This window comes from Crinia signifera, chromosome 6, assembly GCF_055691185.1.
Source record: "Crinia signifera chromosome 6, ASM5569118v1, whole genome shotgun sequence".
Lineage (NCBI taxonomy): Eukaryota > Metazoa > Chordata > Amphibia > Anura > Myobatrachidae > Crinia > Crinia signifera.
This window is the reverse complement of record NC_139222.1, coordinates 233,543,627-233,615,715: the sequence shown is the minus strand read 5'-3', so window position 1 is coordinate 233,615,715 and position 72,089 is coordinate 233,543,627. Positions and strand designations below refer to the sequence as shown.

At 43.6% G+C, this 72,089-nt stretch overlaps 1 long non-coding RNA gene across 1 annotated transcript; it reads right to left on the bottom strand.

Moving 5' to 3' along the window:
- Window positions 1-18,654: 18,654 nt before the first annotated feature.
- On the bottom strand, window positions 18,655-39,490 carry LOC146007235 (uncharacterized). The gene is made up of 2 exons (XR_014444294.1): window positions 39,092-39,490; window positions 18,655-18,877 (listed from the first exon to the last, which is right to left on the bottom strand). It is a non-coding gene; the product is annotated as an uncharacterized LOC146007235 (long non-coding RNA).
- Between the last annotated feature and the right edge of the window lie 32,599 nt (window positions 39,491-72,089).

The following is a 72,089-nucleotide window of genomic DNA, read 5'->3' as shown; positions in this document are numbered from 1 at the left end:
TGCAGTTGACAATCAAGGAATAAAATGAAGGCCTAATTTATTCCATGCTTCTTAGCTAAATGTACTATTGGGGTAAGGTTCTTAAGATGCCAATGTAACTTACTTATTTATTAACAGTTTCTTATATAGTGCACACATATTCTGCAGTGCTTTGCAAATAATATTTGAACATTCACATTAGTCCTTGCCCCAGTGGAGCTTACAATCTATATTCCCTACCACATGTACACGCCCACACATTCATTCTAGGGTTAATTTTGTTGGAAGCCAATTAACCTGCTATATACTATATACTACACACTCCGCACAGTTAGGTTCAAGGTGGGAATAGAACCCATGACCACAGATCTGTGAGGCAGTAATGCTAACCATTACACTGTCTGTACTGCCTTACTGATGAAATCATTACTTTATGTATATTGTGCTACAGTGGCAGCTGGTCAGCCTAAAGCCAAAGTCTCCTTCACATACTACATGCCAATTGTATACCCTTCATTACATGCACATGGGCAGTATTATGGCATGCCCCCGAGAACCCATACACTTGTTACAAGGAGAAATACATATGGAACCTTTAATAAGGCTCTGATTATTGCTTGTGGTATACAGTATAGACAATGTCTAGGTCAACAGTCAATATTGCTTTTAGGCCAAAAGGTTGCACCAAACTAGCACCTGGCACATCTAGGAGTAGAGGATGGCAGTTTTAAAAAAGATGGCATTGTCCTTGGGTCCTCCCTCCCTTATGTTGCATTAACAGAACAGACCCAGTTTAAAGAAAACACTAATTTCAGTGACAGGGTCTGCCACAACTGTGCCTGAAATGATTGGTTCATTTGGACCCCCACAAAAAAAGATGCAAGATGGAATTGTCCATGGGCCCTCCCATCCACCCTTATGTTGTATTAACAGGACATGCAGAGTTTAACAAACCAATCTTTTCAGCAACAGGGTCTGCCACAGCAGTGGCTGAAATTATTGGTTCATTTGAGCCCTCAACAAAAAAGAGGTGCTCTGTCTGCTTTATCAATCTAGTGGTGCTACTAAGTTTGTTGTATAAGATTATGGAAGACAACCAATTAAAAAGGAGGATATTGGTGTAGAAAGTTAAGGATGAGAATTCTGATGATGGGGATGTAAGTAAGAAAGTTTTAATTATATAGCACACTTTCTCCAACAGGACTCGCTTTGTAGACATCAAAACAATGCACATAATATATAGGATTTGGGGAAAAGTAAGCAGCGCTACTAATAATTGTTGTTTAAAAATAAAAACAGATTGGTAAATCTAGTACAACAATTTATTAAGTGAGCTAAAATAACATACTAAGCCAGTAATAAATCAGTAATAAACATCGATGTTGATAGATGTAAATGGCATGAATTAAAAACTAGATAAAAAGGCCTCACCAAACCATACAATGGCCCTTATTCTGGTTGGTGCGGCCAGAGCCGCACACGGTGCTCCGGCCGCACAAACCAATCCCCGCCCACGAGACGGATCGCCACGGCCGTCCGTACACGGACGGCTGGCGATCCGCATAAAAATGGTGGGGCGTACGCCTCCACCATGGTGGGAGCTGCCCCCTGCATTCGATGGTCGTCGACCATCGAAGGCAGGGCCGCACGCCACAGCAGCTCCCGCAAGCTGAGACCACACGGACAATTGTCCGTGTGATAGCTTGTATGGGGGCTGCGAGCTGACATCCGGCGACGTCAGCTTTCCGCCCCCATCAGTGGCGTCATACCCTCATTACCATGCATACGCCCCGCGTTTGCATGGGAACGCCCATGAAACGCGGGGCGTATACATAGGGAAATGAGGGTATGAAGCCCCTCACGCCCCTATACACCCCCTTTGCGGCGGACAAAATACGTCTGCGGCGAATGGGGCTGCACATGCGCAGATTGACCTCTGCGCATGTGCAGACTAAAAACATCGGCGGTACGGCCGCACGCGGGCCGTACCGCACGATGCAGAATAAGGGCCAATATGTTGAAACGTGGCCAGGAGAGTCCCGACTTTATGAGTCCAAATGGAACAATGGCAGTCCCCTATTAGTACAGTCCAGAGGGAGGACCAGGTGGTACAACCAGGAGTGGCCCAGGGTGGCACAAATAACCAACTCCTACCACTGAATATAGTGAAGCGGGGTGGTCTCCTCAGCCTCTTGGTTCCATAGTGCTGTACTTTGTATCCAGATGGAAAGTCTGGTTGTAAGTGGTTGGGTCTGCAATCCAAGGCCTTTAGCTGTAAGGAGTGGTGAGTTTCCTGACCGGTTTTGCTACTCCAGGTAGCTTTATCAAAGGAGTACAGCAAATGGTAGGTCACATAGACATATGTGACATAGACATAAGAAAAAACTTTAAGAGTAAGCAAAATGCAGGATTGGTGGAGGCAATTTGATTACAGGTTTAGTATCCTTCATCCTAAATGATCAGGATCAGAATAATTTTGGATAACAGATTATTCTGTATTCCGGATATTTATATATTTCAATGATGTATTTTGAGGTATCTTGCATTTATGTTGTACAAACACATCAATCACATGAAATACACACAAATATATTTATTTGTGCATGAAACAAGGTTTCAAACATGAAACAAAGTTTGTGTTCAATCTCAGCCACTGAATTTGAATGCTAAATAATAATTTTCTTGCACCTATTAAGTGCTGGTTACATATCATGTCCCCATTAGTGCCAGTTACAGATCATGTCCCCAGTAGTACTTCTAGCAAAAACAAAAATATATATACATTTTTGAAACTGTGATTTTTGGAATAATTTGGAAAATGGATATCTGGACAAGGCATACTCAACCTGTAATAACTTCCACCAGTTGTGTATTCCACAATAACAAGGCACCAGTTGAGGTAACCATTTTAAGCGCACTGCATAGGATTACCCTAGGATTACACTGAAATTACACAAAATAGGGTAATTGCAGTGTAGAGTAAAGTACAGAGGACGTGGTTTGTTTAAATAAGGCAACAGTGGAGACAGTTCTTGCCCATGGGATGAAAAAGCCCATTGTCGCGCCTGGGCAAAAGATCCAAAAATATAATTCTTATTTCTTTTCTACCCAAATCCACACTACAACTGTCAAGAATGTAGCCTTTGTAAAGCCTTGCAGGGGCAAGGACATCAACCACCTAGAAAGTAACATCCTCCGTTATATGTCACTTGAAGTTTATTTTTACAGCACACAGGGCAGCACCCCTTTACAGCAACAGCACAAAGGACAGCAACCCTGTATTATTATTTCAATGGGGCATACAGGATAGTGTCCCTTTATTTTTACAGCACACAGGGCAGCACCCCTCTATTTTTACAGCACACAGGACATCACCCCTTTATTTTTACAGCTCACAGGGCAGTGCACCTATACAGAACAGGACAGCACAGGAGGACAGCAACACCCTGTACAGAACAGCACCCCAAGACTGCACCCCAATGCAGTACCCCAAGACAGCACCCACCCCACGCCACCCACAGACAGACAGCCAGAGGTCGGTCCTTTATTCTCTCCAATGCTGGAGTGAAGAGGGTGCTGATTATCGGGGTCTTTTATATATGTATATATAAATATTTATTTATATATATATGATCCAAAACCCTGTGAGAATCCGACAGCAAGATGGCAACATTTTGCCTATGCAGCACAGGCAACAGGGGCATCATTAAAGATGCAATGGATCATGCATTGTTAACGATATTGAGCATACACATTAATTGTTTCTTTAAATGATAACACTCAGAAGGGCCCTCCTGTGCGATATATTTTACAAATAGTCTAGAGCAGGCATGTCCAAACTATGGCCCTCCAGTTGTTGTGAAACTACACATCCCAGTATGCCTTGCCATATTTTTAGGATTCCCTAATAGCAAAACTGTGGCAAGGCATGATGGGACTTGTAGTTTCAAACCAGCTGGAGGGCCATAGTTTGGACATGCCTGGTCTAGGGTGTATGGGGCTATACTCATCAGGATGAAACATGTTCTTGCCAGTTCACAAATGAATAACCAAGGAATGTTATGCGGTTTGTTTGACAATGTCTAACATAAAGTAGCTGGTACAGTTGCTTTTTTGTCTTTAAAATTACTGGTGCTGAACAGTTTTCTTTCACTCGTCACAAGTTTTACAGTGGATCCTGCTATACTGAGTAATGACTATGATTTTTATTGTGGAAGTGCTTTTAGTCGACTACGGACTGAGAAACATAGCCCCGCTGCAGAATATTGCTTCATTTATGTTTCAAGTCAGCATTTGAACCACTGTATTCCTACTGTACTGTACTATAAATCCCAGATTTGTAACAGTTAAATTAAATTGCTATGACATTTATTGGCATTCACTATAATGCTTTTTGTCATTATGAATTTGGCATTTATATTCTAGATAAAAAACATCATATTTTAAGTTTTTTTTTTTTAAATAATGCTTGAGTCACATTATTTTTAATGTTCTGTGGAACATGATGTACTGAAATGAAACCGGTAATAGTATGGTACTTGTACTATGCTGAGATAATGGATATATTCAATGCTGAGAGATTATGGTCAGCCAAGAATATTATATTCTATCATATATCAGATATACCTTATGTTTCTCATGGCCCTGTAATAATAATTATTACCTCCTGACCTTTCTAAATATCCAGGTCTATTACAAGCAGGACCTGATTAATCTTGTGGGGGCCCCTATCAATAAAAGGGAAATAATGTCAGTAGATTCTTGGAATGCAACAATGAATCTTTGGTGTATTAACCTCTTCAATGGCAATCCCGAGAATTTTCCGGGCTGTGCCTCAGTGCCCAGTCTGGCAAGCCCGGAAAATTCTCTGGATTGCCACTTTTTACAGCCGGGCAGCGCTGCTGAGTTCACTCACTGAACTCAGGCAGCTTCAGTGCTTCCCGGCTCCCTCCCCTCTGCGGCGCCTCTGGCTCCCTCCTCCTCCCCCCTCCCCTCCGGGTTTTGTATGAAGTCCCCGGCGCCGGCTTATGACAAGCCGGCTGCCGGGGAAAGGGACGCAGTGCTGGGGGGGCGCAGGTTCGGGCAGCCGCTGAGTGACAGTTCAGCTGCGCTGCCCGGACCCAGATAGGCGGTGGTGGGTTTTTTAAAGGGAGCGCTCCCCATAAAAAACTCGCCCAGCGGGGAGCGCTCCCAAAAAAAACCCCCACCACTGAAGGGGTTAATATAAAAAAATACAAATTACATAAGTAGGTGATTAACAAAAATGGGAATAAAATGGGACTTAATATTTTATTAAAATTAAAGGACATATACATTAAAATAGACAACTTTATAAGATTACATAAGGTAGCTCACAAAATCTTAGTAGTTAAATAAAGTGAGGCACTTAATGGAAAGTTGTATATAGTGCTGTTGTTTCTGAATAGTTCACAATAACTGATATGTCCATCACCACACAGCTCAAAGTCCGCTGCCAGCCAGTCACACACTGCCAGCGCCGCTGAGGAAAGTGCTGAGACTGAGGGAAATGGCGCTGCCTCACTCTCAGCCCATGGACGTCACATAAATCTCAACGGCCACGGCGGTGACTGACAGTGACTTCAGCAGCACCTCAGTGGGCGGCGCTGGCAGCAACTGCAGTGGGGAAATCTGAGACACAGCTGACATATGCCGTGCTCCAATTTAAGTACCAGCTGCGCGCGCGATTCAGTTGGAGAGTGTGGGGTCCCTAATATGTCGGGGCCCTGTCGCCAGTGTCTAGGTCAACAGTCAATAGCTCGACCACTATTGGTAAACAGGCAATAGTTTGAAACATGAAAAAAGATCAACAATTTCTAGGACGACATTGACAAAGGGTCGACACAAGCAAAAGTCGAAATGAGTTTCTCATATATATATAATTTTTAACTGACTTGTTCTTTCTTCACGATCCGAGCAGGCATACAGGGTAAATATAAAAGTGTGCACAGCAAGCCATGGGAGCAGACACGACACTAATATTCCGTGAACATTTGTATTGACATTTTCCTATTTCGACCCCTTCCATGTCAACTGTTTGCTTTTGCAGACCTTTTTTTTAATGTCAACCTAGATCCCGTCAACTTTTCCATGTGTCCACCTACAGCCTGTCGACCAATAGTTGTCGATTTTTGACAGGCGACCTAATAATCCACACCACTGGAGCAAACAGATGTCCAGGAGCTTCAGAAATAGGTGGCCCTTGTTCCGCATCGCCTTAAAAACGTCCCTGTTCCTGGACTCCTGGGAATGCAGGCTAATATCATGGATCTTCTATGTCCCATCTGTACTTCAAGAAAATGGCAACTGCTGTCATAATATATATTTTCTCTTCTAACGATTCTTTTAGATAACTGAAGACTCAAATTGTCCTACAGATGGAATATACCAATGAGATTAGGTAACACATTTATATTGCAGAAAATAGATCTGTACTATAATTAATTGACAGATGTTCCCCATCACACAGATGTTTACTTTCTACCCAGCACTGCATTTTATCAGGATAACTGGTTGAAACTGCACATATAATATAGCATAGCGCTAGATTTATACTTTGTGCAGGATATTTTCTTTATTTGATCTATTTAACAAGAAGATGATGCAATAAACTCCCAAATCTCTGTAGCTCCCATAACAACATCTTCGGGATGTTATGATTCAAGCTAACACAGGAGTACTAGTCATATATTAAGGAACAGCAAGAAAACAGCAAGATTTTCAAAGAACAGCAAGAAAAACAAGCAGCTTCTGACTCAAGTGAGTCGGTATTAGGCTTGTATAACAAGTAAATCATTTGTCATAGTCATTTTTAATATTTGTTTTCAATAATTTAGTTCAAAGAATGATATTTAAGAGTTGAGGAAATAAAGGTCTATTTGTCATATCTAAAATTGTGAGAAAATGTTTACCACTGCTGTCATTTTTGTTTTTGCTTTATTGTACTCTATTTATTCAGCCTGTAATAACAAATTATTATGCTACAGAGGTTGTGCATAGGAGAACTTATGGTTTATCAACTGATACAATAGTAATTTTACTAGGGATCAGCGAGTTCAGATTGGGGGAGTCCGGAATACCCCCAGACACCCCTAATCTGAACCTGCTCTCCAAGTCTGTTCGGGATTTCTCGCCCAGGCTTTATAAGGGTGGGTGGCCGGTGCCATCTTCACTCCAGTCTTGGAGAGGGGGAGAGAAGGGTGTGCTGCACTCCGGAGATACTGAAGAAGTCCAGTCCAGTGATACTGCCATTAAAATCCAGTCCAGTGATACTGCTGCAGTTCCAGTCCAGTGAAGTGCTGTATAAATCCAGTCCAGTGATACTGCTGTATAAGAAAAGTCCAGTGGTACTGCCGTTAAAGTCCAGTCCAGTGATACTGCTACAAGTCCAGACCAGTGGTACTGCCATTAAAGTCCATAGGTACTGCCATTAAAGTCCAGTGATACTGCAGTTAAAGTCCAGTCCAGTGATACTGCTGTATAAGTTCAGTCCAGTGATACTGCCATTAAAATACAGTGATACTGCTGTATAAGTCCAGTCCAGTGATACTGCAGTTAAAGTCCAGTGGTACTGCCGTTTAAAGTCCAGACCAGTGATACTGCTGTATAAGTCTAGTCCAGTGGTACTGCCGTTATAGTCCAAATATACTGCTGTACAAGTCCAGTCCAGTGATACTGCTGCATAAGTTCAGTTCAGTTGTACTGCCGATAAAGTTCATTGGTACTGCTGTTAATGTCCAGTCCAGTGATACTGCTGTATAACAATTCCAGCCCAGTGATACTGCTGTATACAAGTTGAGTCCAGTGAAACTGCTGTATTCCAGTCCAGTAATACTGCTGTATAATTCCAATCCAGTGATACTGCTATATAATTCCAATAAAGTGGTACTGCTGTATAATTCCAGTACAGTGGTATGGCTGTATAATTACAGTCCAGTGATACTCCAGAAAGATAATGGAGAACCAAAATCTGGAGGATAAAATAGTTAAAGGACAAGCACCACTTCCTCCTAGTGCTGAAGTGCTGCCACTAGTCATGACATAGAATGCCATCAATGTTGTCTGCCAAGGCCAATGCCTGATGTCATCATAGAGGGCATGTAAAATCCAAAATGTCAAAGGTCAGTAACATTTCAGGTGAAATGTAAGCTTGCCAATATGCCATTTACAACATAGAGTAGCAAGGAACGGATAAGGCCCTGGCCTATGTTCATGACTAGTGTATCAACTTCAGACAACTATCTAAGCCCTTCTCCTCCTTCCGCTACAAATTTAAGAGGGGTAAGCTGTCAGCAAACAATTGTGCCTTCTAAAAACATGTATCACAAATCCCCAAGGAGTTGGAGGTTGCGATGCCTGACCTCCCCCTCACTGTATGGGAAGATGTGGCTCCTTCCACTATTTGCACACCCTCTGCATATGCTGGAAGGATCACTCAAAGTACAGTTCCTGAATTTGAGATTGAAGGTGTCAATGTTGTACACTAGGAGGAGGATATTAATGCAGCTGTGTTATGGTTTTTGGGTGTTACCCCACAGCTGTGACCACTGTTTAGGATGGCAACAGTGAACCCTTACACTGCCTCTTTTGATCTGTCCCAACAGATGGCCAGTACCTGCAGATACGAAGGCTTCACCTTTAATCGCCATGTTTGAAGGGGAAAATTAAGTCTGCCTCAACTCCGGTGCAACCAGGTCTTATGGTTGAAGAAGGTAATGGAGATCTTTCAGAGACAATCAAAAGGTGAAACTGACTAACAAGGGCCTGACTGGGAAAAACACTAACTAATGGCTCCTGAGCGAATCTCGGAAATGAGTAAACAAAACGTATAACTGACCTCATTGCAAACCAAAGATGACCTAGTCGTAAACATAAGCACCACACAACAAGACACAGCTAACAACACAAAAAGACGGGTACTCACAATACCCAGGAAACCACCCTGCGTGGGTGAGAAATAAATCAATACAGGTAGGTAGTGTATACCTGTGGAAATCCTCTGGCAATCCCAGAGGGAATGTACCAATATTGACCAGAGAGATATAAAATACTGTCCACAAGATAACTGGCAAAAACATGTAGGAAAGGAATAAACAGGGCTCCAAGTGGAACACTTACAGTGTCCCAGGACTGGGGCTGAAAGCAAGCAGGAATGTCAAGGAGCAAATGAGACCAGAAGCTGCTGCAAAAAAAATTGAACAAACTGGAGGGCAAGTGAATACCAACAAGGTGAAACTAGACTGCTGAAAGCAGTGAGCAAGAAGCTGGTACTAGATGCTGGGAACAAAACATCGGAGCTGAAGCTATAACCGGTGTCAGAGTCTGCATCTACTGAGAATATAACAGGTGCAAGCACCAATCAACACTGTGGGAGTTGAAGCAAAAATTACTGCAGCTGATACCGCAGCTGCAGCTGAGACCTAAAGTAACAACCTTATTAAGAGACAGCCTTGTGCTGAATAATCACACAGAATAGAGCTGCAATAGCAAATACTCACCACAGGAGGCAACCATGAGTCCCATCACAGAATCAGAATCTTGGAAAGCTCACAGAAATAAAAATAAAGCTGGCGCTGAGGGGGAAGTTAACGAGGAGGATGTTGCTAATAGTGATGTAGTTTGCTTAAATGAGGCACCGGGTGAGACAGTTGTTGTCCATGGGATTGGCAGAAGACCAAAAAATCCACCTCTTTGGTCAGGAATTATTTTTATCTAGATCCAGACAATACTTGCCTTGCCATATGTAGCTTATGTAAAATTGTGAGACACTTTCGCCATTCTGCTACTGCCTGACGAAGTCTGGAGTGCCATAAAACCCTCCTAAATGTGCCCTTCCATTACCTTAAAAAGAGGTCGTGAAACGTTGGAATGCCACACTCTAAATGCTGCAAAGGATGGAGGGGCAACAAAAGGCCATTCAGCCAACAAAGCCACCTATGACATAGGTTAAGGAGGGGGGTTGCACCTGACTCAAGTGCAGTGGAGACTGATTTCCGTGTTGTGCAAGGTTCTCAAGCAATTTGAACTTGCCACATGTGAAGTCAGTTCTGACACTGCCAGCTTGTGTCAGGTCATTCCCCTGATTAAGGAAGAAGAGAAGAAGAGACAGTTTTTAATCAAGAAAGAGGATTCCCCTGATCAGGCTGCTACAGAAGCAGCTGAAGAAAGTAATGGAGGAGCTGAAGCGTGGTGATTCCGCAGAGCATGTAGGTCTTGTGGGTGAATCCCTTCATACGCTTTGCCAGGATACGAGGGTGATCAGTCTATTAAAATAAGAGTAGTAAATTTTTTTCACTGAGCTCTATCCTCAGTTTAAAGCATATGTTGTGTCTCTGTTTCCAGTGGACACAAGTCTACAGTGGTGCAAAGGCCTGCTGGTGATGAAATTGTCATCTGAATTGGACCTTGACACAGCAACAGCCCCCCCTTCACTTTCTCCCACACCTGTGGCTGGGAGGAAACATCTCAAATTTCCTACCCAACCCGCTGGCAGTGATGCAGGGCAGGTAGGAGCGAGTTTGGACATCTGGGGCCAAATGTAATAGGGTGAGAGTTTCAGAAAGTGAGAGATTTTGGGAGAGTTTTCCCATGTCTTTTAAAGCAGCAATCAACTACATGGCAAAATCAACCTGGTTTTGCAGTGTAATTGATTGCTGCTTTAAAAAAAGGGGAAAAATCTCCCAAAATATCTCACTTTCTGAAACTCTCACCCTATTACATTTGGCCTCTGGTCCGAACAATTGCAGACATGTCTTCAGTTGCTGCATGCGATGCTGTCACCATTGAAAAAATGGTGGAGGACTACATTGGTGACAGCATCCAAGTAGGCATGTCAGACAGTCCATACCTGTACTGGCAGGAAAAAGAGGTAATTTGGATTACCCTGTACAAACTGGTTCTATTCTACCCCACTCCAGTGTGTACTCCAAAAGAGGTACAGTGGGGAACCTGGTCAGGTAAAGCTGCCTAGTGGTGGCGACAGCCCTTATTGTAGTACAGAATACTCCTTACAACATAAACATAAGTTGTTCGTGTTTTTTTATATCTATATACCATAGATCTTTTCAATTCAGAAAAGAAAATCAATACAAATATCGGTACTTGTTTCCTAGAACGGCACCCATCGCGGGCATCGCATGTACATCGCATGCCATTATAATAGCATGCGATGAGACCGATGCGATGCCCGCGATTTTACATAGAAATGCATGGTAAAATGTAAATGCGATGCGACCGACGCGATTACCGATTTTACATAGAGAACAATGTTAAATGGCCCAATTGACCCGATTTCACATAGGGAACAATGTTAAATGGCCCACAGACCCCAAATAGTCACCCTGAAGTGTGAAATGGCCCCCTCAAATTGTTAACGCCACCACACGATCAACGTCAACCCGAAGCGTGGCGAGCGCAGCAAGCCCGCGAGGGGCGGTACGCGTCCTCCGACCTTTTCATACCCCCACTATCCACGTCGGCGTGGAGTTGAGAATAGAAAGTATGGCGAGCGCAGCGAGGCACCGAACCCGAAGCGTGGCGAGCGCAGCGAGCCCCACAAGGGGACGCGGATACCTGTGAAGCCCGCGAGGGGACGAGTATAGCTGTGAAGGTATCCGAGTCCCCTCGCGGGGCTCGCTGCGCTTGCCACGCTTCGGGCTAGGTGGCTCGCTGCGCTCGCCACATTTTCTATTCTCAACTACACGCCGACGTGGATTGTGGGGGTATGAAAATGTCGGAGGACGCGTACCGCCGCCCCTCGTGGGCTCGCTGCGCTCGCCACGCTTCAGGTTGACGTTGATCGTGGGGTGCCGTTAACAATTGGGGGGGCCATTTCACACTTCAGGGTGGCTATTTGGGGTCTGTGGGCCATTTAACATTGTTCCCTATGTGAAATCGGGTCAATTGGGCCATTTAACATTGTTCCCTATGTAAAATCGCGGTAATCGCGTCGGTCGCATCGCATGCGATTTTTTGGCTGCATGCGATGCGACCAATGCGATTTTTTTCCTTGCGATGCCTAAGATCTATATCGTGGGCGCCGTTGTAGGAAACAAGTACCCAAATATCAAATTGTAACAAATCCATTACAACCAGTTGTTGCTCCCAGTGGTGTAGCTAGGTGCAACAGCGCCCAGAGCAAGAGCATCCCCCCCCCCGATTTGTAGTAGGCAAGGCTCTTGCGCAGTGAAAAGGGGGCATGGCCTAACATTATACCATACACCGTATTGCCCATTGCACATTTTAGCAAACTTTGTAATACCAATTGCACATAAAGCCACATTCTGTAATGCCAATTACACATAAGGCCACACATGATGCCCATTACATACTATAAAACAAACCGTAATGCCAATTACACATAAGAGCACACATGATGCCCATTGCATACTATATAACAAACTGTAATGCCCATTACATACTATATAACAAACCGTAATGCCCATTGCACATTTGACTATAAGTGCCACTTACCTACATGCTCGATGCCAACGGGGACTGAGATTGCTCGTTGCCAAGGTGGACTGAAATTGCTTGTTGCCAAGGGGGACTGAAATTGTTTGTTGCCAAGGGGGACTGAAATTGCTTGTTGCCAAGGGGGACAGAAATTGCTTGTTGCCAAGGGGGACTGAAATTGCTCATTGCCAAGGGGGACTAAAATAGCTTGTTGCCGTGGGGGACTGAACTCTGCAGCAGCCCCCTCCCGGCTCCTCGCTGCCCGCTGTGCCTGGCTATAGTAGCAAAAGGTGAACAGCGAACTATGAAAAGAGAGAGCTGAGCCACACACTTTGTGGGTACTTGCACCAGTGTCTTTGGTGCTGCCAGTGCTTGGGAAGGTTGCACACCCCCCCCGTTGGTGATACAGTGGCGTCCCCAATGTGACACTGGGGATATGACGGTTTACCTCAACTGCGATGATGGTGTGGCGGTACTGTCAGCTAGTACTTCTGTAGTCCAGACGGCAGCTAACCAGCAGCAGTGAATGATGCTTCTGGATGTTCTTAGAGCGGGGGGTGCCGCTGTCAGACTTCTCCTATGCTGCAGGGTAGTGCTGGTTTCTCAAGCCGAGCTGATGCGCAGGTGTCCGGCTCCCTGCCGCTATTTTCAATTTAAGTTTCTTGCTGGACTGCTAGCCATAGGCGCTCGCAGTCCAGCAGCCACCAATTGATTGGCTGATGGACCGCAAGCGCCTATTGGCTAGCGGTCCAGCAAGAGACGTGGATTGAAAATTGCAGCATGTCACCTGGACACAGAGGGGAGCCTGGAGCGAGCGGGTGGGGGAGCCAGCAGCGGTCAGGGGAGAGGGCAGGGGAGCGGGGGCGAGCAGGCGGTGTAGGCACGGCTCCGTCACCCTATCTTCCGGCGCCCGGATCCTGTGCTCCACCAGCTCCGCCCTCGCTACGCCCCTGGTTGCTCCAGAGAAGGGGCTGCAGCACAGATCCACATTCAAATAGGGGAGTATTACCAACTGCCACGGAGTCAGTTTGGATTGGAAGTAGATGGCAGTGGGCGTGGTTCCCCTATTTGAAGTTTGATCTGTGCAGCAGCACCACCTCTCTAGCTAGCACTGATTACAACACAGTAATTAATCATACAATTAGCATGAAGTTAATGCATGCTTGTATTCTAACCAAGTACATTGCCAAATAAAATTGGAGAAACTGAGTATATTATCATTGGGTATGTTTGTAAATAGGATCAGTAGATAGCATCTAACTGTATGTGTGTTGCCATCTGTGTTCCAAAAGATTTGAATATTTTTTAGTGCTTTTTTATGAAAAAATTTCAATAAGGAAATAATAGGAAGAAGGCAATCCAAGTAAACATAAAAATTGTTGGAATATGTCTGAACAACTGGCAGTCATATGGCATACAGTAGGTACCTATACATATAAGCAGTGAACACTGCATTACTGCACGGACAGTGTAATGTTCCTCACAGTGCTGATGTCATGGGTTCGATTCCCACCATGGCCCTTACTATGCAGTGTTGATATATTTTCCCTGTGCATGAGTTTCCTCCAGGTGCTCCGGTTTCCTCCCAGAATCCAAAAATATACTGGTAGGTTAATTGGCTCCCTACAAAAGTAACCCTAGAATGTCTGTTTGTGCGTGTACATGTGGTAGGGAATATAGATTGTAAGCTCCACTAGGGCAGGGACTGATCTGAATGTTCAAATATTCTCTGTAAAGCGCTGTAGAATGTGTGCTATATAAATAACTGTTAATAGATAGCAATAATACTTACAGTGACATTATTGTGATTTGTACAGTCGTCATACTCATAGTTATGCTTATACAGACTTTTGGCTTGGTTTGGAGCTTACAGGTCACCAGCCAGTGACTGTATCAGGGTGACAGTGCAGTATTCAAGTGATATCAGCTTGTAGACTGCCATAATTACAGGGTTCTTTACAGTATTTCCATCCACTTTTTCATTCTCCAAGGCTTAGAATATAGTTGTAGTCTATGTATCCTAATATTAGGGATGTCACCAAAAATAGTCATCCCACTCTGGGAAATTTGCTGTAACAAGCAAATGTATATATTTTTGTAAATATTGTCTACTGCAGGGCTTCCCAAACTTTTTTGAATCACGGCACCCTAGACTATCAGAATTTTTTTCACGGCACCCCTAGGCCAAAAGTTAGATACCAAAAACTTCAGAAAAAAATATGAAATTAAATAAGTTGCGCTTATATGTCATTCTTAGGTCCATGTGGTGAGGAACATGATTCACTTCTGTTTATCCACATATTTTATAATTAGAAGTCAAAAGCATTAATTTTCCTTGTTACATTGACCATATATAATTTGAATTTGTCCTGGACCACCAACCCAGGGCACTCCTGCAAGTGCTCCGCGGCACCCCTGGGAGCCACAGCACACAGTTTGGGAACCACTGTTCTATAGTGATATTTAATACTTGGAGGGGCCAAACTAAATGAACAAAATCTTAGATTTTTTCAAAAATTTTTTGAAGCCAGGAGCTTTATTATAAGGGGACTGATCACATCTGTCATATTACATTACATTAGACCAGTGGTGGCCAACCTGTGGCTCTTGAGCCTCATGCGGCTCTCCCCCTTGTAAAGTGCGGCTCCTCCTCCCACTGCTGCCCACCGTCTGTCCCAGTCCCCTCTGCTGCCGGTTCCCTGAATCCCTTCTCCTTCTGAGGGGAGGAGAGCATGCATCGCGCATCTCTCCTACCCCTTACTGTGCATCCTTGGGACTGGGCCGTTCGCCAATCAGAGCTCGTGGGCCAGCAGCCAATCAGGAGCCGGCCAGTGAGCTTTTATTGGTGGGCGGTCCAGTCACAGGGAAGTGAGGTGGAAGGAGACATGTGGTATGCTGTGCTCTCCTCCCATCGGTGACATGACAGGAGGACTGCAGGGGGACACCAGACTGTCCTCTCCCCACCTGGCAGCAGCAGCAGCAACAACGGTGAGTGCTGCTGCTGGGAAATTTGCACTGTGGGGGCATAGCAATTTGTGGCACTGTGGGGGCATAGCAGTTTGTGGCACTGTGGGGGCATAGCAATTTGTGGCACTGTGGGGGCATACCAGCTTTTTGGCACTGTGGGGGCATACCCGGCACCGTGTGGTGCATACCTGGCACCGTGGGGGGCATATGTGTATCTGGCACTATTGGGGGCATATGTATATATGGCACTGCACTATTGGAGGCATATTTGTATCACCCCCACCCAAGGGGTCAAAATAGACTACGCCCCTTTTTTGGCGCATGCGCCTTCAGCGCGCACATGATGTCGGCTCTTTAGCTTGACTACCGATATTTTTCGGCTCTTTACCTCTGACCGGTTGGACAGCCCTGCATTAGACAATGCACAGGTGGTTGAATATTGTTTCATAGCTTTGATTCTTAGGAGGCAGTCCCCCTCAAAACCATATTCTCATAAAGGGCCAAATGCCCTAAACTTCAAAAGTGATAAAATAGAGAGTGATAAACAATCAACCAATCAGCTCCTGCCTGACATTTTTCAAACACAGTCTGTGACATGACAGGTAGGAGCTGATTAGCTGGCTGTTTATCACTTTTCAAGCTTAGTACATTTGGCCCAAAGTCTTATCTATGAAGGTTCACAACACCTGATAAAATGCTTTTATGGCATCTAGCACCATCGCCATTGGGAACGAGTCTGTTGGGTAAGAAAGTCAGCTAGGTTTCCTGAAATTATCAAGAATTTGCATTAAATTTACTATGTGGCTTCTGCTGCTATCATGTAGTAGTTACGCCACTGACTACCGCATTTCTTTACATCAATACACATGATGCAGGAAAGTTATAGCTGATATACTGGACAAAATGATTACAAAAAGCTACTGGGCAGAATCTAATAATGAGATGGGCTGATAACTTTGTCTATTAGATAGCCCCCTACCTTCATTTGGTTTGAAGATCACAACAATTACTGTCGTGCTGGTGGCGCTTTCACCATTTAAACCCTTTAATATAGCATTAGAATTTGCAATCAGGTTTTTTTTAAACTTGTCCTATAAAAATGGCACCGATCCCCTTGAGTGAAATAGCTTTGCTAAATTACAGTAGCAGATGTTTTTAATAGGACCAAAATGCTGTCATCCATTGTGCATTTGTAATAAATATGTATGTACTTCCTGCATCTATTCAAAATTTGTATATTTTCCAAATAAATAATGAACACTAGTAATTTCATTACACATCTAGGAGGGGTGATATGTCCAAGCTAGCCAAAAAAATCAATCTCATTGTTTTGTGGCTTTGTAGCAATTATAGTTGTGATAAATAAATGAAGTACACCACTTTGTTGGGAAACACAGTACATTGCGACTGTTAAGTAAACAACCCTTTCACATGATGTGTTCACTTCAGCTGAGAGCATTTTACATCAGATACAATTAAGACTGACAGGAGAACATGTTCTCATTTGATGTGTTTAGACTCAGGGTTTAGTTATATTTTTTTGATACTGTAGCAATACATATTTCATAATTTACTAGAATGGTATACATTTTTTTACCATTTTTAGGAGTTATTTTCTTGTTCACATATTTTTATTTTTTTGTGCTTGTTACCATGTTACCAGATTGGGTGACGAAATATCTCTTAGGCAAACACTGTCAATGAAAATATATTGTATACATTTACATATTTTTCTCTTACCACAAAAAATCACATTGTTTTCTTTAAGGCTATGTACATGCAAATGATTGTTTTTATATTTTTAAAAATACTCGCCGGTGTTTTTATTTATGTAGTCATGTTTAAGGCTTTGAAAAGGTGAATTCGTTATTTTCAATACAATTGACATGCATTATGCAAATATATGTATGGTATTTTTTTTTGTTTATGGCTTTGGTAGAAGTGAATAGGAATGATATTTTAAGTTTGCATTTGGAGTGTATTTAAGATGTTCAGAAATTCTTAAATATGTTTCAAACACATCCCGGTAAACAAAGTCTAAGGCAAAAGACAAAGGACCTAACTCAGCAAGTACAGATCTAGCGCCCCTCATTGAGACTGAGGCTGGTGATCAAATCGCCAGCTGCCAGCCTCCGCCACCCTTTGCTATCTGCTGGAAGGGGAGGGCGCGCACGAGAAGCTCATGTGCCCAATTCTGATTGAGCTCCCCGTCGGTCCCCACCGCCTCCCCGCCGATCCCCATATGTCCATGCTGCCTCCCCACACCCCCCTTACCCTGCCCGTCTCCCTGAAGCCCAGTGACTGGGAGGCACGTGCGTATGAGACACTTGCGTGTCCTAGTCAGATGGAGTCCGTCTCAGCCAGCACTTGCCAGTGGGATATTCTGGCAAGCCCTGGAGCTGATTGAGAGGGGCTCCATCTGTATGTGTATTTAGATCATTTGCAGTCCAAGCCAATCATCAAAACAACTGTGCATGCACATACCGCCACAGTGGCATGGCGCCACCCCCGCGCACCCGCACAACGCTGCCCCCACCCGGCGGCCCCCCAGTCAGGCATGCACAATACACAGTGCAGCCTGCAGAGCACGAGCCTAGGATACAGAGGGGCTCGGCACTCTGCAGGCTGCACTGTGCAGTGTGCCCTCCCGACCATCCGTGAAGGAGGGAGATACTGCCGGTAAGTAATGGTAATTGAGGGGGATAGGGGGAGGCGGGGTGCATGCGTGCATGTGTGTGTTTGGGGTATGCCGTGCCACTGTGCTTCGGGGGGCCCGGGACTGACCTTCAACATTTCTAGTGGTGGCCCTGAGCGAGCCAGAGCTATCGGACTTAGGCCCTTATTCTGGTTAACCTGCAAAGGCAAATTCCTTCTCAAATGGACTAAACCATGTGCACTGCAGTTGGAGCAGATGTAACATGTGCAGAGAGAATTGTATTTGGGTGAGGTTTTACTTTAATGTGATATCTAAATTGCAGTGTAAAAATAAAGCAGTCAGTATTTTCCCTGCATTGAAACAAAATAACTCACCAAAATGTAACGCTGCACATTTTACATCTGCCCTGCAGCTTGCACTGGCTCTCCAGAGAAGGCTAGTTGAAGAAGGCTCCATCTGTATTACCGATTGCATTTGGAAGCGCTCTGTTTTTGTGAATTATGATCTGGATCAGGAGTTACAGTATTCTCTCCCTTTTCAGAAACTGCTCTGTTACATGTCCCCAAGAAACACATACCCTCTCATGTTTTACAAAACATGTTATGTAGAGACACATACATCATGGATATACACCAACAAAAAAGTAGGGAGATGCCCTTTCTCTTCCTCCTTCACCACCTTCTGGGGAAATCCTTAGTTTTGCCCAGGTCTTCATAACTCAGATTTCATTTCGTGGAGGGATTTTGGTATTACTGTAGCTCCATTTGTTTTTGATCCAGGTGGCTGAATGCTTTCTTTCTTTGCCTTAAAAGAAAAATTCCTTGTCACAAATAGACAATTTTTCATGTACTTACAGGGAAGCCATTTTATACAAATTTTACCTACTGCTACAGTATGCCCCTGACAGCAATAACTGACCCTATTCACTCTGTACTTCTCATATCTCGCACCTGCTCATTTACATTACATTACTACTACATAGCAGCTAAACAGATAAATGCACCAGGGCTATGGAAATGCACATTATCAGCATGGCAACAAGATATACCTGACTTGCGTGATATATAAACTTGATAAAACATAACCAGAAAGTGTTTAAATACTTATACTCAGCTTCCCTACAGGAAACGCACCTAACCTGGCTGCGCTCCCCCTGGACTGTCTGGGCACTTTGCCCACATCCAAAATGGCCACGGGAGGGCTGCTGTGCATGCGCGATAGTGCACAGTACCTCCCACGGGACTTCATGTGTGGCGGCAGCGCAGGCTTCCACTAATCCCTTTCCACACCAGGAGAAGCAGGTGAGCCCCCCCGCCCCACATAACAAACACCGGCCGCCGCCTCACTCCCCCAGGCATTACACCAGTGTCACCCCCACCCCCCCCCGGGCTGCCGTTGCCAGCACCCCCCAAACAAATTCTCATATTTACAAGCTATTTGAGAACACAACTTGGTCCTATTAATGCTGTTGCATACCTGTATGTACTCAGTAGTGCGGTTACAGATGTCACAGTAGTACTTTTAGCAGCAAAAAAAAAATTCTGGAAACTATGGTTTTCTGAATAATTTGGATAACGCATATTTGGATAAGGGATACTCAACCTGTAATATGGCATGAAAACCATTAAGACAAAAAAAGGAGACCTAACATCTCTTGTATCTATACTCCAAGGATCCTTAGATTGATCCCCCTTACTTACTAATTTATGTGAATGCTCATCACAACAGGTTTTTGGGTTGTAATCACTGAAGTGCGCAAATAGATCTACAAACAAGTTGGGAAGAAATTTCCAAAGTCTTGTTATTGCTGGCTTGGTTAGCAGGCAGGTCCGTCTTAATGGCATTGTGGGCCATAGGCAAAGCAATGCACTAGGGCCCCAACTAAAGTAAAAAAAAAACCAGAACTTCCTGCGGTGTCTCTCCACCTGCTATTAGCTATCCAACAATTAGCAACCCTTGCTTGGAGGGCACTAGACTTCTGGGGCCCTAGGGCAGCTACCCAGCAACCCCATATGTTAAGATGGCCCTGTTAGCAGGATCTCCTAGGCTAAAATAACCTGCCCTAGACCTATGTAGGATCATACATGCAGGTCCATAAAACTCCATAACATTTGGCTGTGTACATTTGGCTGTGTAACTGCAGTTATTTTTCAGGTTTTTGAAATCTCCCAAGCAGCTTTTCCTGGAGTCACACCACTATGGCTAGCAGTCACCAAGAATCATGTCTCCAAGCAGGCTGGCACCCATGGTGAGACCTAATTTTGAAAGAACAAAAAGGTATCTCTAACTGGTTTCGCTCTGTTTCCTGTGAGCTTTTCACAAGTCCATAATCAATTTAGAATGCTATTTGTGAAGTTACAATAAACGGGAGAATGACAACATGGAACCATGGTGTAATTTTTTTTTTTTTTTTTGGAATAGGTTACAAAAGGAAAGCAATGTTAATTATAAATTATATAGGAGCCTACTTTATGGGCAAAAAAAAGCATTAAACGGTTTAAAATCGCAAATTTATTTTAAACAAACACATTATTTAATGGTTACCCATATGTAATAGATATTTGTAAAATAAATCTTAAATGCAAATTTATGGTAAAAAAAAATATTTTATTCCCTGTTATCTAATTTGTTAGCATATAGATGGAATAGCTTGTGAACATTCCATTCAATTTGAAATATCAGTTTGTCCAGATGATATAATCAATGTACTTAAAATTGATAGGAAGAATGAAGTTGCTCTTTCGTTTAGCATGTACCACTAACATTTGAGATTTTTTTTCCAGACTAAAAAATGATATTATTCCATCTGTACTACAGCACTGTATAGAAAGCCTTATGACTTAAGGTAATAGAAAATAATCTTATTCCTTTTTTCTAATTTAAATTTCACCCTGAAAGTCAGAATGTTAAAGTACAGTGACTTGCATTCATTTTAAAGATGACAAATAATTTGGCTTTGGTATTCTGAATAATGGTGCTATTTGCAAAGTGATATTTTATTAATTGCATATTACTATAAGCATATATATAATTTTCTAATGTCATATGAAATGTTACTGGACAGCCACGAGCACTAGACTGACATAAATCAATTAAAAAGTAACATATTTGATTATTTTGATTTGATTCACTTTATTGCTATTACCATGGCAACAAAGATACAGTTTTAGCATCAACCAGATACAGTAAGCAACATTTCTAAAAAAATAAATCATCACCACCCTACAGTATATATATATATATATATATATATATATATATATATATATATATATATATATATATACAGTTCTTTTATGCCGGCACTCCCAATAAAACTGGACATCCAGTCTGGTGCACTCCAAAAATAATCCAATATCAGTCCAATGAAAAGAGGCACAGAGACGTTTTTGCCATAGATGAAAAATCTATGCCTAATTAGATTTTTCATCTATTGCAAAAACGTCTGTGTGCCTCTTTTCATTGGACTGATATATATATATATATCAAAAGTGGGGGGAGTGTGGTCCTTTTTCTGCGCTGGTTTGTGAGCTGCACTTCTACCGTACCTAGCTGTTAATATAGGTACCAGGTGGGAAAGATGGAAGGAAGAAGAGATAGATGTGCGCTCTGTCTATTTCACCACTTTAGTACATTATAAATCATACATTGGTACATAAGATTTGTATTTATTCAAATTTTCTTTACAATGATGAAATATCAATAAAAAATGAGTTTGTACAAAATTTGATGCAGATTACAAATTCAGATACAGTTTAGTTCAAGTGAATGACAACAGATCCAACTTCAAGATGTGTAAGACTTCTTAGGATACGAAAGCCTACGCGTTTCGTCCCTTAGGACTTCATCAGGGGTAAATGAGGATCCAATCTGGTTTGTTCCATAAATATAGGTTTCTTCCAACAGTAAAATATAGTTATAAAGGGTTACTGACCACGTCAGTTTAGTCCCTTACATTGCTTCACAACTGGGTGGCAATTGAGCCACTATTGAAAACTACAGTACAGTGCTGAATAGCCGCGTTTGTGTATAAACAGTAGCACTACAGAATACAATATACATTTAATGTACTGTATATACTGTACCAAGGCCTGACAAGCAGCCCAGTGCACATTATAGTAAATATAGGTCTGTTCTTTAATACAATAATATTATGTACATTGTGAAATTCGAAAAATCTAGAACGTATTTGCATGCAGCGCCCTGCAGTGTAGTTAAGGACAGAACTAGGGATCGTGCCTTCCTTTTTACTGTACGATGTGTAGCGTGGTCCATCGGCCAGAAGATTGGCCATGTACCACATTGCTCTAGTTCATACCTGAATGTTCGCATGGAGCAAGGCTGTAAAGTTCAATGCTCCACTGGGGGCTTATTTATTTTTAGATGCGCCTTAGTAAAGATTAACACTCGCTTCACAGTGAAGAATTGTAAAAATAAATAAATGGCATCTAAATCATGTATCAATATCTGTTTATATACTGTACTTAGTATCATACAATAAATTATCCTATAGAACATGCCACCAAAATATTGACAGGAAGTTTAATTCATTAATTTATTTTTTATTTTTATGAAAGTAAAGGGCATTGAATTATATCATCTCTAACAAGGTTCACTAAGAACTGTAGTTTCAAATTCTAATAAGCCTTTCCTAACCTCTTATCAGCATAAACCAGATGTTGAATCAGTCACTGACTCCTGCTATAGGGATAACAAGAATTTGGTAAGTGAAATGGGGAGTCAAACGGAGAAGATTTAGCAAACGAGAACCCCTGTGAACTACATCATTAATACTCATCACCAAGATAGCCGGTTATCTTATATCTTCCACAGGTTGTGAAACATTTATAATATGGAGTTCTAATGAGTTTTCTAGACTTCACGTAAATGTTAGATAATTCATTCTATATTAAAGCATTTGAAAAGCACTTAGAGTAGATAACCACAGTGTGTGTGTGTGTAACATTGCACAGCATGTCGGATATGATGGGGAAAAGGAAAGTATTTAATGATAAAAATCTGTGTCATTAGTAAAGGAGTGATGCACTGAAACATGAAAAATATTGTATTAAATTGATATATATATACACACACACACACACACACACACACACACACACACTCTTTTCTCTTTTGGAGATACAATGTATATATAGGAATTGCACATGGTAGATTGCAATATTGCTTTTGACTTTACATAATGATATCCCTGTATAATAATATAATTTAAATCATGCAGAAGGATGAAAGGATTTTCAAATACAGTAAATGGACGGGCTATCAGCAGATGTATCATTAGGAATGCTGTTGTAAAATTACTTTTGAAATAAGCGAGTGCTTTGTTATAGTGGTGCAGATAATTGGAAACGGACCTCGTACTGTAGGTCATAGAAAAGGAATATTGTTGGCTATTCAGATCTATTATGTTGAAATAAGTTGAACATTCGAAGTACAAGATCTTACAGAGACAACAGCCCTTATTCTGATCGGTGCGGCCGGATCCGAATATGCGGCCAGCACCGTGCGTCCTAAACCCTGCCTTCCATACGGATCGCCAACTCCGTCCGTACGCGGTAAGAAGCTGTCCGAACGGACCGCAAGTGTATTTCTCATGAATACACCTCCTCCATCTCAGGGAACCTCCCCCATCATTCGATGGTCGCAGAACATCGAATGCAGGGCCGAGTGGTCCGCCAGCTCCCGCAACCTCAGACCACACGGGCATTTCTCCGTGCAAAAGCAGGGATCTGGGCGGGCAGCTGACATCCGGCAATGTCACATGTCCGCCCCCTACACGTGCGTCACGGCCGCATTACCATACGTACGCCCAGCGTTTGCATGGGAACGCCCATGAAACGCGGGGTGTAAACATATGGTAATGAGCCCAAACAGCCCTTTACACCCCTCTCCACCCCCTGTTCGTAGTGTACACATTTCATGCGGAATGTGGCCGTGCGTCCGGCTCGCACATGCGCAGAGACGCCTCTGCACATGCGCAAACTCAAAACATCGGCGGCACGAACGCACGCGGATATTACCGCACCAACCAGAATAAGGGCCATTGTTATTAAAAAATGAACACACTTTATTAATAAAAACAGCCCTAATCAACAACCTCCCTCCTCCAGACTACCAATCCTCCTTAAATGTAGAGTAGTTGGACAGAGGGTTTTCTTTATGTGTCTTTTGTTAATTTTTAATTTTACATTTATCTCTATAGTATACGTTAGAGAGATCATACTGCACAGTATAACTACCATGTATTATATCAGTTGAATTGGGATTGGTATGAAATCCCGGCGGTCAAAATCCCGACGCTGGAATCCCGACCGCCGAAATCCCGACGGGGGGACGTGGATCGCCCACCTCCCCTGCGGGCCCGTTGTCTCGATACAGACAAATGACCGCATTTCCAGCTGTTGCGCTGTAAGCCTGATACTAATGTGAGTTTAGGTAGGGCTAATGCAAGGATCTACAGTATGCAGTGGCAAGCATAAGCCGCTCCACCCACTGCTTTTCTGTCCACCAATGCAACCATCATCATTAGTAATGGCACTTGCACTAGCCCCAGTGTACTGTAGGGGCAAGATATTTCTCTGAAACCGGCTTTTCTTCTCTGTACGCATCACAAGAATAGAACAGAACTTAAACTACATGCCAACAACACTCTCACAACGCTCCCACAAAACAGCTTGTTGCGATTGCATTGTTCACTGTGTGCTGAAATATTTACCATCTGCATACATGCATGGAGCCATTCAACTCAGCACCATTATGTTATCAGTTCCCTCTGTAAATTATGTCAGTGGTGCCCAATACATATTGGGCATTATTCTGATTGATACGCTTTCATGCAAATTAGCACGCATGGTGGAATTTAGCTCATTACACATGCGCAACTGCTGCAGTGCGCATGTGCATGTTTCATAGTTCATGCAGACTCGCACCCTTGCGCACAGAAATACCTTGCGAAAGAGACCTAAAATGAAGGTGTAACGTGATGTGTTTCTCTGGGCGTGGCTTTGCAAGAGGGCAAAAATAGGCAGAAAACTGGACATATACAAGGGGAGTTGACCAAAAGTGTTGGGTGGTGGCTTCGCAACCTTGCGTGTACACTTGCAGTGCTCAGGCTGCAAAACATTCGCCAGAAAAAAAAAAGTGACTCTCAGGTCTCGCAGGGCAGCAGCTTAGCGGACCAACGTTCGCAACACCAATCAGCATGCACAGTAGCTAAAATACATGCAGCTGCACACAATACTCACCCGTGCACCATACACATTTTTCTCTTTAAACAATTAACTAACCACATCTACTCAATGCAGGCCCATGGTAAACACACTATTCCACTTTAAACATTTATACCTTTCCTGCTTCATTTTCCCAGAAACACACATTATATAAAGGATAGGCACAGGTGTATTTGGAAATGAAAGGCAGAACGGATGACAAAGTAGTGCAAACATTTTCACAATACACATAGGTAATACATGATAATAGACACTAATTAATTGAATTTGTTTCAATATATACAATGAGGCAATAGATATAATTGAAGTGTAGTGATGAGCATGTTTAAATGAGTTGCGTGCCTCTGTGTGCCTACAGGATCGGGGGAAAAAGTTTTGTGAGTGTGTGTACATTCGCACAGTGCATGTTTCTGTTGTGCCTAGGAACACCCAACCGTATGGGTATTTTGTGTCCTGTTGTGAACACACCTGTGTGCATGTGGTATGGGCATCGCTTCACATGACTGCAAATTTGCATGCAAACGAATCAACCAGAATAAGGTCCATTAACTTACACAAATTACAGTATATTAGAATAGCAACAGTGCCCACAAATACAGTGCATTATACCATGAGTGATTCCATACAGATTTTAAAACAATAATAGTGTCTTTATGGACCCCACTGGTCACTAGAGATGTGTGCAGACCCATGTACAAAATCTTGGTTTTGGTTCTAAATCATTGTCATGGCTTTGTTTTGGCAAAACCACCCTCAAGTGTCTATGCTGTATTTCTTTAAAATGTATTTAAAATGTATTTAAAAAAAAACAGCTAAAGTAATTAAATTAATTAGTTAATGTAATTTGAACCTGTTTTTGCTCCCACAGTTTTACATATATATGTATAACTGTATAACGTCAATTACTTTTATTTGCAGTCATTTCCAGTTAGAAATGGTGCCTAAAATCAAGTGGGAGGGACTAACATGCTAGCCAAAATATGCAAGATTTAATTTTTAAATCCCAAATCAGAAATTGGCAAGATGACCTGAACCGAGACTCGGTTCGAACCAGTGACGTGCGGTGGTGGCTGTGAACGGAGAGGCACTCCGTAGCCCCCTGCACCTGGCTGCCGCTGACACCCGCTCCAGCAGCAGCCAGCAATCGTCCCATGCCACAACATCTGTCCCTGCCCACCGCCCCCCGCACCTGGCCACCGCCAACACCCATGCCCTCAGCAGCCGTCCCCACCCACCGACTCCATTTCCTACCCCCGGGAAAAAATAAATTGTACTCACAAAGCAGGAGAGAGGGGAGCAGGCACACCGCACACAGGCAGGGAACTGGGACTCGGGATTCGGGGCACAGGTCACAGGGGAGCAAAAGCGGCACTATCAGAAGCTTTAATGGCGGGGATCCTGTGATTGGACAGCAGCTGTCCAATCACAGCAGTCCCTGCCAATTAGGCACTTCTAGAAGTACAGCTTTTGGTGTTATTTTTAATGTGCTTTTTTAGCCCACTGCTTATTTTAAACAAAATGACAGGGGAGCATGTCCCTGCTCAGAACCCCAAAGTGACACGAGTCAGGAGTCTGTTGGAACGGAACCGGAATCGGAATCCCAAAGTTCATGTGTGCTCTGTTTTCAACAAAACTGAACCATTCATCTCTGCTGGTAACACCTTTGAAATTTGATGCTAGTTTTTTGTCTATACCACCAACACCAGCAAAAGATACATCTAATAAATGGTCTACCTCAGTTTGCAATTACATAAACCTGGCCTTACTCTATCCAGACTGCATTTACATGTCCTTTTCTTAGCCAGTTCTGAAAAACAATGGATAAGGGTTCCAGATCCATACAATAGCACTTCACTGGTGGAGATGTGAAGCATAAACTCACTACCACAAGAATGTGGTTCACCTTAACCTAATAAACTACAATAAGCATTTGCTTATTACATTGTTTTGTAAACAGTACCTTTAACAATGTAACATTCTGAATCCAGAGAGCGGATCGATCATGTTTAGTTTGACAATACCATGATCGACCACTAGTGGTCGAAGGCATCTAGTTAGACTCCTAAACTTGGTCAATGGCGTCTAGATAGACAGTGATGGGAGATAGATGTCTGTGAATGATCAACGGGAATGTGGTTGACAGTAGCAAGGTCAAAACTAGCTTTTCTTGTTTTATTGGTGTAGGTCCACTTGGTTCATACTATGCAAGTGGACATAGAGGTAGGTTATAATAGTGTGCCGAGCATAGCAAGGCACCGTGCCTAAAGCATGGTGAGAGTAGGGAGCCATGTGAAGGGACACTGTGCACATACACAGTGTCCAAGGGGACCCCTGTGACATTCGTCACTAGAAAAATATAAAAAACTTGTGTCAACCTTGCTACTGTTGGCCATGTTCACGTCGATCATTCACAGGTATCGATCTTCCATCACTTTCTAACTATACGCAGGTGACTATGTTTAGGCATCTAACAACGCTTTTGACCACTAGTGGTCGATCATGGTATCGTCGATCTAAACATGGTTGGTCCTATATCCCAGAACTGTAATGTTCAACTTGATCAGGAATAGTTTTTGAAGTTGCTACTATTGCATTGTTTTATGTAAAATTCTTACATGTTCAAATAGGTCACAGTGCTGTAGCTACAACTTAGTGTGAATGTGATGAGATCAGAGCTTAGTAACCAGTCTTACTTACCAGTGTATTAAATATTTATACCTCTGAGGAAGTCTTAAGTGGAAGAAATACAATGGTTATTTGTTGGAGACTCATGGTCCATATACTCAAGGAACTGGTCTTTTTAGATAAGTAGGTTCTACTTATTATTCTTTTATGTATACATTTATATTAATTAAATATAACATATATTTTAAAATGACTACACCATGATTTCCTGTTTTGCTATTGTTATAAATTATTATTTTTTTGTAAAATATATTTAATATTGGCATTTACTCATATGAAGGGATGACAATGTTTCACAAGTAATACAAAATCCTATAAAGATACCATTGATATGTGCTATAAATGGTCTATTATGACGCCATTTTAAATATTTTTATTCACTAAATTGGTCATGTTTTTGGATATTTATGAACATACATATATATATATATATATATATATATATATATATATATATATATATATATACTGAGCATTTGTGATGAAGTGATTATCACTTTTTGGAGAAGGAAGGTTTCATAAAGTTTGGCAGATGAGCACATTTTTCATACTTTATAGTAAACAGATATGTGTGATAACTCTTCTTTTCTCAAATTGCTCTTTGTGACAACTCTTTCCCGTAAAAGGTGCAAACCCCAGGGATAAGGCATATGAAGCTTTTTCATTTTGCAAACATCTTCCCCATACTGTAATTGCAACAACCTCAGGTAAAAAAAACAAACAAAAAAAAACATTGAATTTGGAACATGATGCACACGCAGGACCATAACTAGAGTAGACTAGAGTGGTGTAACCGAGTTGCTTTTGGGGTGGCACACCCTAACATTTATTTAGAACTATTTATTTTCACTAATATTATACTTCCTAGCACTACACTTTTTAACCTCTAGCTTCTGCTTTTTTCTTATTAACACACATTTATAGCTTAGTTTTTCACTTGTGTGCTGCCCTGGGGTGACTGGCTTATGCTGGCCTTTTTGGGGTTCCGCGCCCCAGATTCTTAGTATTAGGGACCCACCAGAAATGAGGTTACCGTGAAGCTGGTTGGTGGGGAAATATTTCTTGGCCAATGAATATACCAAGAACCTCTATTATTGATTGAATTTGATCAATAATATGGAGTGTGCATCTGCACCACATGTCTTTCTTTGCAGAACTACAAGTCCCAGCATGATAGCACCTCATGTAAATCGGGTGTGCATTCTAAGATCCCCCCCCTAAGCTAACATTGTGTACACCTGTACACCTGAAGGTTGGGACTCCTTCAACTTAGAGTAGCACCCCGCCCACCTGATCTGAACATTAGTTCACCAGTTTGGTCCCTGGTAGCCACAGACTGCAAACTGAGGGCACAATGAAGGTAAGACCTAAATATTTACACTAATTGCTAGTCTTGGAGATGGATTTGGGGCGCGGCTCCCCTTGGGTTGGTGTAACCGAGTTGCTTTCGGGGTGGCACACCCTAACATTTATTTAGCACTATTTATTTTCACTAATACTATACTTCCTAGCACTACACTTTTTAACCTCTAGCTTCTGCTTCTTTCTTATTAACACACATTTATAGCTTAGTTTTTCACTTGTGTGCTGTCCTGGGGTGACTGGCTTATGCTGGCCTTTTTGGGGTTCCGCGCCCCAGATTCTTAGTATTAGGGACCCACCAAAAATGAGGTTACCGTGAAGCTGGTTGGTGGGCAAATATTTCTTGGCCAATGAATATACCAAGAACCTCTATTATTGATTGAATTTGATCAATAATATGGAGTGTGCATCTGCACCACATGTCTTTCTTTGCAGAACTACAAGTCCCAGCATGATAGCACCTCATGTAAATCGGGTGTGCATTCTAAGATCCCCCCCCCATAACTAGAGTAGTGTGCAGGTTAAGGGCCTTATGGGCCTGGAGCTTAAAATGTACAATTATGAGAAGTGGAGCATCCATACACTATAAGCTCCAACACGCCCACTTTTCACCACTTGACAGGCGGAATATTGAATTCTGCCTGTTTAGTTGCATGCAAGCTGACCGAAAATGTTCTGGCATGCCTACTGTTCGACAGGCAAAATACCACATTGAATACCCCTCTTAGTGTCTTATTGTTGTCCTTTTTTTTAACATACACATACATAAATACATACTGTATATACATGTGATTTAAAAAAAAAAATTACAGTATAAAAAAAGCTTGCCATTTGATTCATCCTGTGTTATAGTATCCAGATGATTGTGAACTCTAGGCAGGTAAGAAATCTTTATCATTTTATATTCTGGGCACAGGACCTGTTTTTAAACATTCCAATAATTGTTCTAAATTGGTCATGTTGATTAAGCACCTGCACTTCAAACTGGTATGCTTAATCTGAAAAGGCTATGCATTTCTTTATGGACAAATCATTGTGTTTGTAACAGCGTACAATACACCACAACATTTGCATTTAAAATGAAAACTCATAAATAATAATAAATATAGATTTCATGTTCCACTTCGATAAAAAGTCATAAAAATGTATTTACACCAAAGGGCTCAGTACATATAAAAATTGGGAAAAAGAAAAACAAAACTGTTTTTTTTTTACAGCATTTTACCTTTAGTACATTTTGCTATAGCAACATGTGTTGGATATCCCCTTCCTGACAGAGCCAGTTTTTGCGTTCCTGACAGAGCCCTTTTTTTCAAATCTGACATGTCTCACTTAAGTGGGGATAACTTTTTTTGCTTTTACTTATCCCAGTGATTTTGAGATTGTTTTTTCGTGACACATTGTACTTCAAATTAGTGGTAAATTTGGGTCGATACAGTCTGTGTTTTTTTGTGAAAAATACCAAAATGTCGTGAAAAAATGGAAAATTTTGCAATTTGCAAAATGTTAAATTTTCTGCTTGTGAGACAAATAATCATACCACTCAAAATAGTTAATAACTAACATAGACCATATGTCTACTTTATGTTTCCATCATTATTTCAACTTCCTTTTAATTTTTTTGGACACTAGGAGGCTTACAATATGAATAGCAAATTCTCAAATTTTAAAGAAAATTTCAAACACTGATTTTTTTAGGGACCAGTTCAGTTCTGATGTGACTTTGAGGGACTTGTATGTGAGACACCCCCATAAATGATACCATTTCAAAAACTGCACCCCTCACAGTATTCAAAACAGCATTTTGGAAGTTTGTTAACCCTTTAGGTGTTTCACAGGAATTAAAACAAAGTGTAGGTGAAATTTCAAAATTTCATTTTTTTTGCAGATTTGCAATTTTAATACATTTTTCTAAGGAACACAGTACATTTTACTAGAGAAATGTGACTAAAAATTGATTCCCCCAATTCTTTTATTTTCATAAATATCCTATATGTGGCCCTAGTGTGCACGTTGACCAAACCACAGGCTTCATAATAGAAGGAGCACCTACTTGATTTTGGAGCCTCCTTTTTATGAGATTATTTTTTAGGCACCATGTAGGTTTCTAGGCACCATAAGATTCTAAAATTTAGGAACCCCCCCACAAGTGACCCCATTTTGCAAACTACACCCCTCAGGGAATTCATCTAGGGGTATAGTGTACATTTCAAACCCCCAGGGGTTTCACCAATTTTGATACAACTGGGCAGTGAAAATGAAAAATTACATTTTTTACACAAAAATGCAGTTTTGGCTCAAAATTTTTCATTTTCAGAAGGTATGAAGGAGAAAAAGCACCCCAAAATCTGTGCCCCAATTTCTCCCGAGTACGGCAATGCCTCACATGTGACCAAAAAATACCATTTGGGTGCATGGCAGGACTCAGAAGGGAAGGAGTGATTTTTGGATTTTGCAGCTCAGATTCTGGTGGAATTTTGGTGGGTGCTATGTCGCATTAGCAAGACCCCCCAAGCACCAATACAGTGGAACTTCCCCACAAGTGACCCCATTTTGCAAACTACACCCCTCAGGGAATTCATCTAGGGGTATAGTGTACATTTCAAACCCCCAGGGGTTTCACCAATTTTGATACAAGTGGGCAGTGAAAATGAAAAATTACATTTCTTTACACAAAAATGCAGTTCTGGCTCAAAATTTTTCATTTTCAAAAGGTATGAAGGAGAAAAAGCACCCCAAAATCTGTGCCCCACTTTCTCCCGAGTACGGCAATGCCTCACATGTGACCAAAAAATACCAGTTGGGTGCATGGCAGGACTCAGAAGGGAAGGAGTGATTTTTGGATTTTGCAGCACAGATTTTGGTGGAATGAATGGTGGGTGCTATGTTGCACCAATACAGTGGAACCCCCCCACAAGTCACCCCATTTTGCAAAGTACACCCCTCAGGGAATTCATCTAGGGGTATAGTGTACATTTCAAACCCCCAGGGGTTTCACCAATTTTGATACAAATGGGCAGTGAAAATGAAAAATTACATTTTTTTACACAAAAATGCAGTTCTGGCTCAAAATTTTTCATTTTCAGAAGGTATGAAGGAGAAAAAGCACCCCAAAATCTGTGCCCCAATTTCTCCCGAGTACGGCAATGCCTCACATGTGACCAAAAAATACCAGTTGGGTGCATGGCAGGACTCAGAAGGGAAGGAGTGATTTTTGGATTTTGCAGCTCAGATTCTGGTGGAATTTTGGTGGAAGCTATGTCGCATTAGCAAGACCCCCCAAGCACCAATACAGTGGAACCCCCTCACAAGTGACCCCATTTTGCAAACTAAACCCCTCAGGGAATTCATCTAGGGGTATAGTGTACATTTCAAACCCCCAGGGGTTTCACCAATTTTGATACAAGTGGGCAGTGAAAATGAAAAATTACATTTTTTAACACAAAAATGCAGTTCTGGCTCAAAATTTTTCATTTTCAGAAGGTATGAAGGAGAAAAAGCACCCCAAAATATGTGCCCCAATTTCTCCCGAGTACGGCAATGCCTTTACATGTGACCAAAAAATACCAGTTGGGTGCATGGCAGGACTCAGAAGGGAAGGAGTGATTTTTGGATTTTGCAGCTCAGATTCTGGTGGAATTTTGGTGGGTGCTATGTCGCATTAGCAAGACCCCCCAAGCACCAATACAGTGGAACCCCCCCACAAGTCACCCCATTTTGCAAAGTACACCCCTCAGGGGATTCATCTAGGGGTATAGTGTACATTTCAAACCCCCAGGGGTTTCACCAATTTTGATACAAGTGGGCAGTGAAAATGAAAAATTACATTTTTTACACAAAAATGCAGTTCTGGCTCAAAATTTTTCATTTTCAGAAGGTATGAAGGAGAAAAAGCACCCCAAAATCTGTGCCCCAATTTCTCCCGAGTACGGCAATGCCCCACATGTGACCAAAAAATACCAGTTGGGTGCATGGCAGGACTCAGAAGGGAAGGAGTGATTTTTGGATTTTGCAGCTCAGATTCTGGTGGAATTTTGGTGGGTGCTATGTCGCATTAGCAAGACCCCCCAAGCACCAATACAGTGGAACCCCCCCACAAGTCACCCCATTTTGCAAAGTACACCCCTCAGGGAATTCATCTAGGGGTATAGTGTACATTTCAAACCCCCAGGGGTTTCACCAATTTTGATACAAGTGGGCAGTGAAAATGAAAAATTACATTTTTTACACAAAAATGCAGTTCTGGCTCAAAAATTTTCATTTTCAGAAGGTATGAAGGAGAAAAAGCACCCCAAAATCTGTGCCCCAATTTCTCCCGAGTACGGCAATGCCTCACATGTGACAAAAAAATACCAGTTGGGTTCATGGCAGGACTCAGAAGGGAAGGAGTGATTTTTGGATTTTGCAGCACAGATTTTGGTGGAATGAATGGTGGGTGCTATGTTGCACCAATACAGTGGAACCCCCCCACAAGTCACCCCATTTTGCAAAGTACACCCCTCAGGGAATTCATCTAGGGGTATAGTGTACATTTCAAACCCCCAGGGGTTTCACCAATTTTGATACAAGTGGGCAGTGAAAATGAATAATTACATTTTTTTACACAAAAATGCAGTTCTGGCTCAAAATTTTTCATTTTCAGAAGGTATGAAGGAGAAAAAGCACCCCAAAATCTGTGCCCCAATTTCTCCCGAGTACGGCAATGCCTCATGTGTGACCAAAAAGTGGCAGGACTCAGAAGGGAAGGAGTGATATTTGGATTTTGCAGCACAAATTCTGGTGGAATGATGGTGGGTGCTATGTCGCATTAGCAAGACCCCCAAAGCACCAATACAGTGGAACCCCCCCACAAGTGACCCCATTTTGCAAACTACACCCCTCAGGGAATTCATCTAGGGGTATAGTGTACATTTCAAACCCCCAGGGGTTTCACCAATTTTGATACAAGTGGGCAGTGAAAATGAAAAATTACATTTTTTTACACAAAAATGCAGTTCTGGCTCAAAATTTTTCATTTTTAGAAGGTATGAAGGAGAAAAAGCACCCCAAAATCTGTGCCCCAATTTCTCCCGAGTACGGCAATGCCTCACATGTGACCAAAAAATACCAGTTGGGTGCATGGCAGGACTCAGAAGGGAAGGAGTGATTTTTGGATTTTGCGGCTCAGATTCTGGTGGAATGAATGGTGGGTGCTATGTGGCATTAGCAAGACCCCCGAAGCATGGTGAAATTATGAACCTAATAATCCATAGATGTGTGGTATATTTTAAAACACTCCTTTATACATAGGCCGGGTTTGTCGGGGCAAGTGTCACACTGGAAAATAGTTTGCTTTCTTATTCCCTTTTTATAGCAAACTTTGCACCTTTTTTGTGTCCTGCCCTTTTTTCCAGTGGAGGGGATTTCATCAGGAAAATGCTGCCCTGGTACAATACGGGGGCCAGTACTAGAAGTACTGGGGCCCTCTGCCTGCTGGTTCCCAAATATTAGGCCCTTTATGACTTCCTCTTGAAAGTGCATAAATGTCCCCCTCTGGCCGGTAGAACGGAATAGCACGTAAACGTTATACAGTGCCATCTGGATGATATACACGGCCAGCTTCTTGTACCAGATTTTTGTTTTCCGCAGGGCACTGTACGGCTTCAGTACCTGATCTGAAAGATCCACTCCGCCCATGTACCTATTGTAATCCAGGATACAATTAGGTTTTGAGGTGTGGGTACTGGTACCTCGTACAGGGACGGAGGTGGTACTGTCTCCGTGAATTGTTGTCAGTATAAGGACATCCCTCTTGTCCTTATATTTGACCAACAACATATTTTCGGTGCATATTCCCCTGCTTTCACCCCTTCTCATTACTTGGGCAATGTGCGTTTTTGGGAGGCCTCTTTGGTTCTTGCGCACAGTACCGCAAGCTGCTGTACCTCTTGAACCAAGGGCCTTAAACAGGGGGATGCTGGTGTAAAAGTTATCCACATAGAGGTGATAACCTTTATCCAGGAAGGGGTGCACTAAATCCCAGACAATTTTTCCACTAACACCTACGAGGGGGCATTCTGGCGGTTCAATTCTTGAATCCTTCCCTTCATATACCCTAAACCTGTGAGTGTACCCTGAGGTGCTTTCACACAGCTTATACATTTTTACATTTTTATGCCATACCTTGCCCTCTTACTGGGAAGGTACTGGCGGAATTTAACCCTTCCTTTAAAATGTATAAGGGACTCGTCTATGCAAATGAATTTATCTGGGATGTACATGTCTTCAAATTTGGCACTGAAATGATCAATGACCGGCCTGACTTTGAATAGCCGGTCAAAGGTGGGATCATCTCTGGGTGGGCACTGTGCATTATCGTTGTAATGCAAAAATTTAAGGATCGTCTCAAATCGAGCCCGGGGCATGGCCATACGGTAAAATGGGGTGCTGTACAGAACATCTGTACTCCAATATTGCCTAATTTCTGGCTTTTTTACTATGCCCATATGAAACACCAGACCCCAAAACGTCATCATCTCTACTGCATCTACAGGGGTCCACCTAGCAAATGATGACGTGGGGTTTTGAGCAATAAACTGCTGGGCATATAAATTAGTTTGGTCCACCATTAAATTTATAAAATCATCAGAGAAAAATAATTTGAAAAAGTCAATTTCTCTGAGACCTGTGGAATCAAATTGGATTCCTGGCATGGCCAAAAACTCAGGAACCTGGGGCTCAAAATTGTCTGGTGGTGGGGTCCATACGAGATCAATTATTGGGGGGGGGTCTCAGCTGCTCTACGGGGACGTCTTTGAGGGGGTCCCTCATCACCAGAGGAGGAAGAGGAGCTTAAGGCGAATCCTTCAAATTCCCCGCTTGCATCACTGGCTGTGTCAGAGTCAGAAGCAAGCATGGCATATGCCTCCTCTGCTGAATACATTCTTCTGGATGACTGGGATGACATTTGGGATGACATTTGGGATGCCATTTTTATTTTTGTGTTACTGGTAGTGAAATGTTTCAACACGTGTATAGTGTAGGGGGGGGTACAAACTTTATTTCAACCTGGGGGGAATGTAGTGTGTAATGTGTATGTAGTGCAGAAAAAAAAAATACTTTATACCAAAAAAAAAAATTGAAGGGGTTAAAAAAAAAAAAAATTGAAGGGGTTAAAAAAAAAAAATTGAAGGGGTTAAAAAAAAAAAAGGTCCTGCGCCAAAAATTGAGCACAGATGTTGGTCAGTAACGTCTGTCACTGAACAGCGCTCAAAGGCAACAGGAATTTGATAAAAAAAAAAAAAAAATAGATCAACCCTGTGCCGAAAAAGCTGATCAGTGATGTACGTCACTGATCAGCGCACAGTGGCCACAGGACACCCACAAAATCACAGTGTGTGTAAAAAAAAAATTTAAAAAAGACCCCACAAAAAAAAAAAGGTGATCAGTGATGCGACACTGATTACCAGTGAGGGGCAGCAGGTGCACAACCTTTGGTGCAACTCAGGGCCGGTGCAAGGGTGTTGGGCGCCCTCCTGCAAACTATAAATTTGCGCCCTCCCATACCTTATAATAGACAGTGCATGTTTGAGGCTCGCACGATAAAAAAAGGGGTAATGTTCACATATGGAGTGTTTTTACAAATTACGGCACACAGTAGGATAATCTTATTCAATTTACACTGCATATAGTGTCACAGATTCACATCACACCACACACTAGTTTCCCTTACACACAGTAGTGCCCCTAATATATATAATGCCAACAGTAATAGTGCCTTTTACATATAATGCCCACAGTAATGCTACTTATACATAATGCCGCTTACACATAATGACCAGAGTAGTGTAGGTTACACATAGAGGGTTATTCTGGTTCACTCGCATAGGCAAATTCACTGTCTAATGGACAAAACCATGTGAATTGCAGGTGGGGCAGATGTAACAAGTGCAGAGAGAGTTAGATTTGGGTGTTATATTGTTTCTGTGCAGGGTAAATGCTGGCTGCTTTATTTTTACACTGCAATATAGATATCAGTTTGTCCATATTTGCCTTTGCGAGTGAACCAGAAAAACTCCCATAATGTCCACAGAAGCGCCCCCTTACACAATGCATAGTTGCGCTGTCACAATGCCCATAGTGCCCCATACACATAATGCACAAAGTAGTGACACTTACACATAATGCCCAGAGTAGCGCACTTGTATAATGTACAGAGTAGTGCCCATATACATAATGCCCAGATTAGTGCCCATACACATAACACCCCTGTGTCATGCTCCAATTCAGTTTGTGCTGCACCGACCAAGCAGTGAAGGGAGGGATCGCTAGGCACATACCTGTATATACATACATGTAATTATGTATGTAATGTATGTGCTGGATCGATACCCCAGGGATCGCCAGCAATGAGTAGTCTGGGGGGTGGGCTTAACAGTGCATAGATGTTTATGGTGATTCCCAGCTGCAGCACCTGATGCTCTCAGCGCTGGCGATCCCTGGGGGATCGACCCAGCACATATATTACACACATCATGATACAGTAACATGTATGTATGTATATATATATGTACCTAGCTATCTCCCCCTCCACTGTTACTGAATTGTAGTGACCTAGAGTTTCTTGCTTGAAAGACAATCTGAACAGGTACAGTAATATCTGTATCAGCTTCATAAAATGACAACAGCATTGTGTATAGGTACCTAGCAATTTCCCCCTCCCTCTTTGTTGGGATACATTTTGTTTATTTTTGAGTACCATACCCATTGCTGCCTCTGCTGCTCTCACTTCTCCACACATGTACTCCATACTTGCCTACTTTTGAAAACTAGTTTCAGGGAGATTTTGAATGCTCAAAAAATGCGTTGTGCCGCTGAGAGGGTGTGTCATGCTCCGCCCAGCGTGTCTAACTTCACTTGTACCTATAGCCACTAAGGGGTGTGTCCTGCAGTGGCAGAAGAAAACTGTGGAACACTCTGGGCCTGGGTCAGATGTGAGTGTTTCTGACTGTAGCACTGCACTAAACATTTGAAAGAAAACTTTTCTGCCTATATGTGTGTGTGTGATAAGAGGGAGCCAGGGAGAGAGTGTGAGAGGGAGGGATAGAGTGTGAGACAGAGGGAGAGAGTGGATGTGAGGGAGAGAATGAGTGTGAGAGGGAGGGAGAAGGTATTGAGAGAGGGAGTGTGAGAGGATGTGCGAGATTAGGAGAGAGCGTGTGTCTCACATACACTCCCTCACTGTGTGTGTGAGAGAGTGTGTGGGTGTAAGATAGAGGGAGAGTGTGAGAGGGATAGAGGAGAATCTGAGAACGAGTGTGTCGGTGTGAAAGAGAGGGAAACAGTGGGTCTGAGAAAGAGGGAGGAGAGTGTGAGAGGGTTAGAGGAGAGTGTGTGTGAGAGTGTGAGATAGAGGGAGAGTGTGAGAGGGATAGAGGAGAATCTGAGAACGAGTGTGTCGGTGTGAAAGAGGGAAACAGTGGGTGTGAGATAGAGGGAGGAGAGTGTGAGAGGGTTAGAGGAGAGTGTGTGTGAGAGTGTGAGATAGAGGGAGAGTGTGAGAGGGATAGAGGAGAGTGTGTGAGAGAGAGTGTGGGTGTGAGATAGAGGGAGAGTGTGAGAGGGTTAGAGGAGAGTGTGTGTGAGTGTAAGATAGAGGGAGAGTGTGAGACGGATAGCGGAGAATCTGAGAGAGAAAGAGGGAGGAACCTAGACAGCTGCTGTATGCAGTAAGATGGCTGCTCACCTTGGAGGGACCAGTCTCACCCTGCACACACCAATAACCATGGAGGATCCAGGAGACCTGTGCTGCACCAATTTGAATTCTTCAGCTGATTTTCTTACACCTAAATAAAATTAGAAAGGTGGAACAGTTGGCAGAGCTGGCTTGAGGAGGGGAGCTCATGGGCACGGAATCCCCACTCTGAGAGACCCCCACCTGTTGCTGCAGTTTGAGGAACTGCTACAGGCACAGTGCCAGAATAAGGGTACGGCTTCCAGGCACGGCCTCCACTACTCCTAACTCTGCAGTGCCCGGCCTCTTTCTATCCGGCCAGGGCAGTGGGGACTCTGGAACATCCAGATGACCTATATTTGCAATGGCAGTGGGTTAATCCAGTAGAATTATGTGGCTTTCTGGGCAAGAGAAAACTCTGCATTGGCCTGGGAGTCTCTCCACAGGTTGCAAGAGGATCCCTCCCCCCATATTACAGCCAGTACACACTGCAATTACATAACACACATCCCCCCATATTACACCCCGTATACACACCACTATGATACATTACATACATCCACCCCCATATTACATTCAATACTCACATTATTATATTACATTATACAAATCCCCGCAGCTAGTTGAGTACACGCATCAATGAATTACATTACACACAGAGCCCCCCACACACATTATATACAGACCCAAGCATACACATCACTGTATTACATTACAGAGCCCCCCTCCCCCACACACATTATATACAGCCCCCAGCACACACATCACTGTATTACATTACAGAGCCCCCCTCCCCCACACACATTATATACAGCCCCCAGCACACACATCACTGTATTACATTACAGAGCCCCCCTCCCCCACACACATTATATACAGCCCCCAGCACACACATAAGAGTCCCCCCTCCTCCACACACATTATATACAGCCCCCCCCTCCCCCACACACATTATATACAGCCCCAGCACACAGATCACTGTATTACATTACAGAGCCCCCTCCCCCACACACATTATATACAGCCCCCAGCACACACATAAGAGTCCCCCCCTCCTCCACACACATTATATACAGCCCCCAGCACACACATCAGAGTCCCCCCTTCCCCCACACACATTATATACAGCCCCAGCACACAGATCACTGTATTACATTACAGAGCCATACACACATAATATACAGCCCCAGCACACACACCACTGTATTACACCCAGTCACACAAATTATATACAGCCCCTGACTCCCCCAGGATACACAGCACTCACCGCAGGAAGAAGAGCTGCAGAGCTGTAGCTGGCCTCATGGACATGGAGCTCAGTCAGTGGTGGGCGGGGCTAGCTTCCAGGAAGTAGCAGAGTCCTGACCCCTGGCCAGGCTGACAGCTCTCTGCTCTCCCGGTGTACAGCCACAGTGATGTACTCACAGTGGCACAGCATCACCAGTCCTGCCTGCACACTGTTTCAAACTCGGCGCGGCGGCTCCTCAGTCAGGCTGCTTCTGTCAGGCACGCACACAGCACAGTGCAGCCTGCAGAGCGCCGAGCCTAGGACACAGAGGGGGAACACTCTGATGATGTCGGCGCTCCCCCTCTGTGTTCTAGGCTCGGCGCTCTGCAGGCTGCAATGTGTAGCGTGCGTGCCTGACTGAGGAGCTGCAGTGCTGAGTTGGAAATAGTGTGCAGACAGGAGGGTGACGACATGGCCGTTGTGGAGGAGTGAGAGCAGCGGTGCACGGAGCCAGGTGCCCCCTACAGCTGCGACAGTGACACTTGAGTCGGCAGCAGCAGCGTCAGTGGAAGGTGGAGGGGGGAGCGCCTCTCGGGGCCGGCGCCTACCTGCTTTGCAGGAGGTGCTGAGTGGGTAGCGCCGGCCCTGGTGCAACTGACAGTGCAACTGGCAGCAACTGACAGGTATATATATATAAAAAAAAAACCTCTGCACCCCCAAAAAGTTGCTGATCACCTCAGATATAGTGATCAGCACAAAAGGCGGGGGCAGCAGACACAAAATTTAGCACTCTCTATCACTCTCTGTCACTCTCTGTCACTATCTCTCACTATCTCTCACTATCTCTCACTATCTCTCACTATCTATCACTATCTATCACTCTAGGACACTAAAAAACCTGCACCCCCAAAAAGGGGGGTAGCAGACACAAAATATACACTCTCTATCACTCTCTGTCACTATCTCTCTCTATCTCTCACTATCTATCACTATCTATCACTATCTATCACTCTATGACACTGCTGCAGCAGCACTGACAGTTATATATATATATATATATATAAAAAAAAAACCTGCAGCCCCAAAAAGGGGGGGTAGCAGACACAAATCTCTCTATCTCTCTATCTCTCTATCTCTCACTATCTATCACTATCTATCACTATGACACTGCAGCAGCAGCACTATATATATATAAAAAAACCCTGCACCCCCAAAAAGGGGGGGTAGCAGACACAAAATATAGCTCTCTCTGTCACTATCTCTCTATCTCTCTCTATCTCTCTATCACACTGCAGCAGCAGCAGGAAGTCCCAAGAAGTCAGATCCAGGAAGCGTAAATCCCGCTATAAAACTAATTGGTACCTATCACATATGTACAAACATATACAATCAGTACCACAAAGGACAGCTCTCGAAATAAGAGCTGCCCTTTGTGATTAGCGCCACTCACTGGACTTCCAAGTTTATCAACCGATAGTCCATTTGCACATGTGCGAAGTGACGTCAACGGAACGCAAAGTGTAAGAGACCCCACTTCATTCATCTATTGGGCCCCACCAAATTCAAGGAAATTACTCTTTTCCAGTACTGGTGGACATAAAAGGTGACTATATTATCATTACCTTCTAAGCATGTCACTGCTTTTATATTTAATAATTTTTAATATTTATTTTCAACGGTACTTGTTTCCTATCTGGGCGCCCAGGTTTTCTACGTACGGCACCGTACTGAAATCGGATCGCATCGCATCGTACACATACACGATATTGAACGATGCGATGCGATGCGATGCGATCCGATTTCCCATAGGAAACAATGTGAAATGGCTCAATTTAGCCAAATTATCATAGGAACAATAGTAAATGGGCCAAAAACACCCCTGAACATTGAAATGTCCCCCCAAAAGTAGTTGACGCCACCCCACCATCAACGTGAACCCGAAGCGTGGCGAGCGCAGCGAGCCCGCGAGGGGCGGCGGTACGCGTCCTCCGACCTTTTCATGCCCTACTATCCACTAGGGCGTGGAGTGAGAATAGAATAGTGTGGCGAGTGCAGCGAGCCACCGAGCCCGAAGCGTGGCGAGCGCAGCGAGCCCCGCGAGGGGACGCGGATACCTTCACAGTTATACGCGTCCCCTCGCGGGCTTCCCAGGTGTCCATGGCGACGCGGACACCTGGGAAGCCCGCAAAGGGACGCGTTTACCTGTGAAGGTATCCGCGTCCCCTCGCGGGGCTCGCTGCGCTCGCCACGCTTCGGGCTCGGTGGCTCGCTGCGCTCGCCACACTATTCTATTCTCACTCCACGCCCTAGTGGATAGTAGGGCATGAAAAGGTCGGAGGACGCGTACCGCCGCCCCTCGCGGGCTCGCTGCGCTCGCCACGCTTCGGGTTCACGTTGATGGCGGGGTGGCGTCAACTACTTTTGGGGGGACATTTCAATGTTCAGGGGTGTTTTTGGCCCATTTACTATTGTTCCTATGATAATTTGGCTAAATTGAGCCATTTAACATTGTTTCCTATGGGAAATCGAATCGGATCGCATCGCATCGCATCGCATCGTTCAATATCGTGTATGTGTACGATGCGATGCGATCAGATTTCACTACGGAGAATAGCATGGTGCTCAATTAACTTAGTGGGCGCCCAGATAGGAAACAAGTACCTTTTCAACCATTCTTATCGAATATGCTGTGTGTTAATTGAATGATATTAAATGTATGATTTATTATTCTAATTTGCCACATGCCTGATATATATATATATATATATATATATATATATATATATATATATTTCTTAATGCAGTTTCTGCTGCTGCTTATCTCCTAGTTATTCTCCTGCCACCGGAATGACTAGCTCTACCATCTCTGCTTTGCATCTATAAGTCTCTGTGCCTGGTCCAGGATCCCTCAGCGCAGACTAGCCTGTACCTCCAGTAAGAAGCCTGATTTTCTAGAAGCCCAATATTCTTGAACCATTGGTAACCAGCCTGATATACCTAAGCCATCGGTACCCAGTCTGATATGCCTGAGCCATCTGTAACTAGTCTGATATACCTGAGACATCGGTACCCAGCCCGAAATAGCTGAGCCATCGGTACCCAATCTGACATACCTGTGCCATCAGCAACCAGTCTGATATACCTGAGCCATTTGTATTCAGCCCGATATATCTGTGCCACTGGTAACCAGTCCAATATACTAGTGCCATTGGTACCCATTCCAACATACAGATGGAGCGGGTCTCTTCTTTGCAGGGGATGGCGATGGCAACACCAGCCGCCATCCCCCGCCACCCGGCATCTGTATCTGCAAAAGGGGACGCGCGCGCGACGGCTTCCCCTGGGTCCCCGCTGGCTTGTCGGCGGTCACCCGGGGTCCCCACCGCCTCCCCGCACCCCCCCTAACCCTGTCCGTCTCCCTGAAGCAGAGACGGACAGGATTCACGTCCCCCCATCAACGGGAAACTGAGACGCACGTGCGCGTGAGACGCACGCGCATCTCAGTCAGATGGACGCCGGGCTGCTGTTGTATTGCCAGCGGTGACGTTCTGGCGATTCGCCAGCAAGAGGGAGCCCGGCTCCATCTGTACCTGTGCCATCGGTAAGCAGTCTGATATACCTGTGCCATTGGTACTCAGCCCGATATATATGTGCCATTGGTAACCAGTCCAATATACTCATGCCATCGGTACTCAGCCTGATACCATTCAGCACAATTGGTAACCAGTCTAATAAATACCTGTATCAAAATCCACGATTACCTGTACTTACCATGTCTAAAACTGTTTGTCATACACAACCTCAAAACCCACAGCCTGATTACGGGATACTATGGCAGAGTACCACAACCTGCCTGTTCCACGCAGCAAAGTCCATAGCTCCTTCCAGGACTTCCTGGTGAGCACCAACAACAGGTTTAGACTCCGCTCCTCTGCCAGAGCATTCACCAATTCCCTATTCACCTGTGCCCTCTGTGTTCTTGCACTCATCTCCTGCATTTGCACCATTATAACAAACCTCCCCAGTTCCGATATCCATCCATGTTTACAGGCCCACTTCAGTCACAGCCAGGAACACAGCGCTCCCCCAGACCTGACAGAAACATTGCTTAGATTTCAGGTGCCCTTTCAGTAAGTTTGTGTCCCCAGTACCACTTTAATAGATGTTCAAGTATTATCATGACTTGCAGCTACAATTAGCGCTAATGCTGGATGCTGCTCCTGTCTTTCAACTGATCCATATTGACTCACAGCAGTACTTGTATTAACACCCTAATGACATAATTTTTTTTAACACAGTGCTTGAAGATGCTTAAATACACAAGAGTTTTATTGGTACTTGTGTACTGTATTTGCATTGTGAAATCGTGCCGTGCGATGTGATGCGATCTCACTAGTTAATTTATTCACTGCACCCTGACCGCCGATCGCATCACATCACACGCAAAGTTGCATGCGATTTTGCGTGCAATGCGATTTAGCACAACACCCCCAGTGTACATGTCTATGTGATGCAATGGGATTTAGCACACCCCCACTATCTACGTCACCCCGAAGCGTGGCAAGGGGAGGCAGAATGCATCCTACCGACCTTTTCATACCTCTATCACTATCCATGTCGGCATGGAGTTGATTCTATAAATTGTGGTGAGCGCAACGAGCCCGAAGCATGGCGAGCGCCCCCACGCGGTGCTTGCTGCGCTCACTACGCTTTGGGCTCGGTGGCTCACTGCGCTCTCCACACTTTATTAAATAAACTCCACTCCGACATGGATAGTGGGGTATGAAATGGTCGGGAGGAGGCGTAACTGCCTCCCCTTGCGGGGCTCGCTGCGCTCGCAATGCTTTGGGGTGAAGTGGAGAGTGGGGGCGTGCATGGGTGCTTTTAAAATGAAGTACCATCACATCTCATTGCATGGGTGCTTTTAAAATGAAAAATAGCATTGCACCGCAAATGGCAGGCGATGCATTGCGATCCGCGGGCAGGGGTACACTAAAAATTAACTAAGGAAAATTGCATTGCATCACATCGCACAGCAAAATTGCATGTGATGTGATGCGATTGTCCTACGGTGCCGTACGTATGTAAATTGGGCACCCTGCAAATACACAAGTACCGTTTTATTTTATTTTGCACAGTGCTTGAATACACAACACTGTGTTTTTTTTACTACCTCAGAGCCTACAGTCCCATGCTCTCTCTGATAAATGCCACTGATGTGTGTGTCCTGTCTGCATTTTATTTTTTGCAGTGGGATGTGTTTTTCTTTTTTGTTCACAGTGCTCCATTTCTTTTGTGAAATTACACATGAGGAACTGCACTCCAAAACATGTGAGAACCAACTCCAGGAATATAATGTTTTACCTCATTTTACAGATTTGAGTGTGGCTGGAAGATCCAAGCCAGGATATAGATCTACTCAGAATGTGGAAGGTCAGGTGGTTTTGATTGGCATGGCAACCAAAATGCACATCGTTATTTGTTTGTGTATGGATAATTTATCTTTACTATAAAAAATAAATATAAATTCATCTAAATCCATTTAAATAAACCACAACTTAGAATAGATTTATAAATATACAAAAAATATGGACATCTCCCGATTGTGGCATCAACATAGTGATGCAGTACAGGGTTACATCTGTTCAAAGAGTTCATTATGGTAGATTGTTATACAACGTTTCATGCTGCAAATGCATCTTGACGAAAATTCAAAGCTTTTGTGATTAAATACTGTATCTAAATCGGCTATTGACAATTTGCAACTATTGTTCCTTGAGGAATTGCTGATTTTGAATCTGCTGTTCTATGATATTTCCTTCATTTTCTTTGTTTGTGAAAACTGCTCAGTTACCGCACATCAATAAATCAGCCATCCTATCTGCAAGGGCATTTCTCTAACATTCCATTGTGGTTTTCTGCTTGCTCAGAAATGTTCCGTCATAAAGAGCATACTGAGTAAATGATTGCATCCTGGAGTGTAGAAGTGGTTTTAACAAAGACTAGATGTAAAAGTGATTTCTACAGAATTTATTGCAGAAAACTGTGTGTCAGGACACCTGAAGACTTCTGAAAATGAAAGGACCCTTAAGGTGGTCATACTAGCAATCCCCCCTTGAGCAGCCTGGGATCTTCCTTTGTGGCAGAATTTACATTAACCGGATCATCTTCTGCAGATTATATCTGTCGGTACTTGTTTCCTATCTGGGCGCCCGCTACGTTAATTGCGCACCATGCTATTCTCCGTATTAAAATCGGATCGCATCGCATCGGATACCACAAATGCACATACACGATATTGAACGATGCGATGCGATCCGATTTCGTTCCCGCTTTTATGGTTGGCCCATAGGATATATAGGAAACCTCCCCTGATGGTTTAAAATGCGCCTCCATTGTTAACGCCACCCCAGTATTGACGTCAACCCGAAGCGTGGCGAGCGCAGCGAGCCCCGCGAGGGGCGGCGGTACGCGTCCTCCGACTTTTTCATACCCCCACTATCCACGTCGGCGTGGAGTTGAGAATAGAATAGTGTGGCGAGCGCAGCGAGCCACCGAGCCCGAAGCGTGGCGAGCGCAGCGAGCCCCGCGAGGGGACGCGGATACTTCACAGGTATCCGTGTCCCCTCGCGGGCTTCACAGGTATCCGCGTCCGCTCGCCACGCTTCGGGCTCGGTGGCTCGCTGCGTTCGCCACACTATTCTATTCTCAACTCCACGCCGACGTGGATAGTGGGGGTATGAAAAAGTCGCTGCGCTCGCCACGCTTCAGGTTGACGTCAATACTGGGGTGGCGTTAACAATGGAGGCGCATTTTAAACCATCAGGGGGGGTTTCCTATACAAATCGTGGGTTTGCGGGGTTATTACATTGAAATCAATGTAAAATCGGGTCTCAGGGACCATTTAACATTGATTCCAATGTAAAAATCGGGGTTGATCGCGTCACCGCATGCGATGCGATCCGATTTAAAATTAAATCGGATCGGATAGCATCGTATGCCATCGTACATCATCGAGTACCGAATCCGATGCGATGCGATCCGATTTCATTACGGTGCCGTACGTTGAAAACCTGGGCGCCCAGATAGGAAACAAGTACCTATCTGTCTATATCTACCTCTCTCTCTTTCTCTTTAAACAAACAAGTATCTCAAACATATTCTACATATTTGCCATCATTGCAGTCATTGCAATCACATATACAGCTATAATCAAAGCCTCAATTCCATTTAAAGCCAGACTAATACATATAGATCGGGACACTTAGTTCCCATATAAACTTTATGAAAAGGTACATTTATAAAATAACCATATAAAATATGACACATTTATCAATATATTCTTTTTTGTCATAATATTATATAATAAACAGGAATTCAAAAAAGCAAAATTGCAATATACAACAGTGAGTAAACAAATGAATACAAAAGGAAGCATATATTTTTTTAGAATTAACCAAGCCTATTACCAGGTAAATGAATGACCTGGAGAATATATATCTAAAAATGATCCAGATCTGAAGAAATACAATTTAAATGTATGCAGGATGCAATTCCGCATACTGCCAGCCTAGACTTAGCCTGGACTTGATGTGACGTAACTCCCGTCTTATTCTTATTCTCTTCTCATTGCAGGTAAAATACCATTATTCAACAGTCATATTTGAACTAGCATCACTGTGATTAGTATGCTGCATTGTCTTAGGTAAAATACCATTCATGTAACAGTCATATTTGAGGGGGCATGGTCTGGAGGAGCATGGAGTAACAGCAGCACGCTGTAGCTCCTGCACACCATCCGTAATGTAACCCCGGTTCTCTGTTGAAAAATCACCCCACTAGCAGCAGGTATTATCCGCATAATTTCAACTCCTGCGGCTACTCACTGAGGTCCGGTCAGAAGGACTTGGTCTTCCCTCTCGCGGGGACTTGGAGCGGGGAACACGCTGCCGGCGAGCAGGGGATGAGAAGGGAGCTGGGACCTGATACACCGGTGACGCGGCGCGGCACTTCCGGCTGAGCGCATAGGGGAGAGAAAGTGAGACTGGGCTGAGCGCACAGATGGGAGAGAGCGGCAACACTGGGTGAGACGCTGATATCCTGACCCCAGCATCCTCACCCCGGCGGGCTGAGCGCATAGACGGGAGAGAGCTGGCAATATTGGGTGAGATGCCGATATCCTGACCCCAGCTGACACCTACATCCCCTGCCTGTACCGGCGCCACGTGTGACCTCAGACGCCAGAACTGCCTGTGGCCGGAGGTTTGCTGCGGAGCTTGTGACCCCAGACGATAGAACTGCCGGTGGCTGGAGGCCTGCTGTGGAGCCTGTGACCTCAGATGCTAGAATTGCCTGTGGCTAGAGGTGTGCTGTGGAGCCTGTGACCTCAGATGCTAGAATTGCCTGTGGCTAGAGGTGTGCTGTGGAGCCTGTGACCTCAGATGCTAGAATTGCCTGTGGCTGGAGGTTTGGAGCCTGTGACCTCAGACGCTAGAATTGCCTGTGGCTGGAGGTTTGCTGTGAAGCCTGTGACCTCAGATGCTAGAATAGCCTGTGGCTAGAGGTTTGCTGTGGAGCCTGTGACCTCAGACGCTAGAATTGCCTGTGGCTGGAGGTTTGCTGTGCAAAAGGGACACTGAGCTTGAGGGAAGTGGAGCAGTGGCTGGAGGTGTGCCAGAGGGTCCGGACGGGTGCCTGCCAGCAATAAAATTATCTGAGGCTGGAAGCCTGTTGCGGGGCCCAGGCGAGCATATACCGTGTATCTGTGCGCACCCAGAATTGTGACCCACTAAGCACAACTCCCACACTGGCTCCCTATAACGACAAGGAGGGGAATCCTGCTACACTCAGACGCTGAGTTCCTAGATATTGCCCCGTGTATGCTACAGCTGATCCGGCTGGAGGGACCAGGCAAGTGAGTGACCGCTGTGGTCAATAACAAATCTGCTGGGCATCGAGCTGCACTATTGAGCAGAGGAGACAGCGACGTAGAGACGACTACATCTGCGGCAGACAATACAACATACTGCATCACGGACACACGCTGAGCCAGAGTCCAAAGCAGGTAAACTGCCAGTTATTCATATATAGCTAAATTGTGACCCCTCAATATACCCAGTGCACTGGCTCCCTTTAAATGAAGAAGACGGGGAACCCTGATACACTGAGATATGGTGTTTTTGGAATATTGTGACTGTGACTGAGTAGAATCTGCCAATACCTCATCTGCAATTGTATATTACACCTTTCTTTCTGTGGTCCTTGTTGGTAGAAGCCAAAATACACGGTGAAATACTGAGCCCTGTTTCTCTAAGCAAGTACTGATAAAAGGTGGAAAAGATGGTGAAGGGCGCAGCAGCATCTGCTGCGGCTAAATTAGAGAAATTCGCACGTAATACACAAACTTCCAAGGCTGCCTCACAAAGTGTACCAAGTTCTCCCTCCCCCCGGGCAGAATTGGAAACTTCGATTGTGGAGTCGACGCAGTCGACACAACAAATTTTGCAGGCAATAAATGCCTCAGAACAGAGGGTAACAGAGAAGAACAGCCAAGTGCAATCAGATGTTTCTCTATTAAGGCAAGACCTTCAAAACATTAGAGAAAGAGTGCAGGAAACAGAGACCCGTATCTCACAATTGGAGGATACAACTACTCCACTGATAAAAAAGGTGGAAACTCTCTCCGCTCAAATGTCAAGTATACAAACCAAGGTATCAGATATGGAAGGGAGGCTTCGGCGGAATAATATCCGTATAGTCGGGCTCCCAGAGCGGGTAGAGGGAACAGACACAGAAAAATTTCTTGAACAATTGCTCAAGCAGACTTTTTCAATTGAAATATTCACTCAGCAATTCGCTGTAGAGCGAGCGCACAGGGTACCCTCGAGACCGCCATTACCCGGCGCCCCCGCAAGAACACTGACAGCCCGACTATTGCATTATAAGGATAGAGATGCTGCCCTAAGAGCAGCCCGTGAAAAAGGGCAGATTCTACACGATGGTCATAGGGTGTCGCTCTATCCAGATTTCGCCATCGAAGTGCAAAAGAACCGCGCAGGATTCATGCATGTTAAAAAGGCTCTGCGAGACCTAAATATTCAATACTCCATGATCTTCCCCGCGAGACTGCGAGTAATATATGAGAACAATACACATTTCTTCTCAAGTCCAAAAGAAGCTGAGGACTGGCTCGAAAAAAGAAAAAAACATTAAAAATTATAAGCAACAACTGCTAGAGGGAATGCACTCGGAAAGAGGGAAACCTACTCCCCTCCCCTTTTTTTTTTTTTTTTTTTGTACATGAATTTAAACAGTAGTAAATGTATATGACGCCAGGGACTGGGGAGAGATTACCCTGTATTGGACTCCTCCACCTCACTCTTCATTAACCAGTGCCCAGGGGCGTAACTAGATATCAGTAGGCCCCATAGCAAAAGATTGTAAGGGCCCCCCATTTACCAACTGATGGTGATAAATATATGTAAAACATATTACTTAGACAGTAAAGATGGGCCCCCTTCAGCTCTGGGCCCCATAGCAGCTGCACCCCTTGCACCAATGGTAGTTACGCCCCTGCCAGTGCCTCTTATGGCAATATTGCCTAAAGGAAATTGACCCAGGATATAAAATATACAGTATAAGATAAGCTGCTAATTATAAAAGAATGAGTAATATATAATTATTCCCCCCCCCCCCCTTTTTTTTTTTTTTTATTATTATTTACCCTTTTGAAATATGGAGTGTTGTGGAGAGAAACGATTGAATCAGAGAGGAAAGGGAGGAGGAAAAAGGGGGAAGGAAAAAGGGAAGGAGGAAGGGGGGAAAGGGAAGGAGGGGAGAAAGGGGAAAAAAAAATAAAAATACATGCTATGAGAGGTTGTAGAGACCGGGCGGACCCCCCTCTTCTCTCTGTTGTCTTTCAATCGTTTGTCACCCTGACCCCATGGTCTATAGAAACCTCATCTGGGATGTATAAAACACAAATTGCGATAAATCACCATGTATAAAAACTGGGGTATGTGCATGTGTATATTTGGTAAAGTCACTCAAGATGTTGTATGTGTTGTTTTTTTTTCTCTTTTCTTTTTCTTTCCCCTTCCTCCCCCCCCCCCCCCTTTTTTTTTTTTTGGTATCCCTCTATAGTTAAAATATGAGACCGGGAAGAGAAATTGTAATAAAAAGGTGTGTGGGAGCCCCATGCTCCATTATGATCATGGGAGTCTGTGGGCTCTGATACCCACGGAAAAGAAAGCATATGGGAGCTTATGTGGTACGGGGATATAGGTATACCTTAAGGGTAGAGGTTATACAGGGTGGGTTAGGGAGGAGGGAGGGTTTGTTAAATGTTGTATATATGTATAGGAATAGTGTTATGTACATGTCAGGTCACCAGAAATTAGTAGAATATATAAATATGCTTTATGCGGAAAAGAACTGTAATATATACATGTTAATATATGGGCCAGATAAACCATGAATTATCGCACAAAGGGGATAAGCTTTGTGAGCTGGAACGTTAGGGGACTTAATAATAAAATAAAAAGATCACTCGTCATGTCCCAACTTAGAAAATACGATGCAGATATTAATTGCCTATTAGAGACACATCTATATGGGGATAGAACAAAAGCCATGAAAAAGCCATGGATAGGCTTAACCTTCCATTCAACATTCACAAATAATTCAAGGGGTGTTACAATATTGATAAAAAAATCAGTGAAATTCCAAGTAGAAACAAGTCTTATTGACCCATACGGCAGATACATCTTCCTAAAAACTGTAGTAAATTATAAACCCATGTATATACTGGCAATGTATATTCCCCCCCCATACAGCAACGATGTTATGCAACGAGCATTGACATTTATATCTGATTCCCCAGAAATTCCGGTATTATGCATGGGGGATTATAATAATATAATGTGTAGTAAGTACGATAGATGGAGAGGTAATAAGGGCCAGATAGCGATATATGGTGAAACTAAAACAACCCCATTTGCGAAATTAACCTTGAAGTCACCTTGAAAAAGAACCACTTAAGGTTCGAAACGCGTCGGTGGATTTCCCTTGCACCTTTTTTACTTTGTAGTGGGGACATTACTGCTGGAGGAGCGGAAAGGATCCTGGACAGAACGTGGACTAGGAGAAGGGGCCCCGGTAACCTTGTTCACATCTTTACCATCACTGTCCAGCCCTGACCGGCCACTCACAGTACAGTAACCCCATTCTAAGATTTTATTGTTGTATTGTACCAATAAAGGATACCTGCTTTTACACAAAAGGATCCAGAAACTTTTTTCATCATTCCATTCCGGACCTGTGCCATTGAAAGAAACCGCTTCATGTGCAGTCAAAACCATCTATACGTGAGTATATGGTTTAGGGGTTAAAACCCCCGTCAGATGTCATTTCATTATATAGTGTGACCTGGATTTGAAAGATCTTGATTTTGGCTAACACACTTTCTGATTGGTGTAAGTGTGTTTAGAAGGGGTGGCCCCCCGACTGAATAATATTGGACCACATTATATCATTTGATCCGATTATTTAGAATTTCTTCTAAAATAGTTCAAACAGGATTACACGAGGGGCATTGCCTTGTTGTTTTTTTCTTGTCATTTCATATCTTTAAATAAGAATATACGCCGTTGAAAAACACTCATCTGGAGAATTTGAGCAATACAGGGAAGTACCAGCTTCTATATTGTATCTTTTGATCACACCCACTATCTAGCGCCCACATTCACATTTCAAAAATATCTTCCCCCATTTGCGAAATTAGTCTCAGAAATAGGATGGATAGATATATGGAGAAGTAGGAATCCGGGGGTCCTAAAGTTCTCCTGTTATTCACCAACACACAACACGCTATCTAGAATAGACCTATTTTTAATATCCCCTATACTGGCCCCTGCAGTAATTAAAGTAGAATACCTGTCTAAAGGGATCTCAGATCACTCACCAATATATTTAAAAATCGACCTAAACCAGGACAGGGGGAAGACAGTATGGAAACTAAACCCATTTTGGCTGGAGGTGGTGGACACGAATGCAGAAATGAAAATAAACTGGGAAAACTACGTAGTAGATAACAGTATATATCAAAACCCGGCAATAAGACACAATGCCATGAAAGCTGTAATAAGAGGATCCTTCATAAAAAAGATATCAGAAGCTAAAAAAGAGAGTAGAAGTAAGGAAAATGAATTAGAAAATAAGCTTCGCCAGCAAGAGGAGGAATATATCAACTCCGGTTCATTAAGAAATAAGATGAATATGATAGATGCAAAAGAGGAATGGGTAGAATACCTATATAACAAATCTAAACGGAGAACACAGTTCAGTAGACATCGCCAATACTTTCAGGCAGAGATAGGGGGTAGCCAGTTGGCATTTATAGCCAAGGATGAAAACAGTTGCAATTTAATATCAAATATAAAAAATTCAGCAGGTGAAATGTGCTATTCCGGGAGAGATATAACAGAGGTCTTTCGTGCGTACTATGCGGAGCTGTATGGGTCTGGAGAGAGATGTACTGAAAAAGAACTACATGAATATTTGCAGCAAATTCCCATGCCATCTCTAACGGCTGAAGAAGCAAATATGTTAGAAACCCCATATACTAAAGAAGAAATAGCAGAGGCTATCTCTTCCCTACCAGCCAATAAGGCACCAGGGAGGGATGGGATACCCACAGAGGTATATAAGAAGTATGGAGATTTCTTCATTCCATATTTAACGGAGCTATTTAATACGCTGCTCGAATGGGGTTGTACTGCTGGAGGCAGTAATTATTTTAATACTAAAGAAGGAAAAGGATCCACTCTCCCCAGACTCATACAGACCTATTTCACTGTTAAATACAGACGTTAAAATTCTGGCTAAGGCTGTTGCCACAAGGTTAAATAGGGTTATGGAGTCTATAATTCACCCAGACCAATCTGGTTTTATACCAGGAAGAACCACTACCCAAAACTTAAGACGCCTGTTTTGTCATCTACAGAGAGACCAGAATGTGGAGTCGGGGGCCTTGGTGGTATCTTTGGATGCCGCCAAGGCCTTCGACACTGTTAACTGGAGCTACTTGTGGGCGGTGCTCCAAAAGCTGGGGTTTGGGTCACGGTTTATTAAATGGGTCCAAATGCTATATACCTCCCCGTCCGCTATGGTATCCATAAATGGATATGTGTCAGATACCTTTGATTTAAAAAGAGGAACCCGACAGGGATGCCCTCTGTCACCAGCATTATTTGCTATGGCAATAGAGCCATTAGCCTGCAGAATCCGTCTAGACCCACAAATAAAGGGAATAAGGATTGGAGAAATTGTAGATGTCATAGCACTATATGCAGACGATACAGATGGGTCATTGTACATCCTTGCTGGCGGGTCGCCAGAACGTACGCGCTGGCGACCCGCCAGCAGCCTCGCCAGCGAGGAGACTGAGACGCGCGTGCGTCTCACGCGCACGCGCGTCTCAGTCTCCGTCGCTAGCGTGGCGGAAACCCTGTCCGTCTCCGCCTCAGGGAGACGGACGGGGTTAGGGGGGGGTTAGGGGGGATGCGGGCAGGCGGCGGGGACCCCGGGTTACCGCCGGCAAGCCGGCGGGGACCCGGGGAAACGTTTGGAAGCGCCGTCGGAAGGGGGCGCGCGCGCCTCTCGTGCGCGCGCGCCCCCTTCTCACGATCGCCATGGCGCTGGCGGGGGATGGCGGCTGGCGACGCCAGCGCCATCCCCAGCAAAGATGGACCGTGACCCATCTGTATGCTGATATTTTTACAAGAGCCAGAAAATAACATACAGGCTATGCTTGGCTTGGTGAACAGTTTTGGCGCAGTCTCAGGACTGCGAATTAACTGGGAAAAGTCAAGTATACTTCCAGTATCAGGTAGAATACCAGAAGAACATCGAGATCTATATCCATTGAGGTGGACACTTAAATTCAAATACCTGGGAATATGGATAACTCCAGATGTCCAGAAATATATAGAATTAAATGTTGACCCAATTACAGCTAGTTTTAAGGAAAGGATACATACATGGAAGAAACTGCCAATAACTGTAACTGGACGCATAAACATGTTTAAAATGATTATGCAACCAAAATACTTATACGTATGGCAGAATTCACCTGTATATATCCCTAAGTCAATATTTACAGCAATAGAAAGAATACTATCATCATTTATCTGGAAGGATAAGCAGGCACGAGTGGCAATTAAAACCTTATATAAACCAAAGGAAAAGGGAGGGCTAGCTCTTCCGAACCTGAGGAATTATTATATAGCGTCACAAATGGCGGCTATGAAAGCCTGGGTGACTAACGAACTGGAACCAACAATAAAAGCTCTTGTAGGGGAACAGTTGGGAATATGGAAATTACCAGTACACTTTTTATTGTCAGGGCATTCTCTAAGAGGAATTTCTCCAATGTTTCGGCAACTGGCATTGATATGGCGATATGTGCATACACTGTCTGAGTGGACAGGACTAGAGGTAGAGTCCCCCATATGGTTCAATAAAAAATATCCAGAACTGGACAAGCTATCTATGAATAAAATCTGGCAAAAAAAGGCGTAATAGAGATAGGACATCTATATAATAATGGCCAATTTAAATCATTTAACCAATTGCAGAACGAATTTAAAATATCAAATAGCTTTTTTTTTAGATATCTGCAATTAAGGCATGCCATAGAGAGTCAATTTGGAGGGCATACTCTAGAAATCTCCATATCACCTGTTAAAATGCTGCTGCGTAAAATGAGTAAAAAAGGGCAGGTAGCACAATTGTATGCGAATCTTAATACAAATCAAAACCCTCAATTACTAGACCAACTAAAAACTAAATGGGAAGATGATATAGGTCCTCTATCAGCAGAAAATTGGAAAAGAGTAATGGGGATATTAAAAAATGCTACATCATGTGTTAGATACCAACAGGTACACTACTTTACTTTGCATAGAGTATATCGTACTCCGATGATGCTACATAGAGCAGGCTTAAGGGATAATACAAGATGCCCTAAGTGTGCAGAAGAAGGGGCAGACTTCTGGCATTTAATATGGGGATGCTCTAAGATCCGGTTATTCTGGGAGGAGGTATGGAGCGATGTTAGGGTCACAGTGCCCAATATTGCCCGGCTGGGCCCCAGGATATGTCTATTTGGGTTAGGAATAGAGGGAGGTAATTCATCACAGCTATACTCATATATTATAAGCTTGATCACCTTGGCAAAAGTGATGATAGCACGCACTTGGCTCTCAGTAGCGCAACCAGAAATAGCGAAATGGAGAGCCCTAGTGAAAGATGTGATTAAACATGAGAAACACATGTTCTATACAAGAAACGCAATGGCTAAATTCCATAGTAAATGGGATAGATGGAGCGACTCTAGCATGTATAGAACAAGTGAAATAGAAGAAGATCTAGGCCCGGACCAGTGCAATCGGGTAGATACATAAAAATATTGGAAAATTATATATGATAGATCTCGAAGTATTAAAATGGTTATGATGAGAAACACAGAGCACGAATATATATAAACACAATTAGTTGATATGGATAATTAAAAATGTCACAAAGAACGAATAAAGGGTAACAAAATTAATATAAATATATATACACTTTAAGACATATAAACACAATAAGTAACACTAGATAAGACACCTCAATAATTGGATTGAACTCAAAAAAGGGAGGGGGGGAGGGGGGGGAAGCACAAAAAAGAAAAAAAAAAAAAAAAGAAAAAAAAGAAGAGGAAATTGGTGGTGTTGTCTCTTTTTTCTTCCTTTTTTGTTTATTGTAAACACATATAATAATAATAGGAGGTTTGAACTATGACACAGACGTATACCAACGGATATAATCTATAAATATATAAATAATATTATTATATTATGAATTAAATCACTATAAATATATATCATTTTTCGCAAGTGTTGGAATGGATTCGGGCCGATTGCACTGGTTCGAAAAGGTCCTGGAGAAGGACATGTTACCACATAGTCGAATTAGAACTAATATAAAGTATAAGAGTGAATATTATATAAAATGGCGACCTGTAATTGTAATTGTATTGTTTTTAAGTGTATTATGTTGTAAAAAGTAATTGTCTTTTGTATGAAATGGAAATTAAAATAAAGATTAATGAATTTAAAAAACAGTCATATTTAAAGGGATGAAGGTTAAATCCCGGCGGTCGGGATCCCGGCGGTCAGAATCCCGACCGCCGGAATCCCGACCGCCGAAATCCCGACACTTTCTCCCTCCGTGGGTGTCCACGACACCCCTGGAGGGAGAATAAATTAGCGTGCCGAGTGTAGCAAGGCGAGCGTGGCGAGCGCAGAGAGCCCACAAGGGGGGGGGGGCGATCCACGTCCCCCCTTGTCGGGATTTCGGCGGTCGGGATTCCAGCGTCTGGATTTTGAACGCCGGGATCCCGACCGCCGGGATTTCATACTGAATCCTATTTGAACTAGCATCACTGTGATTAGTATACTGCATTGTCTTAGGTAAAATACCATTCATGCAACAGTCATATTTGAACTAGCATCACTGTGATTAGTATACTGCATTGTCTTAGGTAAATGTACAAATTTCTTTTTTAAATTAGATAGTGACTTAAAATTGACTAGTGTATTGGACATGGTCTGTAACATCTCACCATTTGCTTATCTCAGTTTTATTACTCACTTTCTCTAGTGGGAGAGGGGCATTGGGTGCGGTCTTAATTATTGAAGTTAGAAACAGCTTTTACAGACCTACTTATTAGAGTATAGGAGGCTGACTAACAATGTTCCCTCTAATTTTACAAAGGCTGCATGGGGCAAAAGATTTTGGCTGTGCAACTTTGGAAGGAAATTTAAATTTTTGTGCGTCACTTATATATAACTGGAAAATGACATTGATCATTTGTGTTAACTTTACTTCAAAATGATATTAAACATTCAAAACACAGCACACAATGTAGTTAATGGGTGAAACACACATTGATTGAGTCCACAACTGCAAAAAGGGACCACTGCTGCTTTGTGCGCACTGTTGTAATGTCTGTGCGCACGCTCGTCGAGTTGTGTGCGCGCGCACGTGCGCACAGCTTAGAGGGGACACTGCTGACTAAGCCTTGGCTGGCTATAGAAATCTGGCTTTAGAAATGTAGTCAGAATTCAAAGTAGGAAGATTCTAAGTAGGAATATACAGCCGCATACTGTCAGCCTAGACTTAGCCTGGACTTGCATTGGACAGAAACTGAAGAAAACTACAATCAACATAAGTGCAACTATTAACTGCTAAAACTTTGAATATTACTCTTTCTGCTTGCATATGCACTGTCTGTTTTGAAAATGCACAGCTGTACCTCTAATGACTTCACCTCTCCTGCTCTTCCATTGATAATAGGTGTCCCCCAACATTTTATTCTTGGCCCTCTTCTTCTCTATCTCTACATGTCCTCTTTGGGTGAGTTATTTTGTTTCTGTGAAGGGAAAATACTGGCTGCTTTATTTTTACACTGCAATATAGATCTCACTTTGAAGTAAAACCCCACCCAAATCTAATTATATCTGCACAAGTTACATCTGCCCCACCTGCAGTGCACATGGTTTTGCCCATCTAAGAAGGATTTTGTCAGAAAGAGTGAACTAAAATAAGGCCCTGGGTGAGCTAATTTGCTCACTAAACTTCCACTATTACCTCTATGCTGATAATACTAAAATCTACCGATCCTTTCCTGATCTCTCTCCCTCTATCCTCACTCATATTTTCAACTGTCTCTCTGCTGTCTACTCTTGGATGACCCAGCGCTTTTTTAGACTTAAAATATTAAAGACTAAGCTGACCTCTTCCCATCCTCCTGCATAAAACCGGACAATCTCTCAACCTAACCTGTTTAAGCTCACTTCTTCGCCTTCTGTGTCACCCCAGTCTGTCTAACCCTCCCCTTTAGAATGTAAGCTCTCACGAGCAGGGCCCTCTCTCCCTATGCGCCTTTCTTAGAATATATAAACCTTTGCCACCCTGATAATTGCTTCAGTGTCCTGTCCCCTGGTGCAACTATCCATATTAACCATGTACTTGTCCTAAACTGTCTTGTACTGTAATTTGTTATGTGTTTTTGATCATAACTATGCTCTGTAAAGCGCTGCGGAATCTGTGTGCGCTATATAAGAAACTGTTAATAAATAAATAAATAATTAAAATGTATAATCTGCACTACTAACACTACTCATTTTTTGTAGTAGTGCCGATTATACATTTGAATTGCATCCTGAGGCACTGTGAGCAGGCTGCAGTGAAGGTGCTGGAATCCCTCGGTGTTTGGAGCCAGCAGAACGTGCAGGCTTTCTTTCTCTCCTATTTTCTTTGCACAGCCTGCATGTCAAACAGCAGCTGCGGCTCTGCTCACAGTGACTCCAGCGGTGTGACTTTTTATCTCTCTAATGTTTGTATTGGTATACAGTATGTAATGTATGTATGTATGTATGTATGTATGTATGTATGTATGTATGTAGTATGTTGCTGGTGCCATAAGCAGCAAATATATATATATATATACTGTATATTTATATGTACTGAATGGCAACGAGCATGTAGGTACATTTTTTGAAATAATTAATGTTAGGGGAGGCAGACTCTTTTTTCGCTGGGGAGCGCAACATTTCAAGTTACGCCAATGATCTATCGCATGCTGCTGCCTGCCAGGACCTGCAGATCTACTTTCCTGCAGTTCTGACTCCCGGCGCTCCTCCTGCCGCTAATAAAAAATAGCCCTAACAAAATGTCCCAGCAGGGGGGAAATATTTTGTAGTTACTCTACCTTTGGTTGCCCATAGCAAAATCCCTCTATAAATACAAAACTCTCATCTTAGTAAATTTTTCCCCACAGGCACATTGATATCCAGCTTCCACTCCTGTCCTGTTAGAGAATATGCTGGTAGCTAGCATGAAATTCAATCTTAGATCATGCGTTATGGCCTGTAACATGCAGCTTATGCTGGCTCTTCTGCCAAAATAGGAAACACACGATTTCACTTCCAAATCATCAATGAATACTGCAAACCCAGGTAGTGTGAAAAAAAATACCAGGACCTTAAAATGTGAATGTGTTTGAAACAATTACTTTTTTGCTTCATTTAACAATCTAATGTTCTTTTTAAAGTATTTGAAAACTTTAAATGATGAAGAGGTTAAAAGGGGAAGAGTAAGTGTCACAGTTCTACTCCTACATCCAATCTGAAATGCATCTCTTTTCATGTGTCAGTAATTTTAAGAAGATTGCAGAGCATAAACATTTTTTTATTGGCATTAAATTACCAAGCCTAGATGTAGAACAGGAAAGACTAAACACATGCTACAAGAATATTACAACATTAGTTAACATATTGGCAGATATAAAAGTGCACTGCTGTCAGAGTGACTGTATGCGTTTGAGACCTATAATCTTGCAGGTCAGCATTAAAATAATGGTTTTGGCAAGAGAAGATTTTTTTTATCCAGTGTTTAAATACTTCCAAATGAGAAAGTAGTGTTCTGGGTCAATGTAATAAAGGCCCTTATTCAGATCTAAGCGGTAACGGCCGCATGCGGCCGTTCCGCCGATGTTTTCGCTCTGCGCATGTGCAGAGGGCACTCTGCGCATGTGCAGGCGAAATAGCCGCACAATATTTTTTAACGCCGCAAAGGGGGCGTAGAGGGGCGTGAGGGGCTACTAAGCCTCATTACCCTATGCATACGCCCCGCGTTTCATGGGCGTTCCCATGCAAATGCGGGGCGTATGCATGGTAATGAGGCTGTGACGCATGTGTTGGGGGCGGGCATCTGACATCGCCGGATGTCAGCTGCCCGGCCCCATACATGCTTTTACACGGACAAGTGTCCGTGAGGTCTATGAGTGCGGGAGCTGGTGGAGCGTGCGGCCCTGCCTTCGATGGTCGGTGACCATCGAATGCAGGGGGCTGCTCCAAGATGGTGGAGGCGTATCCCCCGCCATTTTCATGCGGACCGCCACATGTCCGCGTACGGACGGCCGTGGCGATCCGTATTGAAGGCGGGGATTCGCCTGCACGGTCGGAGCCGCATATGCAGCTCCGGCCGCACCAAGCAGAATAAGGGCCAAAAGCTCATGTAGTGGCCCTATTCACTATTGGCTCATACCCAGGATCCCTAGTTGGATTCAAAGAATACCAGAACTGTGATGATCCCTAGCATTCCTAACAAAGTATAGTATTGCATAGGGATGCCAATCCCAGGGCATTTTTTCAATCCATGCTTAATCCCAGGATTCCCGGAATCCAGAGATTGGCCTCCGTAATAATAAAAAAATGCATACACCCCCCAATCCGTCCACCCCATACATTTACTCACATGGGTGGGTTCTGCGGCTGGGAGTGGGGTAGGTGGCCGCGGTGCTGGGCTTCTGCTGGCGGGCTGGGCAGCATGACCTCTGACCACGATAAATTGTGTAGAGCCTCATGCCGGGGTCAGGTACAGCCAGGCAGCATCTGAATGGTGCTCAGATGCTGCACGACATTAGACTGTGCATGCATGTCTAATCCTGTTATCCCGGAATTGGGCATTTCAATCCGGGATACTTAACCCCACTCTTATTCCCTTTTCCATATTCCTTCCTTCTGTCCAAATTACAATAGAGAATACTTTGTAAGTTTATACAATTCCTTGGGGGAGAGGGAGAAAAAATATAATTTGTCTTTCTGTGTGTGTCCCCTATCCCATGAAAATAATATTTTTTCTCCCCTGCTTGCCATCCATATATTTTACTCAACAGCAAAGGTAGGTGGCTTGAGTGGGCTTTAGCACAGATGTCATACCCATTTTCATATTTATTATGAATTTGGATCTGAGAAGGGACAATTAGTTAATTAATTATATTGTGAATCTCTTCTTTAACCCCTTCCCGACATTTGACGTATATATACATCATGGCCGGGATGTACTTCCCGACACATGACGTATATATACGTCATGACTTTAAACTGTCCCCGCGTCTATAGACGCGGTGACAGTTTAAACATGTCTGCTCCCCCCCGTCGGCGATCGCTGTGATTGGCTGTTCAATGTGAACAGCCAGTCGCAGCGTTTTCCTGTGTTACCGGCGAATCAGACGCTCGGTAACACAGGTGTCAATCACCGCCGGGTGTGAGGGGGCATGAGGGGGTCACCGGTGATGACCACACCTCACCCCACCTTACCCCACCTGCCCCCAAGGCTGTGATTGGTCCGTCGGACCGACGGACCAATCACAGCCAAGGCGCGTCATTTAAACTAACGGTGACTGCGCTGCAGACGCCATTCCGGTCTGGAATTGCGTGCAGAGCGGTCACCGGCCACTCTGTTGTGCTATACATACCTGAACCTTGCCTGATACTTACCTGATCACCGCTGATCACCGCTGGTAGCGTGCTGCCAGCAGCTGGATGATTCCTGGATCTTGTGACTTCCTGTGTCCTGCTGCTGCAGTGTCATAGAGTCACAGATCGTGAGAGAGAGTGACAGAGAGTGATAGAGAGTGATAGAGAGTGATAGAGAGTGCTATATTTTGTGTCTGCTGCACCCCTTTTGTGCTGATCAGTATATCTGTGCTGATCAGCAACTTTTTTTTTTTTTTATATATACCTGTCAGTTGCACCAAAGGTTGTGCTGCCTGTGCAACTGACTGCTGCCCCCCCTTTTGTGCTGATCAGTTTAAATTAATTAACTGATCAGCAACTTTTTGGGGGTCCATGTTTTTTTTTTTTATATATACTCTGTCAGGTTGCACCCACAGTTGTCTGCCTGCTGCCCCTCACTGCTAATCAGTGTCGCATCACTGCATCACTGATCTGCAGGTTTTTTTTGGGGGGGGATTGCAGTGGGGTTTTGTTTTTACACCCACGTTGCTTTTGTGGGTGCTTTTGTGGGTGTCCTGTGGCCGCTGATCAGTGACGTACATCACTGAACAGCATTTTTGGCACAGGGTTGATATAATTTTTTTTCTGCAGTTTTTTTAAATTGTTTTTTTTTTTGGAGAGTGCTGTGGTTTATTACACCCACGTTGCTTTTGTGGGTGTCCTGTGGCCGCTGATCAGTGACGTACATCACTGAACAGCATTTTTGGCACAGGGTTGATATAATTTTTTTTCTGCAGTTTTTTTAAATTGTTTTTTTTTTTGGAGAGTGCTGTGGTATTTTTTTTTTTTTAAATTGTTTTTACACCCACGTTGCTTTTGTGGGTGTCCTGTTGCCTTTGAGCGCTGTTCAGTGACGGACGTTACTGACCAACATCTGTGCTCAATTTTTGGCGCAGGACCTTTTTTTTTTTTTTAACCCCTTCATTTTTTTTTTAATTGGGATCAAATTCCTGTATAAAGTATTTTATTTTTCTGCACTACCTACACACTACACACTACATACCCCCCGTGTTGAATAAAGTTTGTACCCCCCCTACACTATACACGTGTTGAAACATTACACTTACAGAAACACAAAAATAAAAATGGCATCCCAAATGTCATCCCAAATGTCATCCCAGTCATCCAGAAGAATGTATTCAGCGGAGGAGGCATATGCCATGCTTGCCTCTGACTCTGACACAGCCAGTGATGCAAGCGGGGAATTTGAAGGATTCGTCTTAAGCTCCTCTTCCTCCTCTAGTGATGAGGGACCCCCTCAAAGACGCCCCCGTAGAGCAGCTGAGACCCCCCCCCAAATGATTGATCCCGTATGGACCCCACCACCAGACAATTTTGAGCCCCAGGTTCCTGAGTTTTTGGCCATCCCAGGAATCCAATTTGATTCAACAGGTCTCAGAGAAATTGACTTTTTCAAATTATTTTTCTCTGATGATTTTATAAATTTAATGGTGGACCAAAGTAATTTATATGCCCAGCAGTTTATTGCTCAAAACCCCACGTCATCATTTGCTAGGTGGACCCCTGTAGATGCAGTAGAGATGATGACGTTTTGGGGTCTGGTGTTACATATGGGCATAGTAAAAAAGCCAGAAATTAGGCAATATTGGAGTACAGATGTTCTGTACAGCACCCCATTTTACCGTATGGCCATGACTCGGACTCGTTTTGAGACAATCCTTAAATTTTTACATTACACAGATAATGCACAGTGCCCACCCAGAGATGATCCCACCTTTGACCGGCTATTCAAAGTCAGGCCGGCCATTGATCATTTCAGTGCCAAATTTACAGAGATGTACATCCCTGAAAAATTTATTTGTATCGACGAGTCCCTTATACATTTTAAAGGAAGGGTTAAATTCCGCCAGTACCTTCCCAGTAAGAGGGCAAGGTATGGCATAAAAATGTATAAACTGTGTGAAAGCACCTCAGGGTACACCCACAGGTTTAGGGTATATGAAGGGAAGGATTCAAGAATTGAACCGCCAGAATGCCCCCCCTCCCTCGTAGGTGTTAGTGGAAAAATTGTCTGGGATTTAGTGCACCCCTTCCTGGATAAAGGTTATCACCTCTATGTGGATAACTTTTACACTAGCATCCCCCTGTTTAAGGCCCTTGGTTCAAGAGGTACAGCAGCTTGCGGTACTGTGCGCAAGAACCAAAGAGGCCTCCCAAAAACGCACATTGCCCAAGTACTGAGAAGGGGTGAAAGCAGGGCACAATCCACCGAAAATATGTTGTTGGTCAAATATAAGGACAAGAGGGATGTCCTTATACTGACAACAATTCATGGAGACAGTACCACCTCCATCCCTGTACGAGGTACCAGTACCCACACCTCAAAACCTAATTGTATCCTAGATTACAATAAGTACATGGGCGGAGTGGATCTTTCAGATCAGGTACTGAAGCCGTACAGTCCCCTGCGGAAAACAAAAATCTGGTACAAGAAGCTGTCCCTGTATATCATCCAGATGGCACTGTATAACGCTTACGTGCTTTTCCGTTCTACCAGCCGGAGGGGGACATTTATGCACTTTCAAGAGGAAGTCATAAAGGGCCTAATATTTGGGAACCAGCAGGCAGAGGGCCCCAGTACTTCTAGTACTGGCCCCCGTATTGTACCAGGGCAGCATTTTCCTAACGAAATCCCCTCCACTGCAAGAAAGGGCAGGACACAAAAAAGGTGCAAAGTTTGCTATAAAAAGGGAATAAGAAAGGATACTATTTTCCACTGTGAAACTTGCCCCGACAAACCCGGCCTATGTATAAAGGAGTATTTTAAAATATACCACACATCTATGGATTATTAGGTTCATCATTTCACCGTGCTTCGGGGATCTTGCTAATGCCACATAGCACCCACCATTCATTCCACCAGAATCTGAGCTGCAAAATCCAAAAATCACTCCTTCCCTTCTGAGTCCTGCCATGCACCCAACTGGTATTTTTTGGTCACATATGAGGCATTGCCATACTCGGGAGAAATTGGGGCACAGATTTTGGGGTGCTTTGTCTCCTTCATTCCTTGTGAAAATGAAAATTTTTGAGCCAGAACTGCATTTTTGTGTAAAAAATTTAATTTTTCATTTGCACAGCCCAGTTGTATCAAAATTGGTGAAACCCCTGGGGGTTTGAAATGTACACTATACCCCTAGATGAATTTCCTGAGGGGTGTAGTTTGCAAAATGGGGTCACTTGTGGGGGGGTTCCACTGTATTGGTGCTTCGGGGGTCTTGCTAATGCGACATAGCACCCACCAACATTCCACCAGAATCTGTGCTGCAAAATACAAATATCACTCCTTCCCTTCTGAGTCCTGCCATTTTTTGGTCACACATGAGGCATTGTCGTACTCGGGAGAAATTGGGGCACAGATTTTGGGGTGCTTTGTCTCCTTCATTCCTTGTGAAAATGAAAAATTTGGAGCCAGAACTGCATTTTTGTGTAGAAAATGTAATTTTTCATTTGCACAGCCCAGTTGTATCAAAATTGGTGAAACCCCTGGGGGTTTGAAATGTACACTATACCCCTAGATGAATTCCCTGAGGGGTGTAGTTTGCAAAATGGGGTCACTTGTTGGGGGGTTCCACTGTATTGGTGCTTCGGGGGTCTTGCTAATGCGACATAGCACCCACCAACATTCCACCAGAATCTGAGCTGCAAAATCCAAAAATCACTCCTTCCCTTCTGAGTCCTGCCATGCACCCAAATGGTATTTTTGTCACATGTGAGGCATTGCCGTACTCGGGAGAAATTGGGGCACAGATTTTGGGGTGCTTTGTCTCCTTCATTCCTTGTGAAAATGAAAAATTTGGAGCCAGAACTGCATTTTTGTGTAAAAAAATTAATTTTTCATTTTCACTGCCCAGTTGTACCACAATTGGTGAAACCCCTGGGGGTTTGAAATGTACACTATACCCCTAGATGAATTCCCTAAGGGGTATAGTTTGCAAAATGGGGTCACTTGTGGGGGGGGTTCCACTGTATTGGTGCTTCGGGGGTCTTGCTAATGCGACATAGCACCCACCAACATTCCACCAGAATCTGAGCTGCAAAATCCAAAAATCACTCCTTCCCTTCTGAGTCCTGCCATGCACCCAAATGGTATTTTTTTGGTCACATGTGAGGCATTGCCGAACTCGGGAGAAATTGGGGCACAGATTTTGGGGTGCTTTGTCTCCTTCATTCCTTGTGAAAATGAAAAATTTGGAGCCAGAACTGCATTTTTGTGTAAAAAATGTAATTTTTCATTTGCACAGCCCAGTTGTATCAAAATTGGTGAAACCCCTGGGGGTTTGAAATGTACACTATACCCCTAGATGAATTCCCTGAGGGGTGTAGTTTGCAAAATGGGGTCACTTGTGGGGGGGTTCCACTGTATTGGTGCTTCGGGGGTCTTGCTAATGCGACATAGCACCCACCAATATTCCACCAGAATCTGAGCTGCAAAATCCAAAAATCACTCCTTCCCTTCTGAGTCCTGCCATGCACCCAAATGGTATTTTTTGGTCACATGTGAGGCATTGCCGTACTCGGGAGAAATTGGGGCACAGATTTTGGGGTGCTTTGTCTCCTTCATTCCTTGTGAAAATGAAAAATTTGGAGCCAGAACTGCATTTTTGTGTAAAAAAATTAATTTTTCATTTTCACTGCCCAGTTGTACCACAATTGGTGAAACCCCTGGGGGTTTGAAATGTACACTATACCCCTAGATGAATTCCCTGAGGGGTGTAGTTTGCAAAATGGGGTCACCTGTGGGGGGGTTCCACTGTATTGGTGCTTCGGGGGTCTTGCTAATGCGACATAGCACCCACCAACATTCCACCAGAATCTGAGCTGCAAAATCCAAAAATCACTCCTTCCCTTCTGAGTCCTGCCATGCACCCAAATGGTATTTTTGTCACATGTGAGGCATTGCCGTACTCGGGAGAAATTGGGGCACAGATTTTGGGGTGCTTTGTCTCCTTCATTCCTTGTGAAAATGAAAAATTTGGAGCCAGAACTGCATTTTTGTGTAAAAAAATTAATTTTTCATTTTCACTGCCCAGTTGTACCACAATTGGTGAAACCCCTGGGGGTTTGAAATGTACACTATACCCCTAGATGAATTCCCTGAGGGGTGTAGTTTGCAAAATGGGGTCACTTGTGGGGGGGGGTTCCACTGTATTGGTGCTTCGGGGGTCTTGCTAATGCGACATAGCACCCACCAACATTCCACCAGAATCTGAGCTGCAAAATCCAAAAATCACTCCTTCCCTTCTGAGTCCTGCCATGCACCCAAATGGTATTTTTTGGTCACATGTGAGGCATTGCCGTACTCGGGAGAAATTGGGGCACAGATTTTGGGGTGCTTTGTCTCCTTCATTCCTTGTGAAAATGAAAAATTTGGAGCCAGAACTGCATTTTTGTGTAAAAAATGTAATTTTTCATTTGCACAGCCCAGTTGTATCAAAATTGGTGAAACCCCTGGGGTTTGAAATGTACACTATACCCCTAGATGAATTCCCTGAGGGGTGTAGTTTGCAAAATGGGGTCACTTGTGGGGGGGTTCCACTGTATTGGTGCTTCGGGTGTCTTGCTAATGCGACATAGCACCCACCAATATTCCACCAGAATCTGAGCTGCAAAATCCAAAAATCACTCCTTCCCTTCTGAGTCCTGCCATGCACCCAAATGGTATTTTTTGGTCACATGTGATTCATTGCCGTACTCGGGAGAAATTGGGGCACAGATTTTGGGGTGCTTTGTCTCCTTCATTCCTTGTGAAAATGAAAAATTTGGAGCCAGAACTGCATTTTTGTGTAAAAAAATTAATTTTTCATTTTCACTGCCCAGTTGTACCACAATTGGTGAAACCCCTGGGGGTTTGAAATGTACACTATACCCCTAGATGAATTCCCTGAGGGGTGTAGTTTGCAAAATGGGGTCACTTGTGGGGGGTTCCACTGTATTGGTGCTTCGGGGGTCTTGCTAATGCGACATAGCACCCACCAACATTCCACCAGAATCTGAGCTGCAAAATCCAAAAATCACTCCTTCCCTTCTGAATCCTGCCATGCACCCAAATGGTATTTTTTGGTCACATGTGAGGCATTGCCGTACTCGGGAGAAATTGGGGCACAGATTTTGTGGTGCTTTGTCTCCTTCATTCCTTGTGAAAATGAAAAATTTGGAGCCAGAACTGCATTTTTGTGTAAAAAATGTAATTTTTCATTTGCACAGCCCAGTTGTATCAAAATTGGTGAAACCCCTGGGGGTTTGAAATGTACACTATACCCCTAGATGAATTCCCTGAGGGGTGTAGTTTGCAAAATGGGGTCACTTGTGGGGGGGTTCCACTGTATTGGTGCTTCGGGGGTCTTGCTAATGCGACATAGCACCCACCAACATTCCACCAGAATCTGAGCTGCAAAATCCAAAAATCACTCCTTCCCTTCTGAGTCCTGCCATGCACCCAACTGGTATTTTTTGGTCACATATGAGGCATTGCCATACTCGGGAGAAATTAGGGCACAGATTTTGGGGTGCTTTGTCTCCTTCATTCCTTGTGAAAATGAAAATTTTTGAGCCAGAACTGCATTTTTGTGTAAAAAATGTAATTTTTCATTTGCACAGCCCAGTTGTATCAAAATTGGTGAAACCCCTGGGGGTTTGAAATGTACACTATACCCCTAGATGAATTTCCTGAGGGGTGTAGTTTGCAAAATGGGGTCACTTGTGGGGGGGTTCCACTGTATTGGTGCTTCGGGGGTCTTGCTAATGCGACATAGCACCCACCAACATTCCACCAGAATCTGTGCTGCAAAATACAAATATCACTCCTTCCCTTCTGAGTCCTGCCATTTTTTGGTCACACATGAGGCATTGTCGTACTCGGGAGAAATTGGGGCACAGATTTTGGGGTGCTTTGTCTCCTTCATTCCTTGTGAAAATGAAAAATTTGGAGCCAGAACTGCATTTTTGTGTAAAAAATGTAATTTTTCATTTGCACAGCCCAGTTGTATCAAAATTGGTGAAATCCCTGGGGGTTTGAAATGTACACTATACCCCTAGATGAATTCCCTGAGGGGTGTAGTTTGCAAAATGGGGTCACCTGTGGGGGGGTTCCACTGTATTGGTGCTTCGGGGGTCTTGCTAATGCGACATAGCACCCACCAACATTCCACCAGAATCTGAGCTGCAAAATCCAAAAATCACTCCTTCCCTTCTGAGTCCTGCCATGCACCCAAATGGTATTTTTGTCACATGTGAGGCATTGCCGTACTCGGGAGAAATTGGGGCACAGATTTTGGGGTGCTTTGTCTCCTTCATTCCTTGTGAAAATGAAAAATTTGGAGCCAGAACTGCATTTTTGTGTAAAAAAATAAATTTTTCATTTTCACTGCCCAGTTTTACCACAATTGGTGAAACCCCTGGGGGTTTGAAATGTACACTATACCCCTAGATGAATTCCCTGAGGGGTGTAGTTTGCAAAATGGGGTCACTTGTGGGGGGGGGTTCCACTGTATTGGTGCTTCGGGGGTCTTGCTAATGCGACATAGCACCCACCAACATTCCACCCGAATCTGAGCTGCAAAATCCAAAAATCACTCCTTCCCTTCTGAGTCCTGCCATGCACCCAAATGGTATTTTTTGGTCACATGTGAGGCATTGCCGTACTCGGGAGAAATTGGGGCACAGATTTTGGGGTGCTTTGTCTCCTTCATTCCTTGTGAAAATTAAAAATTTGGAGCCAGAACTGCATTTTTGTGTAAAAAATGTAATTTTTCATTTGCACAGCCCAGTTGTATCAAAATTGGTGAAACCCCTGGGGGTTTGAAATGTACACTATACCCCTAGATGAATTCCCTGAGGGGTGTAGTTTGCAAAATGGGGTCACTTGTGGGGGGGTTCCACTGTATTGGTGCTTCGGGGGTCTTGCTAATGCGACATAGCACCCACCAACATTCCACCAGAATCTGAGCTGCAAAATCCAAAAATCACTCCTTCCCTTCTGAGTCCTGCCATGCACCCAAATGGTATTTTTTGGTCACATGTGAGGCATTGCCGTACTCGGGGGAAATTGGGGAACAGATTTTGGGGTGCTTTGTCTCCTTCATTCCTTGTGAAAATGAAAAATTTGGAGCCAGAACTGCATTTTTGTGTAAAAAAAATATTTTTCATTTTCACTGCCCAGTTGTACCACAATTGGTGAAACCCCTGGGGGTTTGAAATGTACACTATACCCCTAGATGAATTCCCTGAGGGGTGTAGTTTGCAAAATGGGGTCACTTGTGGGGGGGTTCCACTGTATTGGTGCTTCGGGGGTCTTGCTAATGCGACATAGCACCCACCAACATTCCACCAGAATCTGAGCTGCAAAATCCAAAAATCACTCCTTCCCTTCTGAGTCCTGCCATGCACCCAAATGGTATTTTTTGGTCACATGTGAGGCATTGCCGTACTCGGGAGAAATTGGGGCACAGATTTTGGGGTGCTTTGTCTCCTTCATTCCTTGTGAAAATGAAAAATTTGGAGCCAGAACTGCATTTTTGTGTAAAAAATGTAATTTTTCATTTGCACAGCCCAGTTGTATCAAAATTGGTGAAACCCCTGGGGGTTTGAAATGTACACTATACCCCTAGATGAATTCTCTGAGGGGTGTAGTTTGCAAAATGGGGTCACTTGTGGGGGGGTTCCACTGTATTGGTGCTTCGGGGGTCTTGCTAATGCGACATAGCACCCACCAACATTCCACCAGAATCTGAGCTGCAAAATCCAAAAATCACTCCTTCCCTTCTGAGTCCTGCCATGCACCCAAATGGTATTTTTTGGTCATATGTGAGGCATTGCCGTACTCAGGAGAAATTGGGGCACAGATTTTGGGGTGCTTTGTCTCCTTCATTCCTTGTGAAAATGAAAAATTTTGAGCCAGAACTGCATTTTTGTGTACAAAATTTAATTTTTCATTTTCACTGCCCAGTTGTACCACAATTGGTGAAACCTCCTGGGGGTTTGAAATGTACACTATACCCCTAGATGAATTCCCTGAGGGGTGTAGTTTGCAAAATGGGGTCACTTGTGGGGGGGTTCCTAACTTTTAGCATCTTATGGTGCCTAGAAACCTACATGGTGCCTAAAAAATAATCTCATAAAAAGGAGGCTCCAAAATCAAGTAGGTGCTCCTTCTATTATGAAGCCTGTGGTTTGGTCAACGTGCACACTAGGGCCACATATAGGATATTTATGAAAACAAAAGAATTGGGGGAATCAATTTTTAGTCACATTTCTCTAGTAAAATCGACTGTGTTCCTTAGAAAAATGTATTAAAATTGCAAATCTGCAAAAAAAAATGAAATTTTGAAATTTCACCTACACTTTGTTTTAATTC